This window comes from Nuphar pumila, chromosome 3 (assembly GCF_984573655.1).
Source record: "Nuphar pumila chromosome 3, dmNupPumi1.hap1.1, whole genome shotgun sequence".
Lineage (NCBI taxonomy): Eukaryota > Viridiplantae > Streptophyta > Magnoliopsida > Nymphaeales > Nymphaeaceae > Nuphar > Nuphar pumila.
Window position 1 is genome coordinate 111519839 of NC_143251.1, and position 72089 is coordinate 111591927.

Here is a 72089-nt window from a genome sequence, read left to right on the forward strand (position 1 = left end):
GCGGGTCGACCTGTTTACGACACGAACCTGTTTAAGTCAAACCCTAACCCGACTAAGAAGCAGGTTGGCGGGTCGGGTTGGATTTTGCCACCCCTACTCATGAATGCTTTGCTTGCACTGGTAAGTCATGCATAGATTAAATGCCCATGCATAAGTAAGATTGATTGTTAAAATACTTATGGACTGATAATTGTTATTATGTATGAAAAACATGTTTCATGTCTGCCTATTTCAACTTATGGAACAGAGTTTTGGATAAACTTTACTAGCTGTTTTGAGAAAAAAATATTGTTATTCTGGATTTTGTGATTACTCAGTCTTATGAAATTGAATCATTTTAATAAATGTTATCCACATTAAATTCATTATTGTTGTGATTGATATGTAACCCACCTAAGGTTTTAGACCTAAGTTAAAAAGGTTTTCGTTGATATAAAAAAAAGAATAATTGTTTTTTAAATTTTATGTGTTTTTTCGAGTTTAAAATCTTGGAGTATTACATATATGGTATTAAAAAATATATTTTAAATATATATTTGCATATGATTTTTTTTAATCCTTCCATTTCTAAACCAATGTTTTTTTTTCTATAAACAAACCAGCTCGAACTTGACTCATTTAACTTGGGCTCATTTTGAGCTCGAACTCTGGTTGACTCACCATAAGAATGAGCCAAGCTTGAACACTTATTCAGCTTGCTTTACCAGACCTAGGTGCAAATTGACCAGATTCAGTCGGACCACTGATTGGAATCTGACACATTTTTATAGTATTTAGATAGCATCCAGTGTAAGTTCCGGCAAACTGGGACTAACATGCCAGACTTTCTTTTTATTAGATTTGTATTTGGAGCAGTATTTCCTATAGAATATGCATTCGGATAATCATCAATCCGGGGCATTTGAACTTTTTACAAGCAAAACACTTTTTTTCAAACCCTTTTTGTCCATCCAGATTCCAGATCGATGGTCACGCCAAATTCGGATCTAGATTTAACTATTTTGTGTTGGATTCAGTTTGATTTCAGATCTGGCTCTTACTGCATAACATTTGGATTCCGATTTGGTCTACTATACCCTGAACCACACCAAAACCTGTTTAATCCGTATCAGGTGAGGTGGGGCATCATGGAGTTCACCTGAACGACCTCGCTCAAATAGGCTTCAGATAAAGATAAAAATGGGATAGATCTCACACTTTCTTTTAAGGAGATCTGGATCTAGATTCGACTCATATGATAAGATACACGTCTCATTGATCTGGGTCTGGGTTACATCCTTGGTTTGGCTCATTTAAAACAAACGGACAAAATGAAGGATGGATCCAGATCACTGTGTTGCATTGCATGGTCCCAAATGAGGTCCAAGTCCAACACGAACATGACAATGGACCTTACCCGCGAGTCAGTCGGTATTCCAATTAAAGCTGAAAGAAACAGAGATGTTGATCGGGTCGGATCTGATTCACTCCATCCTTTGGTTTAGGGTTTTAGAGTGGGAGAAGAAGAAAGAAGAAAGAAGAAAGAAGAAAGAAGAAGAAGAACCCTAATTTTGGAAAAAACAAAAAGATACTACTAACCCTAAATTTGTTTCTTTCACATTTTCCCTTTTCATTCCTTTCGATTGAGAAGAAACCACCTAATTTCAGAAGCCTAAATCCTAACCCTAGATTTTTCTATCATTTTTAGTTACTTAGTTTTCTTTCGTTTGTGTTCCTCACAACGCCCGTTACAAAGCCCTACAATCGGTACGTGAAGATGAAGGCGACCCTAATAGCGGGGTCCTACGAGAGGTTCGTGTGGGGTTTTGATCTCAAAACCCTAAAATCGTCGAACACCGAGCAAGGAGGAGGTGAGGGAGGAGGAGACGGTGGGAAGGATCAGAAGGAAGGAAGCCCTAAAACTCTCCGTTCTCTGACCCCCCTCTTCTCCTACCCCGCCCACAATTCTTCTGTCAGGTCCGTCGCCGTCTGCGGCTCCGTTGCCGTCACCGGCGGTTCTGACGATACCATCAAGATCTTCGACCTCTCGTCACTCTCGGAGGTCGGCTCCCTCATCCACCACACGGGCGTCGTCACCTCCCTGGCCTTCCTCTCCCTGAATTCGTCCCCCTCAATCCCCCGGAATCTCTTCAGTGGCTCCAGCGATGGCACCATCAATATCTACGACGCCGACCCCTTTGTCCACCTCAAGACCATGATGGCCCACAAGAGTGGCGTCAATGACCTCTCCATCCATCCCTCTGGCCGTTTGGCACTGTCCGTTGGTCACGATTCCCACCTTTGCCTGTTCAATCTCATCAATGGCAGAAGAAGCTTCCGTTGCCGGCTGCAGAAGGAGGCGGAGATCATCCGGTTCGATAGCCAGGGAGGGAGCTTCTTCATGGTTGCCGGAGACACTGTGTCCGTACACAATGCTGAGAATGCCAAGTTGATCGGGTCGATCAATCATCCGAACAGGATCCTATGCGTTGCACCGTGTGAGGTTCGTTGGGTTTTCCTTCTTCTCTTGGTAACTGAATTGAATCGACTGCTGCCAACTCATTTAGTAAATATTTAAGTAATTCATGTGGAACTTTGTATACATCCGTCTTGCAAGTTTAACCATCAAATATAATTGTGCATGAATGAAGTTAAATGCATATAATAGAAACATTGTTGATTGGTTCTTCATTTTTGTGGATTCTATAGAGGCTATCATAGCGCAATTAGCATGGACTTCTATTACGTTTGAAATTTCTTCAAGCTGTTGGCCTTTGTGTTGAGGGAAATTAATTTTGACTATTTGGGTCCACGAGATAATCCCTTTTCCTATGTTCCAGTTTACTAGTGCTTGATGCTAGTTTTTTTTGGGAGATTGACTTTATTTATATATGACGGAGGAAGCACCTTAGGTTTTATAGACCAAATCAACATGTAAACAGTTAGACCGGCGAGAAGTTGATGTACTACTTTGCCTCTATTGATGATATAGACTAACCTTTACTCTTTACTGGCATCTAAAAATTGCCTATTGATCATATTTCACCACAAGAATGACCATTATTTATTTTATCCAGCTTGTCTAGTTCTACTCTAGGAGTTTGGCTGTCATTATGTCCCTGCAGAAAGGTCACGGTATGTTTCCTGATAAAATTAGACAGTCTGCTAAATCCAGTATGCCTTTTATACTTGTAATTTGTTATTATCAGTATCAATTTGATCAAAAGGATGGGCGTGACCTACGCACAATCCTAGCCAGGTTGGGTCAAAACATGGGTGGACCAGCCTTGTTGGCGTTGGGCTGCCAATCTATTTTTGAAAAAGGTACATGAGTATGGTCAGTGAGGCTCGTATTAGTTATTGGACTGGCTGCTGGCCTGTGCTGCATCTACAGGCCAAGCTAGGGGTCCGAACAAGCAATAGTCCACTTGTGGCCAGCCTGGCTTGATGCCTAGCCCTAGTCCCGTGGTCTTTTCATCTACTTCTTTGTCGAGATTATTTCTTTTATAGTTTTTTATGTTTTGTCACTCAATTCTAAAAGCAGAAATGAGGGTAGTCATTGTTATCACGCATCTTTTTTGCCAGCTTACTTCAGCACCAGATGCATGCAATTTTATTAAATAAAATTTCAAAGGATGCGTCCGTCCTCAAGTTTCTCATATTATCATCTCCCTTTTGGTTTTCTTGGCAAAAGTTGCCTAACCCCTTTCCAAATGGTACTTGAGTTGATCTTATCCTTGCACTTTTTAAATGCAATGACTAGAAATGAAATTAAACATTATCATTTCCTCTCTCTTTCTCTCTCTATTTATATATACACACACACACACTTGTCCATCCATAGGAAGATCCAAAATCTACAACCAATGATGATCAAACAATATTCCTTCTCTAACGATCGAGTTTTCCAATGATCAGACATATTGGACTTTTATCATGTATTTAGTAAGCAACTTGTTTTTTATTATGATTTTTCAATATTTAGATGTGTTTTTTAAGTGCTAAAAATCAATGACCCACATTATTTTGTATTTTAAAATTTTAAATGCATTGTGAGCCATTGATTTTTCACATTTTGAAAAACATGTGTAGATATTGTATTACCTTTATGTAAAGATATGTTTCTTACTAAATAAATTATAAAGAACAAATATACGAGATCCAATCAATGAAATGCTGGAGGAGAGTCGTTTGATCCAGAGTTAGTCAAGGAAGCGGGAGTGGAAAGCGAGTCACTTTGAAAATTTTAGGAAGCGGGAAGCTCATGATGACTTAGAAGCGAACTAAGAATCGTCTCGGAAGTGAACTGAAAGCGAACAGTTCGAAAGGGGGACGAAGAAGGAAGCGACCAAGGATTCAAGTGAGAAGAATACATCTGGTGCAAGCATTTAATAAATAATATATCAAGTAAAATTCAGAATTCATATTCACGTTGCAACCATTTAAAAGGATTACCCATTACTAAAATAGTAGTGGTATAAAAGGGGCACAAAGAAAATTAAAGGATAAATAAATAGATGGAAAGGTTCAGACCCGAACAGATTTCACAGCTCTGATCACGAAAGCCAGAAAAGAAAAATATATCTCACATTAGTTATTAATATGGTAAGTCAGTAGGATAGCAAGCATACATATAAGAAACACTATATTAAAAAAAAAATAACAGACATACTCGGAGAGTACATTTTGAAACAGATCATACACGAAATTGATATGTTGAAAAATGAAACTCAAGTCAAGCAGACAATTCTAGAACATATAAGGGAAAACACCAAGTTCATGTATGTTGCCAACTGCAAAAAAGCTGTAAAGAAAAAAAAGCAGACCATATAAACAGTGGCTGCACAACAGAATTAGTTCTTTTTTTATCAGTAGCATGTTGATTTGTTGATTGATCTAACATAGAAAAAAAGAATGGTTACTTGTCACTGTTGAGAGAGAGTGAAAGAGACAGAGAGAGCGAGTGACAAATGGGAGAGAGAGGAAGAGAGACAGAGAATGAGAGAGCGAGTGAGAGGCAATTGGGAGATAGATAGATAGATAGATAGATAGATAGATAGATAGATAGATAGATAGATAGATAGAGAGAGAGAGAGAGAGAGAGAGAGAGAGAGAGAGAGAGAGAGAGAGAGAGAGAGAGAGAGAGAGAGAGAGGTACCTTGCGTTTCTACCCTTGGTGCCTCGTCGTCGCTAAAAGAAGTATGGAGGTCATCGAAAAATGATGGAGTTCACCGAAAAAGCGAGGCAGCGGGAGCGAGAGCGAGAGAAAGAAAGATTGGGAAAGTTGAATTAGGTTTGGACTTTCCCTTTTATAGGTTCTATTTACCATAATACCCTTTAAAAAGAGTATTTTAAATTTTAGTTTTTTTTTTTTGTAAAAAAATAAAACAATAGGTTAAAAAGGGAAGATCGCTTCCCCAAAATGGGATGCGAGTTTCTCTTTTTGGGGAAGCGCCCTTAAAGCATGCTTCTCAAAATAAAAGTGTGCTTCCCTATGTGTTTTAGAAGCACCACATTTTGTGCTTTCGAAGTGCGTTTTCCCATGCCTATCGCGCTTCTTGTAACCCTACTATGGTCATCATTGGTTGTGGATTTGGGACCTTTTTTTGGTTGGACGGTCCCCCTTATATATATATATATATATATATATATATATATATATATAGAGAGAGAGAGAGAGAGAGAGAGAGAGAGAGAGAGAGAGAGGTTGTAAGTATCGTATCGTTGCCTGTATCGGTCGGGCCCAAAATAAGATATGTATCATATCGTAAAAAATCATAAAGTTTTAATAAAAAAATTCAAAAAAAAAATGAAAAATCAGGAAAAGTTAACAAAAATTCTAAAAAAAGCATAACACATGAAACAATGATGAAATGCACAAAATACAACCATAAAATCACATATAAAACATTTGTCTCTATGAGCTGCATAAGAGATCATCAAACATCAACTATCTCACAAGACCAATGCAAAATATTAAATATCTTGCAATTAAGAACATTCTACTAGACTCACACTTTCATATTGCATAAACAAAATAAAATAATCAAGTTTATGAATACTCAACAGTTAAGTTACCAAGTTTTTTAAAATATACCCTCAATCATCATCATCATCATCATCATCATCATGAGGGAGTCGGCCCCCAAATCGCTCAATCAAACCGCAAAAACCCTCTCCCTTGCGCACGGATCGGCCCTCAAATTGCTCTCACGATTCCTAGGGTGTGTGGATACCACTCTAATGGCCTCTACACAAATGAGGGAGTCGGCCCTCATGAGTTCTTTAAAACTAAAAAAAAAATGATTCGGCCCTTTTAAAGTGCGCCAAAGGTGATACAACATTGAGAGAGAGAGAAAGATTTTGGTGGTTCTGCACCATGATACTATACGGTGCTACATACTCTTGCTTATATGGATCTAGCAACCAAATGTCCGAGCTAACTCTATAGATATATTTAACAAGGTTCATTTACCATGTTGAGGTTTTATCAAGTAATGTTTGATAAACCGATATACATGGTACTCATTTGCTTTATTCTTTTTTTATAGTAATAAATGTTTCTATTGTAACTAACAAAATAAGTAGTATAATTGAAAAAGTTTATTAATTTGTGGATATTTCTATTCAGTTGATCACTTGTTTCTATATCAATAAAAAATGATGTCAAACTTTTGCATCTTAGAGCACAGAGACACGAGGGGTCTAGTCTGCTTAATGGCCATAGATAACCTTGTGAAGATCTTTCATACATCTTCCTTTGATATACCTGTTCATGAAGGCCATTTTTACTGATGTATGCTGAAAACCTACTGTCAAAACTAGCTGAAAATGCATGGTGTATAAATCTTGTGTTTAATGTTATGAAAGCATATATCTGACGATCTCATGGGCATGTGTAAGGAACAATATTTTTGTGAAGGCTTGCATTAGTTATTTCTATCCACTGTTGTAATCTTTTGCTGCTCCTGTTCTGGCTCTCAATTTCGTGAAATCGCTTAATAGTCAACAATTTTATTTGCAATATTTGCGTATCATCCCGTGATGTCTGTTGTGGTAATTAACCCGACTTATGGTTTCTGCTCCTGATGACAGGATGGGCTCTTGTTCATGGGAGGGGAGGATCGCAAACTGAGAGCTTGGGATACACGTAGTGCCACGGTTGCACATTGCATTGAAGATGCACATGCAGCCCGTGTGAAGGGCCTCACCATTCTTGGCACCAAAGGTGATGGCCATCCCTCTCACGTCGTAGCATCAGCATCATCCGATGGTGTGGTAAGGGTGTGGGACATGCGCATGGCCAATAAAGAGAAGCCCCTTCCATTGGCAGAAGCAGAAACAAAGTCCAGGCTCACTTGCCTTGCTGGATCGTCTGTTAAAAGAATCTGAAGTATTTATAATGCTCACTCAAGTTTTTCATTTCACACTCTTTGCTGTTAATGACTCTCTCTCCCCTCTCTCTCATGTTAGTGTAACATCACTGTGGGAAAGTAGTGCTTTCCAATATCTGGTTGGCAATGCAGGTAATAGACGATCGTATGATCCTTTCTTAACAAAAGATTGACATTTTGTACAGCTGCTGGATATGCTATCGCTTGTTCGAACGCTGTAAATGTTTTGCAACACATCAGAGGCCCATTAGGCTGGAATAAACTAGCCTGCCAAACGTTACCACATTATTTGTGCGATTTGATTACCTGTGGCAACGCTAACTTTTTCTGGACTCAAGGCCACTTGCAGGTAGTCTTATACAATTCGGCCAGCACCAATTAGGCTTTGTTCTCTATGCAGATTGAATCCCATTAAAGCTATATATCAAAAGTGTTTGGAACACATCAGACACGTGAGAAATGATCTCTAGCAGTTCAGTTATTTTAAGCGATAAAAAAAATATTATAATATTTTCCTACAAGGTTATGAAGGAGATAACAAGCTCGATCCTGGTTCTGATTTCACGAACAGCATCAAAATTGTGTTTAGTAAAAATAACTGAAAATCACCTTAGTGTACGACATTTGGTGTGTTTTCCAAAAAATCTCATAAATTTCAAAACATGCTTGATGTTCAATTTTGCAGGCTCTTGACTTTTTTTAGGACCTTTTTTGCCCTTATCATGAGTGGATATCTCAATTTTTGTGCATTAGGTTATCACACTCTTTCGATGTCACTAAATCTCAATAGAGATTCACACGATATTTTTGCAGAAATTATGAATTTTACATAATATACGATGCAAAAATGGCTACTTTACATCTAACAAATTCGATTTGCATAATGAGCACACACATCTTCAACGCCTTGCAATTTTCATGTGAAATTCCTCGTTTTTTTTTTGTAAATTCCATGCGGAGTTATGAATTGCATGACATTTCTTGCGAAAATTCCTTTCTTGCGAATTTCATAAGAGTTTTGCCTTGGTGGTTGTGAAAGTCTACTTTTTATGCAGAATTCATTAAAAGTTTGTAAAATTAATGAATTTTCATATGTTGTCGACTTTAAGCAATGCAAGATCCTATTTTAGTGTGCAAGTTTACCTGTATATGTAGGCGTTTAGAGCGAATTTTGTCAAAAGCTTCATGTTGATGGTTGCGAAATTCGTAAAATGTTTACAAAATTCTTGAAAGGTTTGCGAAAATCGTGAAGTTTCACATGAGGTGATACAAAATTTCTTTTCAACATGAGAATTCCGCAAGTATTAAAAATGACTTTTTGTTTCTTAAAGCCTTTTATGCACAACCCAGGGATATTTTCGCATAACCTAGGGTTCTTGTGATCCCCAAGACTCTTCTTCGACAAAATTCCTTTTCAGTGTGAGAATTTCGCAAGCATTATGCGCAACCCAAGGCTATTTTAGTTAGCCTAGGGTTTTTATGGTCTCCAACTAGTAGTCTTCAAGCCTCTTCCTCCCCAGCAAAATCTTCAACGACTAGAGTCGACGTATCTCACAGTTAGTGTTCGATCACATGGTATGGGTAAGATAAAAAAAATTAAGAGAACACAAAGTATAGAATCAATGATAGTATACTGTGTTTTCTCTCCATCAAAGAGGCAATGTGAAAGAACATTCTTGTAAAAAAATTGAATAAATGCAATGTATGAGAGGCTTTATTTTATGAGAGAATAAACTGAATGCAATGTTTTACCATTCATTTATTTTGTAAAAGAATGTCTTAAATACAATGTACGAATGACTTTATTTTGTGAAAGAATTGAATGAATGCAATGTATGAGCAACTTGATTTTATTAAAGAATGAAATGAATGCAATGTATAAGAGCTTCATTTTCATAAAAGGATGAAAAATTCACACGTATACATGCGAGTTTCTTTCAAAATAATTTTTTTTTCCTTCTTATGTCTGAAATTTTGCAAAAATGATGGAAATTTTGCATGTATACAAAACAGATCGCACGTACACAAAACATGTGAATTTCCCTAAATATGCAACTGTCCAACTAAATATGCAAATTTCCTATGAAAATTCATACATAAGCGAATTTTCTCATGTACAAAATTTCACAAAAGGATAAAAAAATTTCACGTATACAAAACAGATTGCACATATAAAAACATGCAAATTTCTCATAAATTTATGAATTTCTAACTAAATATGTAAAATTCTTATGCAAATTCGCATGTATACATGCGAATTTCTTATACAAATTTGTACGTATACATGCAAATTTATTATACAAATTTTCACATATACATGCAAATTTTCAATGCAAATTTGCATGTATATATGCGAGTTTCCTACTTATGTACGAAATTTCATCATATATGAAATATTTTTTTAAAAATTTTATTGTTCATGACAGATCCGCTTGTTTAGCAATTTAATAATACATACAAACAAAACTTCTAAAATCTACAATTAAAATTCATCTACAAACATAATAGAATAACTACAAATTTTATCAAACTTACATGAAAAATTATAACCAAGTTTTTAAATTCAACCATGAATGAACTTTACATCCAAGTTATTGTTCATTCTATCAAAATTATATTCACATTTTTTATTGTCAAAATAGAATATATGGGGTATAATAAATAATTTTTGGCAATATGCATCCTGCTTGCATTTGCTCCATGTGATACTTTTGAAGTCTTTTTATTAATCTTTTTAGGTATTGCATCATCAAAATAAATTATCCATTTATGTCAGATTTAAATGAGTTCACATACAAACATAACAAACAAACAATCAAAGAATATTGATATACTCACTTTATTTAACCAATCATATTTCTTCTCCGAACAGAAGCTGAACCAATTCAAATCACATACCCATGACAAATCTACGTGTGGATCAGTCCCTCAAATCGGTTTCACAAACAAATTTCGAAAGCACTTGTATCCGAGACTTTATACCAAAAACCTTTTTTTGCTTTTAACCATAAACCGATCGATCCTAATTTCATTAAGGACTGATACAGTTCATATGTATAGGATTTATGATTGTTATAATTATATATACTAATTTTTCCAAAATCATTTTTGAGAAAACTACTTTGTTTTGATGAAATTGAGGTCTTACTCAAAACTGATTTCTAGTTCTCATAATCTCGAAACCCATATCAGTCTTAACGAGTTTATGACTGATATGAAATTTTAAATGATAGTCTCTGAACCTGAAATATGCTCATGTATACTGATCCTACCCTATACACATTGGTTTTAGAACCCCTACCTCATAAAAACCAAAAACCAATCTTTGACTCGTACAAGTGTGTTATTCACACTAGTCAGCCGATTCTTCTCCTTTGCAACTATTATGACTAATATGATGTTCTAAATAACAACCTCTAAACCCCGAAGTATGTTCATTCGTACCGATCCTAGCTTACACACATTGGTTTTAGAACTCCTACCTTGTAAAAGCCAAAAACTAATCTTTGAGTCGTACATGTATATGATTCGCACGGGCCAACTGGATCCTTTGGTTGCTCCTCCTTCGCAGCTACACCTTCACTTTAACTGAAGTTAACACCCTTGAGAGAAGAAGAATAAGGGAGAAATCTAGACCAAAATTAGGAGAGAGGGAGGGCTTGGAAAAAGAAATAAAAAATTCTAAAGTGAGAGGCTAGGGGAGGGGGGCGTGTAAGCCTCTTTTATAATTCTATTAGGATTTTCCTAATCTAAGATAAAGAAGAAAATGTATTTCTATGCTTGAACTTCTTTTTTCTTGATTTTTTCTTCTACCTGCTCGTTGATCTCTTGATCTTTGGATCTCTGATGGCTCCCTAAGGGTCTCAAAGAGCCTTTTGAGGAGACTTTTTGGGGATCTAAGAGGGCTCTTTAGGGGTATTTTTGATGACTCACCGTACGTCTAAACACTCTCCTATAAAAATAAACAAACAAAACACAAAGATACGATGAAAAACTATAAAAACATTAAGGGTTAGTTTTACGAAAAATCACAAAACACTAAATAAACTATGGAATAACACTACACTAAAAGATAACATAACATAACTCATTCTATAACTAACTAAGAACTAACATGAATCAACTAACTAATAGACAAATTAGCATAACTAATTAACTAACTAACAAAAAACAAGAAACCGAATTAACTAATGCAAATAACAAGAAATAAACTAAACTAATTAACTAATAAAAGAAAACATGAACTATAAAATAAACTAAATTAATTTAACTTAAATGCTATACTAACCGAATTCTAAAAAGAAATTTAGTCAACTAATTAAGCAAGCAATCAACAAATCAACTAATTAACAAAAATTGATAATTTAATGCAATAATGAAAATCGGCTATTGTAATTTAAATAATTTAAATTAACTAATTTATTAATAATTAATCTACTGACATAAACTGAACTTAATTAAATTTAATTGATGTAAAAAAATCATATTTAACATGAAAGTAAAACTAACTAATTGTCGGAATTTAAATCTACCTAAATCGGCTAATGTAATTTCTAAGAAAAAATGATAATCAACAAATACTAACTAAATTAAAATCTAAGTGCTGGGAATATAAATTCTGAAAATTTAAACAAACTAAACTAATTGTTGAACACAAGAAATAATTATATTCTAATTTTCTGAAAGAAAAAGAAAATAAATAATAAAGAAAATGATTAACTATCTACTCTACTTTATTGAACAAAAAATCTATCTATTTTACGGTCAAGAAAACTAATAAGCATCAATCAATGAAATTAAAATAACATGTTAAAACAATTAATTAGGAGATAAACAACTAACTATTTTGTTAATATCAACAAGAAAATGTCAGCTTTAATTAATCCAAAAAAGAAAAAAATATAAAGAAAAACACAAACTATGAAAAACATTATTTAATAAAAGTGATTCTATTAAGTTATTTCTAATTAAACTAATTAACTAGAAGCACAACAAGAAACACGAATAAAAAATAAAATCAGAAATTAGAATAAACCTATGATTATCCACTTACACACAATCTAAGAAAATTTATTAATTTTTTATTATTTTTATTTTTCTTCTTTTCCAAAACGATAAACAATGGATATATGATTTGCTAAAATTAAATCATGCAATATGCCATAAAAATAATGAAAATCTAACTACAATGCATGATATGAAAATAAACTATGGAGAAAGGAGAAGAAGAATTTGGTCTTTACCTTTGTAACCGAACGAACTTCGCTCTCTCTCCGACAGAAGGGATGCGAGGAACCGACGATGACGAGGTTTAGAAGAAAGAGTGAAAAGCATAAGGAGCAAGAAGAAAGAGGTAGGCAACTGATCGATCGAAAAAGGGGGCGAAAGAAAGGAGTGGCAGAGAGGAGAGAGAGAGAGAGAGAGAGAGAGAGAGAGAGAGAGAGAGAGAGAGAGAGAGAGAGAGAGAGAGAGAGAGGAGGAGCACAGACTATAGAAAGAGAGAAAATGTTAAAACAACCGATATCAATCCAAGGGTTTATTATGTCAAGTATTTTTCATTAACCCAGGTGGCTGACTGAATCTGGTCCTAAGGGGACGGTCAGTGACTAAAAGAGTAAATCTCTAAAGGCATTCGTGGCCTATGGATGCATCCAACTTCTGCAGAAGTACCTATGAGCTACCACCTAGGATAATTTATGGTAGTCACATTCCCCTAACTCCGATGACTGGAGAAGTTGAGTCTTTTGCCCGTGGGGTGGTTGTTAACAACCTGTTAATTAGAGTTTTTGTACCATCCATCAACTCTCTTGATGAACCGTGAGAGTCGAATAGGCACGATGAGAGTTTCTTAACCATTGCCTCATTCTACATGCTTTGGTCTGCTAGATCCACTTGAGCATCTTGCCTGTGAAGGCGAGTTGTCGTCATTTATGTGATCTCAGCATTTGTGCTATATACACGCTTCGAGGTTACCACAACATCATTATCCCAACATCGTAACACCAGCATGACGTACTTATCCTAAAGTAAGATCGTACTTGTCTAAAGGTACAACTATGATGAAAGGGTAATATTTAATATGTTGTAATTCATTTAGTGTCAACTTGACATGCATTTCTCTTTGAGCATTTAGCCTATGGAGACGATCATCATTATTTTTATTTATTTCAACCGAGTGCTCATTGCACAGTTTGAGGTGCTCAACGACTTCTCAAACTACTCATCGTAGTGTACATACCGTACATGTCTAAAGGTCTGGCTATGATGGTAGATCATGGGTTTCTCGAAGGATAACCCTACACTGTGTTCCATAGGATATAGTATAAGTGATTTCAGTTAGCAAGCTTAGTTTCTATGAGACAAGAACACAAGTCTCAGGATCACCGTGGATCCGAGTATCTCTCCCGAGTAACTGACTCAGGATGCAGTAACTTATAGAAAGAACACCAACTTTAAAAATAGGCTTTTGTGCTCAAGAAGTTGAGTCTTGCATAAAGAAGGCCCTCTTCTTGACACTACCGTATATGTACTCAATTTCACACTCCTTTTGAAAAGTACAAAATGTTATACGCGCACCTATACGCCCTGCGAGGCTTGCCTAAGAGCGGCAAAAGAACAAACATGTACTAGCAAAACTAAGTATCTGTAGTGCGATGTCAACATAAAGCAAGTATAGGAAAGCAGAAACAGAAATATACTACAGAGCAAGCCTATGAATGAAAAATATAGAAAAACATGTAAACTTCAGGGAAATAAGGACAAGCAGTCACAAGTTATATTTATCTACATGTACGAATGCATGACATATCAATTATTTTATCTCATAATCTTAATACTTTATTTAATTTGTCAAAAGTCCTCGTGCAACTTTTCCATACCTCGGGAGGTTGCGTCACTGTGAGTGCCTACGAGTATAGGTGATATAGGACTCAGGCCGCGGGGCACGAGCTGGATCTGTCGTGCGAACTGCAAAAGTGTGAACACTTAGAATGCTATAGCCATAATAAAGAACAAAAAGGGGTAGGGGTACAACCCATGTCCGCCCATCAATAATTAGCGAAAGGGCAGGGGGCGTAGCCCCTGCCCATCATTCTGCTGGTAACCCTAAGGAGGGGGCAGTGGCAGGGCTTGGCCCCTGCTGACTTATGCAAGGAAAATGTAGGAGCTTGGCCCCTGCCGAAAATGTCGAACGAGTGGCAGGGGTTGAGCCCTTACCAGAAAAAGGAAAAGCGATAGGGACTAGGCCCCTACCAGAAAAAGGAAAAGCAACAGGGGCTAGGCCTCTGCCGTGAGAACCAAAAAGTGGCAGGGGGCTTCGCCCCCTTGCCCATTGATGAATCAAAAGAGACAGAGGGTTGAATTTGCTATTATACTCAAACCTGGAACTAGTTTGATAATAAGTCAGTGGAAAGATGTTTGGGCTCTTGCATATACCAACATACTTGAAATTTTATTTGTTCATAGATGGGTATTTGAGCGATGAAATCTATATATAGTAGCATAGTTGAAATTTAAAATTTATTCATGGTTATGTTTCCAGCAATGGATCCACATATACTAGCATTCTTGAAATGGTCCATAGTTGGGTATTCTAGCAATAAATCAGCACATATGTGATGGGTCATATGGATAATCGATTGATTAGGCACTAAATTCAATTCATGTTGTGAGTTTTGATGAAATGTAATAACAAAAGTTATACTTACGGATTTAATGCCACATACGTTTTCTAATAATTGTCTTTTTGCTAATTCTGTATTAGGTAGAACTGCTTTCTCAAATGATTTTGTAGTAGAAAAAAAAATAAAGGGGAGAATTAATGTTTGTGAAACTACGATAGCAAAATTGCTTGCACACATGAGTAATGTTAGAGCTCAACTGGTTTAATAATATTGCGGTACCCAAAATGGGTAATTTACTAAGTTGGTTATTGTTGGGAATCTTGCCTAATGGGCAATGTGTGTTGGGTACCTGATACGGGTACTTGGACTGATTCAATTACACTGGAGAGGAAACTAAATGCTATTTTTTGTTGGCGTGACTGAATTAAAGATATCGGGGCTCATGCTTGACGGTTTAAAGGTACCAAAGCACTCTGAGTGGGTTTGCACAATTAAATGATTAAAGTTTTGGGTAACATATCTATTTAAGGAATAAATGATTGAAGATCTACCCGTAATGTGGAATGATTCAAAGATTTGGGAAACTTTAGTGTCTTTGAGTACTGGGTTCAATTCAGGGAAAAACCCTGCCACATCGAGAAATACTAATTAATAAGAGAGCAACCCACTCAGATTCGGGCTTACTTTGAAGAGGGTAGGTGGTACGAAACTCCGAGGACATGTGTTTTTTGCTTCGAGCGGCAATGACACATTGGTTTTCAGTCCTCGGAGTTGAGGGACCCAGACTACCAATGTGTCTTAGGTTTGAGTATAATAGCAAATTCAACCTCCTATCTGTCGAAAATTATGGAGACAGGGGGCTCCGCCCCCTGTTGGTCGAGTTATTGAGAGAGACAAGGGGCAGAGCCCCCCTGTCTGCCGCAAAGTTACAGAGGCAGGGGGAAAAGCCCCCTTGCCTATCATAAATTTACAAAGGCAGGGACGGTGAAAACTTCCAAAGGCAGGGGCTTCGCCCCTTGTCGATCGGAAGATCAATGCAGGCAGAGAAGGGGAGAGTGCGGCAGGGGGCCGCCGGCCTCCTGTCGGCCTTTCGATAACCTCAGAGAGAGAGGGGGAAGGCGCGGCAGACGGCCACCGGCCTTCTGGCAAACACAGAGAGAGAGGGGGAGGGCACGACAGGGAGCCGCAAGCCTCTTGGCAGTTCTCTGGCAAACAAAAATAGAAGAAGAAGAAGACAAAGAGAAGGGAGTACCTGGGAGAGGGCCGGCATCATCGGTGTTGTCACATGCATAGAGCGAGAGAGAGAAGAAGGATGCTGCGAGGTGAGGGCCTCTCCTCCCCTCGCGTTTTTTTTAAACACAATGGGTTGCAAATCAGGAAGCCCTCAAAGGGTTTTCCTGTTCGACGAGAGGGGAATGGGGGCGTGCGGTGCGGGAGGGGGAGAGAAGGGTTTTAAAAATAAAACTGTTGCCCCTGCTCTGCGGGCATTAACCCTAGCAGGTTAGCGGGTTCAGATTGGATCCGGATCCGACCCGGGTTTTTTTTTTTTTTAAAGTGGGTTTTACATTGTCTCCGTGAAGGCCATTTGGGTGAGCCTTAGTAGGGCATTTACTATTGGAAACAGAATGCATCTTTTGACATGCTTTCTCTGTACATTTTTTTATAATGATTAAATATTAACGTAAATCCACTATAGTAATTCAAAATTTGTTACAAGAGAAAAGTTTGGAAATTTGTGGTTTACTTGTTAACGTCTGCTAAAGGTTGTGGATCAAGAGAGCATCGTGTCTGTGTGTCGATGCATACATAAGCATGTAGATACACACACAAACTGTTCTTCATTTGTTTTTATGTTGGAATATTGTTTAATAATGAATTTGTGTATTTGGATTTTTTTTTCTTTTTATGCTAGGAGTGATGAAAATAACCGTTTTAATGGATGGATACCGAATGAGTTAAAGGATATGCAAAATCTCAAGTATGCTCGCTCCTGAGCTCTGGGAAAAAATGTTTTCTAATGAAGCATGAGAATCGTGTTACTGCCCTTCCTAATGCACATTTTGCTTTTGTTAGGACTGGTGGAAATTCATGGTCGTCTGGTCCTGCTCCTCCTTCGCCAAATACACCTTCAAGCCAGAAACATAAACATCGCAAAAACAACTCTTCTGAAAGTGCAAAGGACTCAAAGAAATTTTTGCTTGTAGTGGTTATTATTGGAGCTGTGATAGGGGGATTGATACTTATTGGGATTGTGGCAGCCTGGTTTTCCAGTAGATCATGACCGCGTTATTTGGATGAAGAAAAAAGGAGTAGCAGACATAACACTCCTTTAGTTTCTCAGGAGATGAAGGGTAATCATTTGTTTTTCGTGTAACCTCATCTGTTATTCTGGATCCAGAAGGGTCATTTTGCTGGATGCACCAACACCAGGTTTACCATCAACCTGGAAATATTAATGTTAGGTTTCTCAATCACTATGACCCTCTGTTCTTTTCAGCGTACAGTTACAAAATTTGGAAAATTAAAACATGAGAAGCATTTTTGTGTAGCTTGGACAAACCTCTGATTTGGACTTCTGACCTTGAAAATCAACAGCTAGGCTTTTCAATGACTCAATCTTTACCAGGATCATATTCCTTCAGTGAATTGGATTCTTGGTAAATCTGGAAAAAACCATTTTCATGGTCAAAAGAGTAGGTTGATTGTTATCTGAAGCTTTTCTAATGACTTGGAAGTTATCCAAATGGTTGCTTTCCAGGCACATACAAGAGCTCATATGATAAAAGTAGTGCTTGTGCTTCCCATACACATTCCTTTTTTCTTCTGCACCAGATGGTGTATAGTGCTTCTACCTGATTTTCTTATAATCTAACTTCCTTCTTGCAACTATTGTCTGGATCATGGTTTCATTGAAGACAAACAAGCATTAATTCTTATGTTGTTTCTCTTATTACTCAATTAGTATGGATGATCTGACAATGGTCCAGATGACACTGCTTCATGTCGAGGCACCAAGATTATTCGAATTGGTTTTTAGGTTCTAGACCAACCATCTGGATCTGGGTTTCAAAATACGGGGTCTGTTTGGCTTCGTATGGAGCATGACCAAGTTCATTACACTTTGACTAAGAAATGCTTTAACTCATGAACTTGGTTATGTTGATGCCTAGAAGTCCTCACTGACTGCTCACAAATAATCAGTAACTAGCTGCATGATTCTAACATTTGTGCTTAACATAATGTGCATGTTAATTTTGAAGTGATGTTCATATAGATCTTGTGGCTTGTGTTGTAGCCGATTTGTATCCAGAGTTAAAAACAATGGAGTCTTCCTCTTCATTCCATGTGAAGCCATTGCAAACATCCCCATCCATGGGACTTAAACCTCCACCATCAGATAGATACAAGTCATTTAACGAAAATGACTATTTAAAAAAAACAAATTCTAGAAGTAAAGGTCCTGTAACTGCAACAAGATACTCTCTAGCAGAACTTCAGATGGCTTCAGGAAGCTTTGGTAAAGATTACCTTGTTGGTGAGGGAACTCTCGGACAAGTTTTCAAGGCCAAATATGTTGACGGAAAGGTATGCCCTCTTTTGGATGATTATTTGTCTTGTCCCATGCATGTTGTTGCACTACAGTTCCAGCTATGTGATATATGGAATTTCCTAAAAGGAGTTGAAAAATGCCTTTTCAAGGATTACTAGAAATGGAGTACCGGGGCATAAAAATAAATTTCATTCATACCTTTTGGAACTCTTGGTGTTCACTAGTTGAGTTGAATCTACGATTTTTCAAATAGGGAAACATTTTGCAAAGAAGAAGAAGGCATTATATTTATCAAGTATGTTGAAGTCAAAACGACTTTGGCCCAAAATTTATTAGGAACATTTTTTAGAAATAAGTAGGGTTATAACGGTTTTCATTATATGCTTATGTTTTCTTTCCACTAACCTATTTTGTTGAGGAGTTTTATGACAAGATCTCTGATGACATACAATTTTTTTTTCAAATATTCTTGAAAATTATTTGACATATATTTACCCCCCCCCCGAATCAGATCTAAGAATTGAAATATCACTTTGAGATTGATTTTTAATCATCATGTGAAATTCTTTAAAGAAAAAGTAGACACATGCATATCTTGTAAAGTCTTCAATAAATATAACATAATAAGAGTAACCACCGGAGAGGGTCTCCATACATCCGAGTGCACCAACTCAAAAGGTCTTTTTGAAACAAAGGTTCTACAAGGAAAATGTATAGATTTCATTTTCCCCAAAATACAATCTTTACAAGTAATATCTTTTTCATCCCAACAAGCCTCCAAAAAAGAAAAAAGATATATCTTTGAACAACTAGGATGTCCAAGTCTCTTATGCAAAATTTCAATATTTTTTTCTTGGACATGATTACAAAATGACTTAGAAGGAGGAATAGACAAAAAATCTATGTAGAGAAGATCTCCTCTCCTATGGTCTTGCCCAATGCACTTTTCGGACCGAAGATTTTGCACGTTGCAACCTTTTGATGAGAAAGAGATTCCATATCAATGGTCAAAAATTTGAGAAACCAATAAAATATTTAAGTTAAGTTTAAGAACTATTCTAACTTTTAGAACAAAGAAATTTTGAGGAGTTTTTAGTCTTAAGTCCTAATATTTTTAATTTTTAAAGAGGACCCATTGATGGTTGAAACATAAGTTAAATATGAGTTGATGCATATGTCGGAAAGAGAGTTCTCATAAGAGGTCATATGAAAAGAGGCTCTCGAGTCAGTGATCCAAGAACACATACCTGGAGAGAGGAATAAGCAATGATGACACCCGAAGTAGATGAGAATTTAAGAATTTGTTGAAGTGCCTCTATTAGTTGAGAGAGAGAAAGTATTTTTAAGGTCTCCTCATTTTTGCTTGTCTCCTCCATCTTGAGTCTGGAATCTCCAACGGGAGCCACTTTGTTCTTGAATCTAGGACAAGTCGGTTTGATGTGACCCAACTCATTGTAAAAGTGACAAATAATATTTTTTCTTCCACCATAGTTGTTTTGCCTCCCATAGTGTGGAGGCTTGTAGGTCTTTACATTGTTGTCGGGCCTAGACACTGTCAACACTTAATCTCCAATTTTTATTATACCAAGATGAGTCTCCTCTTGGCAAACTTCAACAACGGCATCCTCAAGAGGTAAATGAGAGAAACTATGAAAAAGTGATAATCTCACTTGTTCAAATTCGAGGCGAAGTCCACGTAGAAATTGAAAAAGTGTTCATTTTTCATTTGTTCCCTTCTTAGCTCCACATCTTCACTAGCAACCCACTTGGGTTCAAGAAGTGCCAACTCATCCCATAGAGAGGATAATGTACTAAAATAATCATGAACACTCATGTCCCTTTGTTTGATGGTTCTAATTTTATCTTGCAAGAAAATTTGTCTTGCAAGATCCTTTTGAGTGTACATTCCTTCCATAAATGACCAAGCTTCATTGGCCTTTCTAAACTTTGCAATGTTGGCATATATTTTAATGTCAACATTGTTCATAAACCATGCAAGGATCTTGGCATGGTTACTCTTCCAATCTTCTACTTTGGCTTGATAGCCGCGAATGGTTTTGGCACGATCATATCCTTCAAGCGCCTTCTCTTGATCTCTTACTTTTGCAAGCACAAGTTGAGATTCGGGAATAGTTTTCATCATATATCCCTAATGATTCTTTCCTTTAAGGTTGTTCTCCATGGCGGAAGCCCACATCATGTAGATTGATCCATTTAGTTTAAAGGATAGATCAATCTTGGAATTGTGTTTCATGTGGAAGATTAGAAGTGAGAAAAAAAAGGAAGATATAGAAAAATACATCCTCTTGGGTCACCACAATCACCATGACTTCACGAGCACTTTTGAAAGCTTTCCCACTAACACAATCACGTGATGGTCACACTCCAAAGGTCAAAGAGCACTATAACTCTGATAGTATGTAATGAAATAAGCGAAAATCAAAAATACAATGTGCACAAGCACATACACTAGTCCACTAAGGGATACTACAAAGACACTAAGTCATTACACAAGCACAAAGTGCATGCAAGAGCTTCAAAGAGCTTGACGAGAACACAAAAAATAAAAAAATATTATATTGATCACAAATATGCTTAGCAAAAGCATAGAATACAAGGTGGGGCAAAAAATCCCATTATATACAAGTAATAGGCCTTGGGGAGCTCCCAACGGCCCTTACACAATACAAAAAAGGAAAAAGAAAAAATAAAGACTCAAAAGACAAAACTGTCCCTAATGAACAATACATATTACAAGAGTAAAATGACCAAAATGACCCTGATGGGCAATACAAATTACATTATATATATATATATATATATATATATATATATATATATATAGAGAGAGAGAGAGAGAGAGAGAGAGAGAGAGAGAGAGAGAGAGAGAGAGATTTTAACAATAGGGACTACCCCTCATTGTCAATGTTGAGTCTTCATACTTCCCATAGTGCTTGCAAAAAATTCTTGACAAGAACTCAGTCATGTCGATTACAGTGCTGAACCTATTCTTTTCACAATGACAATTTGTCAAGAATAAAAATTTGTCAATACCTGTTTGGCATCAAAATAAAATAAGTTGAAGCTCATGAGTTGTAGTATGTCAATCACTTGTAAGAAAATACTATAGTTCATGAACCTGTTTCATGTGATGCCCAAATTTGTGTGTTATTTGTGTTTGTGAATTATCAAACATGTTTTCTTGGGCACTTTTTTTTCATGGATGGGGAAACCACACTCGGGATCAGAGACTTAGTCGCACTGGCTAAGCCTGCCGTACTTACGGTCGCTTTCCCGATGGTGTAAACCTGTGGCGCACCCCTTGCCCCCAGGGAGTCGCCCAGCTTTGGCTGATCAAAGGCTTATCCCTTTCCCTCATTAATGCAAGGGGTTTGCCACTCATGGGAATGAAACCCTGACCACCCATCTAGTGGCCACTTAAGGCTCATATGTAAGCAAGTGCTCAGGGTGAAAAAGTAATTGTCTTTTTAATATTGCTAACTCTTTATGACTTTACCACCTACCTTAAATACAAGAAAAAATTTCAGGTTCTAGCTGTCAAGAAGTTAGAGATTGCAGATTTCCAAGGTGACAACTCAAAAGAGTTCGTGGAGATGGTCTCGAAAATATCTCGGCTACACCATCCAAACATCACAGAACTTGTTGGTTACTGTTCAGAGCATGGTCAGAATCTACTTGTGTATGAGTTCCTGAGAAATGGATCACTTCATGAATTTTTGCACCGATCAGATGACTATAGTAAGCCATTGACTTGGAACACTCAAGTTAGGATTGCTCTTGGGACAGCTCGAGCCATTGAGTAAGTCCATCACCATCACCTTCAACACTGAGTTGCTAAATAAATATATACAATATAATTAAAATTTGGAAATGATTTTCCAGTATAAACCAATCTTCATGAACACTAGTTGCAGTATCATCATTGAATATATTGCATTATCACAGACTTCATCTCAGCAAATCATTATGATCTTGGTGGTGCCAATTAGACTGCACTTGAACAGTTAGCCAGTGAATATAACTTTGGTGTGGGTTGCTATTATTTATTACTACATCCTAAGCTTTCAGCTATGTAGTATGTAATTACTATTCATCTTTATCATACTGAGCATCTATTTTCGTTTTTGAACTTGAAACTTTGAATAAGCTCCTTATCTCCATTTTCATATGATATACTTCCTATTTGGTATTCTTAGCTACCATTTAAATCGTCTATAGTTTCTTTCATTTTAAGCACCTGGCTTTTTTTTAATAATGTCTCAAAATTTGTTACTTGTGACATATCTTAGGTACCTACATGAAGTGTGTTCCCCATCCGTCATTCATAAAGACATCAAGTCTGCCAACATTTTACTGGATTCTGAGCTGAATGCTCACCTCTCTGATTGTGGGTTTACTGCATTTTATCAGGTTTTGACACGACAAATCATTTTAGTTTTGAGCAGTTTCAACTTTTATCTTCATAGAATTTGAATCAAAATCTGGGAGCTGGATACATTGCACCTGAGTGCACCATGCCAGCAGCTTATACTTTGAAGAGTGATGTCTACAGTTTTGGGGTGGTAATGTTGGAACTTTTGTCGGGTCAGAAGCCATTTGACAGGTGAATAACCTGCATTTCTTTTATGAAATTCACTTCTAAAAGTCTATTCCTGATCATTTTACTTGAAAAAGGGTCAAATTATGTTGTTTAGCTATGTCCATCTTAATTATCATATTTTTTGGTGGAGACACATCTAAGGATATTGTTTTGCAGTTCAAAATCAAGATCAGAACAGTCATTAGTTAGGTGGGCCACACCTCAGCTCCATGACATTGATGCCTTAGCAAAGATGGTGGATCCTGCATTACGGGGACTTTACCCTCCCAAGTCCCTTTCACGATTTGCTGATGTCATCGCACTCTGCATTCAGGTAGAACCTACTGAAGCTAAGTACTGTATTCTTTGTATTTTTCCATGTCGTATGTATTCATAGTTCACTGAAATGGTTTATGTACTATTGCTATAAATAAGATCACGTGCACTAACTTGTTACCAATTTTTGCCAATCACCTTTACAATTCCATTTCCAAAGACTGAACATTTAAATACTTCTCCTTGCAGCCAGAGCCAGAGTTCCGGCCACCAATGTCTGAGGTTGTGCAGGCTCTTGTTCGGTTAGTTCAGCGCACAAGCATGAACAAGCAAACCTGTATAGATGAATCAGGTGCTTCACATGGGACACCTGTGTTAAAATATGTTGTACATATATATATTTATATATATAGATCACGACACATACACATATATATATTAATTATATATATGTCTATGTGTCTATCTACATATATAAATATATATATTTATATCTTTTGTAAATAGACCCATATAGGGGTAAAACTGTCTTTTTACTTCTTATCGCATATTGTATTTTTTCTCTTTTTCTTTTATTTCCTTTTTTTCTTTCTTTTTTATTTTCTTCATTTTTTTCCTTTTTCCTCCTTGGAATGGGCCCCACCTAGGGGGACGTTGGAGCATCCAACGGTCATATTTATGACCGTTGGAAGGGCTCCAACGTCCCTCTAGGAGCCCTTCCAAGGCCTCCTCTTTTGTCTATAAATAAAGGGGTTTCTCCCCATTGTAATGCATGCTTCTTTGAAGCCTCTTGAGTGGAATATATATTTTTTCCTCTTCTTTTGGGTGCCTTACCACTTTAAGTGGTTGTGTTGTTCTTTTGCCCATTAGTGGCTATTTGTGTATGTGCGTGCTCTCTTGTTTTGCTCTTGGAGACTTCATCCGGCACTTCATTACATGGTATCAGAGCCTTGGTTGATAAAGCTTCATCGGATCTTCTTTTGACAAGTAATATCCTTCTCTTTAGTGCATTTATATTCCTCTTCTACAAATGGCCAACAAGGATGCAAAAATCGACCTCTCATTCAAATTGGATGGGACCAATTATCGCATGTGGGCGGCCGCCATGGAAAACAATCTCAAAGGTAAAAAACTTTGGGGTTATGTATGTGGAACCATTCCGGAACCACAATTGAAGTTGACTAAGTTTGAAGGTAATGAGGAAAAAGCTTTGAACGAAGAGGAAAAAGAGAAGGCTATTCTTGACTACTCTTCTAAATTAGAAGATTGGGAAAGTGAGCATGCTAAAATTTTAGCATGGTTCATGAACAATGTTGAATTAAAGATTTGTGCAAATCTCGCCAAATTCAAGAAGGCTAATGAAGCTTGGTTCTTTATGAAAGGCATGTACACTCAAAGAGACCTTGCTAGGCATTTCTTCCTACAAGAAAAGGTAAGAGCTACTAAACAAGGTGATATGAGTATTAGGGACTACTATAGTGCCCTATCCTCTTTATGGGATGAACTTGTCCTTCTCGAACCCCAATGGGAGGGTAGTGCTATTGCTATGAGGCAAGAGCAAATGGAAAAAGAAAGATTTTTCCAATTTATTCATGGGCTTCGCCCCGAATTTGAGCAACTTAGAGGATCCCTTCTCCATAGGGCCTCTACTCCTCTAAGTGATATTTTGGCCGACTTATGTCAAGAAGAGACTCGTTTAGCATTAAAACGAGATGTTGATGAAGTTCATGCCGTATCTAGACCCGGCAACAATGTAAGGCCATACAAACCACCTCATTTCTTCAAAAATAATGGTGGTGGAGGAAGGAAAATCATTTGCCATAATTGTAATGAACCGGGCCATATTCGTCCGGATTGCCCAAGATTTAAAAAGAAGGTGGCCTCCGTTGGTGAAGTTCCTCCAAATGAAGACTCAAAGAAAGATGGTGACATAAAAGAGTCTCTTGCTCATCTTACCGAAACTCTTCAACAATTCATGAAGATGAGTTCCTCTCAGTTTTCTTCTACACCATCCACTTCCGGCGCCGCTATCTCCTCCTTCCCAGGTATGACCTCTTGGATTCTTGATTCGGGTGCCTCCTTTCATATGACTCCGAATGCATCACTCTTATCAAAAACAAGTCTCAACAAATTTAAATCTTTTGTCTCCACTGCCGATGGAACATCCTTGGATGTTGAAGGCATTGGGAATCTTGAGAAAATTTATAATGAAAACAAAGAATTTTTTGTTCCCAAAATTCGAATTATTCCAAAACTTAATTTAAATCTATTTTCCGTTTCCCAAATTACCGATTTTGAATGTAATGTCACTTTTTCACCAAAACTTAATTTAAATCTATTTTCCGTTTCCCAAATTACCGATTTTGAATGTAATGTCCTCTTCTTTTGGGTGCCTTACCACTTTAAGTGGTTGTGTTGTTCTTTTGCCCATTAGTGGCTATTTGTGTATGTGCGTGCTCTCTTGTTTTGCTCTTGGAGACTTCATCCGGCACTTCATTACAACCTGATGCAAGTAACTCCGACTATCCATATTGCTGAAATTTTTAGTATCCAGTCAATCTTGGATTCAAAATTTTCTTGTCCTTATCTTTTCTTCTAGTTTTAGAAGTTGAGAAATTTGGAGACGGGGAATTGATCCCCTTGTCCAATACTTTCCTTTTCTCATGGCATTGGATTGTAGAAAATTCTCCGGTGCATGTATGGATTGCTGTATACTATGTGATAGGAAGCGTGTACCATGTATCAGAGAACACAAGTGAAAGCTTATCATATTCTGCATGTAGACATTAAGATGTATGAGAAACAACGTACTCTTTTTTGCTGATGGTTTTGGCTCGTGGAGTCATTTGATACAAGAAAAAGATTGCCTACATGAATCATGTCTTTCATCAAGTGAAGATCTTGTATAATTGATAACAAATACAATACCCACTAAAATCACTGCAGAACAAAAATAATCCATGAAATGAAAGTGGTGAAAAAGGAACTGCATGAATTTCCAGAGTACTCTAAGAAGACTAATGCTTATTGGTGGTAATGGATTTGACAATTGAATCCTAGGAATGCCATTTATATTGTATTTGTTGTAAGGAGATGATTCCTTTCTTCAACTTCTTGTACATATTATACCGCAGTTGACACTCCAATGTAGAGCCTGATTTTGCTACTTCATTGAAGATATAAGCAATTAATTCATATTTATCTTTTTGATAAATACTTTCACAGTTATTTTTTAGGTTTTCTAAACGATAGCCCCAGGCTTAATATGGATGCTCATTAAAAGGGTTTCAAAGATGATATTTACCTCAACCATGCCTAGAGCTTACCAGAAATGGGTAGAGATATAAGTAATTATCTAAGTCCAACTGTTACATGGAGGTCCACCTACTGCATGTTACTAGGAAACTGGTGGTTTTGCTGTTTTTTATTTTTTCTATCTCCTTCAATTCCACACTAGAGCAGTGGAGCACAAAATTTCATCACATCATGATTTTTTTGAGTGACCTTATGTCCGGAGACATTTCTGTTTCAGAAACAGTAATAAGTATACATTTTCCTTCTCGTTCTTGTTTCTAGTAAAATATCTTATTGATTAATAATTTTTGTTCTAACACAATGTAGGCCGCATATAATGATGATAGATATGAAGGGCATTAGGCCTTCTGGGGAATGCTTTTTCCCTCTGAGACATGGTACTTGGTGCCTAACCTTTTCATAATGTTTTCCTTGAGCAACTTCCTCATAATCTTCCCTGATGGTGACTTGGGAATTGTTTCTACAAAGTGTACCACTCTCACTCTTTTATAAGATGCTACATTGGAAGCAACAAACTTCATTATGTCTTCTTCACTCTCCTCTGATTTTGGTGCCATTATGACGCATGCTGCTGGTATTTCCCCTGCTTCTTCATCAGGAAGCCTAATGATCAACAGAACAGAAATATCATTGATGTTGTCTTATTAGCAAAGAGTAAGATATTATATCGAGAAAAATAAGCTACATACGGAACAACTGCAACATCTTCCACTGAAGGATGAGAAAGAAGTATGGCTTCTAATTCTGCTGGAGCAACCTAAGATCAAAAGCTTCATAATTAGTCATTTAAGAGCACTTTTAAAGAGAGGATTCATCATCAATTATGCATGAGGGTTCATGAGTGATTGGGTTTTGAAGCTTTTAACTTACTGCAAGGATGGACATATAACATAAACTCTCTTGCAATGGCTAACCATTTTACATAATATCAAGCTTTTGGTGAGGTAACTGAAACTTGATAATAACAAGCAGTTAGGCTCTAAAAATTTCAAATAAAGATTCTTTACAGTTTATTACACCATCAATTTTTCTTTACATATTACTAAGTTCATAGCATGTGCAGGCAATCATGGACTTCTGGTGAGATCTGTAACACTTGATAGTTTGCCAAGTAGCTGTGATCTTAATTGGTATAGGCACATCTTATAAGTCACTGCTGTTCGTGTAAATTTAGTTTTATAAGGCTGTTCTCAATCCTATGCAAGTGTCATAAAAGCTTTTGCAGTAGTGAGTATATAAGATCTTCATGAGAAAGATCGTTGTTGCTTGTGAATATTTAATTGGTCTTTAATGTGATTTATACATTACTTCACCTTGCTGACAATCATCAACAATTATAAATACTTTGAATCTAAAATGAAGCCACTAATGAAGTGCTCCCATGTGCATAAAGATGGTTGGTATTTCACAAAGTTATGAGAAAAGTTATTGTTCATCTTGGGAAAAAGTGATGTTTCTCCTTGGCATGTGGAGATGTACCACTGGTGGATTGTTTTTGAAATGCAAAAATCATACAATTGACCTTTTAATAACTAATACTACCATTATTTAGGAAGACAAAAGTAAAATGACCTCAGATACCTGGAAGCCTTTATATTTGATCAATTCCTTGATGCGATCAACAATGAAGATGTCTCCGTCATCATCTATATATCCAATGTCACCAGTGTGGAGCCATCCCTGTGAATCAATAGCCTGCTCTGTTGCTTCCTTATTCTTATAATAACCTTACATGTGAAAAATATTTAGATTAGTAAGTTTAAAGGTTCAGGTGTCTCAAGCCAAATTCTTGTTGGGTTCAGAAGATGCCATATATATTGCAAACATGCTAAATGAAATGTGCTACACACACACAAAAGGAGTATCGAAAGGCTTGCATAGACTCATGCAAACTTGGACTATAGTCATTTTAGAGAGACAGTTCAAAGTGGATGGAAGTCAAAGGTAGGACATGAGTTGACTTTGGCTAACTAACCCGTTACAGTCTGGTCAAATGCCAACTGAGTCAAGTCAGAGTTTCACTTGGGCCGGTTTGGTAGTCAACCCGTGATTCAATCAAAGAGATTAAAATTTTTGTTAGAAATAATGAGAGCCATCGATTAGTGGTGTTGATGGTGATGACCATACATACCTTTCATCACACATTTGCTTCTAACACAAATTTCTCCCATTGTGTTCTTGGGTTGAGATCTTCCTGTATCAGAATCTATGAATTTGACCTCCAAGTTGGGCAATATGAATCCTACTGAGTTTCTCTTTGCATTGCTCCTTCCATGGGATGGATCACAGTGAGTAAGAGTGATGCAACTGTGCTCTGTCAGTCCATATGCCTGCACACAAAAAAAATCCATTTAAAGATGGTTGGATCTGGACCAGGGTCGAATATAACGTATGCAAACTGCATCCAGGTCCAGGTCTGATTAGATTTGAATCTAGCAAACTATATGGAACGGACAGTTAATGGAGCCCATGCTTTCATATGAATTTACTTTTTCACATGAAAAACATGGTCACCCCTCTCTCCTGAGGAAGCACTTTCACACAAAATGTTCGAGTTTTGCATGTTTCTCATGAAACAAGAATTGTGGGTCCACCCTTGAAACAACCCTAAGAATCAAGCTGGATCTGGTCAAGAACCAGCCAGCATTTTGAAATCCCAGTTTATTACCTCCTGCACTTCAATTCCAGGAAACCTCTCTTCAAATGCTCTCAGCAACTCAGGTGCAAGCGGTGCTGCTGCAGTCATGATGGCCTTGAGCTTCAGTTGCTTCAGGTCGAAATCTTCGACCACCGGATTCTTCACCAACATGAGAATGATCGGCGGCACTATGGGCGCAAAGTTCACTTCATACTGTATCAGTGCACTCAGGAAGGTCCTGAGTTCAAACCTAGACATGGCCACCACCTTCCCTCTGTTCCTTAGTGTTGCACAACATATCCCCATTATCCCATAGATGTGGAAGAATGGCATCAATCCCAATATGGTGTATTTCCCTATCATCTCTTCTGGCACGTCGAAAAGTGTTGAACACAGATTGGCTACTATATTCCGATGTGTCAGCATCACGCCCTTGGATGTGCCGGTAGTGCCAGAAGAGTACGGTAGTGCACATAGATCCTCTGGCATTATCACGTCCGTATCATCAACTGCCTGAACTACCATCTGATCGATGTGACTTTCGTGCATCTTATCGCCATTGGATGCGAACTCAGTTTTATTAGCAATCAGGCTACTGCTGCTGACGTGGCCGCCGCTACTAATGATATCTTCATAAGAAATTCCACCAGATACGAGTTTAGATTCGCCAATGATTACTTTTGGAATCTCGAGATTCGCAACTTTCTCATAAGATGCATCATTTGTGACAACAAGACAGGCTTCAGAATCAGTGGCCTGCTTGAGGATCTCTGACGGATGCGCCACCGGGTTCACACCGGAGAAGACTCCACCAGCCGACATGATGCTTAGGGCAACGGCAGGGTATTCTGCTATGTTAGGGAGTACCACGAGGACCACATTGCCTTTCTTGATCCGAAATTCAGACTTGAGAGCGCGACTGAAGGAGTTGATGTGGTGGATGAGTTGAGAATACGTGAGTTGCTTCCCTGTGAGGGCCTCAACAATGGCAACCTTGTCTGCATAGAGGTGCACATCCTGGAGGATGAATTCCGGCAAGGTGAGGTTCTCTGGTATCGGAACCGCCGGAATTTGGCTCCTGAATATGTGCTCTTCTTCTTCTATGTGATTCTCCATTTGGGTTGTCTATAATGAGAACTGTATGAGGAAGGAAATATAAAGATTTTCTTTCATGTGATTGGAAAGATTATTGTTTGATCATCAACCTTGCATGGACTTGGAGGTAGGTGAGTTTCAAGTAGAGAGCAAGGGAAAAATTGGTGTAAATATTTATTTTGTAGATGGAAAGCGGTTGAATCATGCCATTATCAACTGAGTGATCCATATCATATGCCTTGTTTTCGGGACCCAATCAGCACATTGGAACCGATCCACCCAATGTTGACGTGTAAGCCGACACCTGTCTTAGCTCGGTAGGATGCATACAGGAATAGACATCGGGTTGGGTATCCAATGAGTTTTTGAGTATCTGAACCAGATTGTGCAAAACCAGGCTGGACCCGGGTCCAGATGAAAGGAGAGAATACCTATGAAGTCTGGCTGGGCAGACTTAGCCAAGCCTGGTTTTATTGTCCCTGTACATGGGACATCTGGTTCAACAAGGGTCTGGTTAGGTTGTGGGCTGCACGAGTTCCAGGGCTTGCTTAAGTGCCTGCCTATGTGACACAAGCTTATCACATGACAGCATTCTATGCGCCCCACCGAAACAGAATACAGGCCCCACTCAGAATGCTGTCATGCTATTGGTCTGTGTCACATAGGCAAGGCACTTAAGCGATCAGTGGATCCCTGCTCGGTTGTCGGCTGGGCATCGGGTTGGGTCCAGCCAGACCATCTACATGTCTATTCTTAATGCATCCCTCACATGTGCGAGGGCACCGGTTCGAATTCTCAGTCAATCTCATCTGCCTATTTCATGGTGCAAGGTCATCGGTAAGGTTTGCACCTTTCAAAAGACCAAACCGTTGCCTCCATGAGCATTGGATCCAGTTTACCCGAACCTGACCCAGACCAAAACTTTTAGGGTCGGGGTATGGTGATATATGAAGACCCGATTAAGATTCAGATCCAGATCCAGACCCAAAGTTCTGATTAATACATGAACTCAAGTATAGTTTATGAAATTTTATACCAGACCCGAGCCCGGCCCAAGTTCCGATTAATTTTCACTGTAAAAAGGCATTTTACAGGGTATAGTTTGGGTTTGGGTCTGGTTCATGTAGTTTTTATTAGGTACGGGTATGACTTCTCTTATAATAGACTCGATTAGACCCAGGTCCAGACCCAAAAATCTGATCCAAGTCTGGTTCCGCCTGGGTCCAAACCAAACCTACTGCCAATATAGTAAAGGGCCGTTTTCGGTATGAGTGTCCCTGGTTTCTGTTTACGTCGGTTACTTTTTTTTTTTGCTTCCTTGCGTGATCACTTCATCCCTCATTGCTTTGCAGCTCCCCACGTGTATGATGCGTGTGTGCTCACACGTGTATAACTTTTAATGTTTTTTTATAATCCGAGAGGTTTTTTAATTTATGTAGTATAGTTTTTGTTCTTTCATCTGATGTATTTAGTTGCTGACATGTCCTTGTGTTTAGTTGCAGGGTTTGGAGATGAGCAGATGAGAGAGTAATACTTAATTTTTGCAAACTTTTTTTCTTTTCTTTCCAAAATCATGGACCTCTGTGTTTTTAGGTTTTTCTTTTTTTATTGTGAAAAAAATGAAAACTATTTCGAACCAGCATAGGACAAAAAATATTAAAAACTATTTCGAACCATTTTTAAATTTTATTTAAAAAAAAGGAGCTGGATCATCTCGGTTTCGTATCGATTTTTCCCAATACGAATCGGCCGATTCTCAATATACTTGTATTGGCAATTTTCATATTGAGATAATTTAATGATTAAATTGTATAAAACAATGATTAAGACAAAAAATGAAAGAAATAATATGAATCATGCACAGCAAAATAGAATACATAAAATTCAATGAAGGAAAAAACTGAAGGAATTCAATGAGGTATCTCCCACCTACCAAACCACCCAGTTACTAAAATTACCAAGACATTCATTCTCTCCAAAGCAGTCTTCCTATCTCATCCTCTGGGCAGCTTCTTTTGCCAAAAGCTTTTCCTTGCCTTTGGTCTTCGCCTGAGACTTGGAGCCCCATGCATGATGCCACCACCCCATTTCTTCCGGTGCTCATCATACTTCTCGTTGAAGTTGGCCTGCAACAAAACCATTCAGGTTGCATTGACAAAATCTACCGACATTTTCTCCACCAATAGATCATAAGAAATTTCACATCACCAGTCAGAATTTTCATGTTACCTTCACTGCTTCTAAAATCTTGCTGAACTCCAGCTTATCCTCATTCTTCACTGAAGTGAGGCACAAAGCAGATCTGAGACATTTACATTTTAGGAAAAGAAAAGACGCAGTAGTAAAATACAAAACACATTTGATTGAGCATAATCTGCATCAGTTTTAGTGCTTCATATTACTGCTAAAAGAGAAGGATATTTGCATATTTTTCAGCCTTTTATTGTCAATCCAAATCAATATTCTTTATTGCAAGTCAACATACAAGTAGGACACACGTTTTGATTGAGAATAAAAAAAGAAAGATACGTGGGAGATATAATCATCAGCCAACTGCCACAAGAGACACAAGAAGGGAAAGACTTTTTAAGTTTAAATATTGAAGAAATCCGTTTTTCCCCGTTTTTGGAAGATGCAAGACAGTTCAGATTACATCTTAAAAACATAATACCATCCATGAAAACATGAACTAGTCAAACAACACCCTCGAGAAGCAATTGCAGAACACAAACCATAAACAAATTGCAACTAACCATATATGAGGTCCATTAAATGTATTGGTGCATGAAGAGTGTATTGGTGTATGAGGAGCCAACACACATAATATAAATCAAAGAGAAAAAGAGAGCTTACCAACATTTTTGTCATGTTTGTGAACTGCAGAAGGAACCTTCAAACGCTGCTTTAGAATCCTGCGTTGCTTTTGAATTCTCACTACTTTTGACCACTAACCTGTAACGACTCCAACTCATCCCCGTGAAAAGCATTTTTTTTTAACAATTGCGAAAACCAAGACCCAAGGATATGGGGTCTCAAAGACTTAACAACTTCCAAACCAAACCACTAGTGATTTTTACATTGAACTAACTAATCAAATAGCTAATTTTATTAATCAATAAATTAATATCTGAGAACAAAATTAAAGTATGAAATCACAGAGCCACACTATCTATAAATAATAGAAGCAAGTCACGCGATCTCGCAAGCTCTCCATGACAGTTATCCCCATCACTGAACTCTAGGTCCTAAAAAAAATATTCGAAGTAATGGGTAAAAATCAAAGATTCTTTATACAAATTTCTCTAAAAAATAGACAAGAAAGAGTATAAATCAAATTCATACAAGACATTCAGAGTAATATAAGAATAACAATCTCATAATTCATTTACCATTTAAGTATCATGCACTAACAATTTCTCATATGAAATAGAACAAGAATGCATGAACTAATGCAGAACAATAAATATGCATGATTCAATGTACATGCATGAATAATTTATTAAGTTATTATCAGAGTTCTCTTTTTTGCATGCATGTCCCTATTAAATGCATACAAGTTTAGTTTCACTTCTCATTAAACCCGCATATACTAAAAAAGAACACAACAATTCCTAAAGTTCAAGATAAGTTTTCAATTATAGCTTAACACACAACTTGTATTTTTATTATTAAGTTTTACACTTATTCCTCGACCGATATAAAAAATCAATACCATCCATCAGAACATTGAAAATCAACATTTAACGTCGGAACATTAGAAAAATTAACATCAACTGATGCAACTTTCTTGGTATACCAATAACAACAGATATGTCACAACACTACTCCCAAATAAAGTGACTGAAAACTTTCTAAAATCGTGGCCAAGAGGCGAACCACCATCGAGTTCAGGGGCACAAACATACACAAAGTTTTCAGTCACTTTGCCTAGGAGTGGTGTTATGACACAATTGTTGTTATTGATATACCAAGAAAGTGGCATCAATAGATGTTGATTTTCTTGATGTCCCGACATTAAATATTGATTTCTAATGTTTCAATGAATGGTGTTGATTCCTGATATCGATCAAAAAACAAGTGTAAAACCCAGTAATAAAAATACAAGTTATGTGTTAAGCTATAACTGAGAACATATCTTAAACTTCGAGAATTGTTGTGCATGTTTTGAATATCCATGGGTTTAATGAGAAGTGAAACTAAACTTGTGTGGATTTAATAGAGACATGCATGTAAAATAGAATTCTGATAATAACTTCATAAATTATTCATGAATGTGCATTGAATCATGCATATTTACTGTTTTGCATTAGTTCATCTATTCTTACTTATTCTGTTTCATGTGAGAAATTGTTATTGCATGATACTCGTCTTTAGATGCATGAATGATAAATAAATTAGGATATTGCTATTCTTATATTTCTCTGAATGACTTGCATGAATTTAATTTATGTTTTTTCTTGACTATTAAAATTTTTAGAGGAATCCGTACAAAGAATCTTTGATTCTTATCCAGTACTTAGAATATTTTTTCACAACCTGGAGCTTAGTGATGGAAATGGCTGTCACAGAGAGCCTGCGAGATAGCGTGACTTACTTCTATTATTTTTGGACAGTGTGGCTCTATGATTTCATACTTTAATTTAATTATGTTCTCAAGCATTGATTTATTGATTAATAAAATTAGCTATTTGATTGGTTAGTTCAATGTAAAGGTCACTTATGGTTTGGAAGTTATATTTTTTTGGTGGCAATGCCTGCCTATTCTAAACTATTTGGGTGCTTTTCAAATAATAAATTCACAATAAAAAAAAACAAAAAAATGCATCATTGATCATCAAGGTAATCTTAAAAATGAAACCCTGTAGACAACCTAAAGTTAGATGACTGAATGTGAAGCTTCTATGCAGATAGTATCTCTCATCACCAGCCCCTCAAAAATATAAAAAATAAAAAATACTTTATTAAAGATACAAAACATGGATTGTTCTTACAGACTTTTTTTGGATGGCACTGGTGCCTTTCTACCTCTCTTGGGGGCCTGAATAAGACAAGTTCAGAAAGTTAAGCATAAGAATCATTGAAAACCTCTCTTGGGGGGGGGGGGTAATGGCCCATTCCATCAAACTAAGAGATACACAACATTAAGTTATCATTGATTTCATATCAATAGATCAAAAGGAACAACTGGAATCAAACAACAAGAAAAAGTTCACTATATTTTTATGTGGTAATGGTTCTCGGGGGGGGGGGGGGGGTCAAACTCTTGTTTTGAGGAAAGAACATTTATAGCTTTGACATAAAGGTGAGAGCATTTTTGCTTTACTTTTTTTGTACATGTTTATTCATCAACACTGATAGAAAGATCATTTATGGATCATACTTGAAAAAGGTGCAATCGCTGGATCGTGTTGATGACTACGCATAGTTTGAAGGAGTGCAAGAATAGCTGAAAAAACATTGTCGGAATGTTGGTGTTGTTGGAAGTACTTATTCTTTCATTTTTTCTTAACTTTTGATTTATACTCAAATAATATGTAAAAATTATTGATAATATTGTGTGTTAATTGTATTAATCATTACATTGATCCTTACAGGTTTGGATATAAGAGTATATATTCATTGGAAGACTCCTAAGACGTGACATTTTTTTTAAATTTTCTTATATTTCAATGTGAAGACAATTACACAACAATGAGGGTAAGAATGATCGAAGAGGGTTGAGTCTTCATGTTAGTAGGGATGCTTGTGTTGCAAAATTATGCAAGATGATCCTGACACATGTAAGTATTCTTGAAGCATTTTATTATGATTTTGCTATAATGTGATATAGGACCAACCATGAATAAAAATGAAATATTATCGTAGGTAACATGGTTCCCCTACATAAATGTGATGGGTGAGGATAAACAAGATATAGTTATGGCAGTGAAGGGTCTTGTGAGGTGAAGGGTCTTGTGAGAAGAGATATTTGGTTTCACAACATGAATGAAGTTGAATGTCAACTAACTAGCCGAGTGATTCAATAATTTGATTTTGTTCAACAACCACCCTGTCATACTGATGTAGTAAGCATAACTATCCATGGCACATTTAAGGATCGAAAGAAGGATTATCCAATATTGTTTAATTCATACTTGAAGATTGATATAACAACAAGAAAAATATTGACAACTCATCCATAGAAGAGGAAGTTGAGGCAATGAGTTTGAATCACGCAAGAAAAAGTGCTACCTGAGTAGATGTAGAGATAACCCTTTTAAGCAAAAAACTTGGCAGAGTTGCTTAAAGCAAAAAACACCATACTACAAAGTCAAGCTGGCCTTATCGAAAATATGGATAAGGTCAACAAGGAGTTATTGACGCACCTTAAACAATATGAGCAATGATTGCATATTTTTGAACTATTTTGTAAAATAGAAATAATATTAAACTTTGTTATGTATGTTATTGTGAATGAAGTTTTAATTTAATTATTGTTTAACTAATTTGAATTGTATATGCATGTATGTTTGATGTGTCTTTAAAATATGTTTGAAATGAAGATTAAATTGTGTATATAACATGTGACACTTTGTTGAATTGAAGTTTGAAATGTGTTTGAATTGAAGATTGAATTGTGTATATAACATGTGAAACTTTGTTGAAATGAAGACTAAATTATATATATAACAGGTGACTGTTAAAATAAAGTTTGAATTCTGTATATAACAAAAAAAATTCAATTTTGAAATGAAGTTTGAAGAAGATTGAATTGTGTGAATTTTCTCTAAATATGCAAATATTTTATGTAAATTCTCATATATATGCATGCGAGTTTTCTTCAAAATAAGCAAATTTTCTTCTTATGCGTAAAATTTTGCAAAAGGATGAAAATTTTATATGTATACAAAATAGATCGCACATATACAAAATATGCAAATTTTCTTTAAATTTGCAAATTTTCAACTAAATATATGATTTTTCTTCTTATGTGCAAAATTTTGCAAAAGGATGAAAAATTTGCACATATACAAAGCAAATCATACGTATACAAAACATGCAAATTTCTCCTAAATTTATAATTTTTCTATGCAAATTTGAATGTGTATATGCAATTTTCTTATACAAATTTGAATATACACATGCAAATTTCTTGCACAAATTTGCACGTATACATAGAGATTTCTTATACAAATTTGCATATATACATGTGAGTTTTCTATGAAAATTCACATATATGTATGGAAATTTTCTTTAAAATATGTGAATTTCCTACTTATGTATGCAATTTCATCAAATATGTAACAATTTTACTTTAAATTTCACTGTTAGAGAACATATCTGCCTATTTAACATTTTAACAATACATACAAACAAAACTTCTAAAATTTACAACTAAAATTCATCCATAAACATAACATAACAACTACAAATTTTGCCAACATGCAAAATTACAACCAAGTTTTTAAATATAACTATGAATGAACTTTACATCCAAATGATATCCAAGTTTTTATTCATTCTATCAAAATTATATCTATGTTTTTTATTGTTAAAATAGAATATACATAACCATCAATGCATACTCGCCAGGAATATCTAGAATTCAACTAACTTCTCTTCGCTATCTGACATCTCATCGTCAATGCCCTTTTTTCCTTCCCCTCATTCCTTTATTCATCCTCTTTAGCCTTCTCTTTGACCCACTATAAATGGACTTTCTTCCTTTCACATTTATACAATGTCATTATACACTTTCTGAAAATAGATACATCATTATGAAAAAAGATTATTAGTAAACAACTAACAATAACTTACATAAAAAAAGCATGACATATGACATACCTGCGTAAAATTTAATTCTTCATATAAGCCCAAGTATTGCATGTACATTATGACAAATATTCAACAATCATGCATATAACAATTACACACCAAGTCAAGAACAAGTACATGTACGAATTGAGTTAACAACCATATGCAAAAATTATGAGTTCATTTGCTTAAGAATATTTTGCATAATAATGGTTATCTAGTAGGTGTAAATGTCATGGCCTAACCAACTTACAAAGAAATGAACTTGCAATACAATATTTAACTTAAAGAATACTTGAGAAAAATAAGCATATTATTGAATAAATAATGTTATCATATCATATCTCCAATATTTTGATCAACAAGATCTGTAGACCCCATGAAATTGTATAACCTGAATTCCTTTGCATTCTATTTCACAAAGAACCCAATGATAATTGCATCGGTTGACAAGACTAAAAAACTATAACATAAATTAAGTTTAAGATTATTATGCAGTTAAAAATTTATGTTATGTAAATGTAAATGTTAAGCATACCTTATCACATTCACATAATGGATACGAGAATTGATCGATCTTCAAACAATTATGAGCCGTTTCTTGATGTTTTGGTATTTGAAGTATTTGCTATGGATTTCAATGTTTATAAATTATTTTTTATTAGATGACAAAAAAAACAACAAAAACATCGTTTTTGTGACACATCGAGGAATACGGGGTATAGTAAATAGTCTTTGGTAGTCTATGATCTACTTGCATTGGCTTCATGCGGTACTTTTGAACTCTCTCTATCAATCTTTCTAAGTGTTGCATAATCAAAATAAGTAATACATTCATGTTAGATTTAAATGAGTCGACATATAAACATAACAAATAAATAATCAAACAACATGTGATATTATTTCATTGACTAACAATATTTTTTCTCTGAACAAAAGCATTTCACTATATTTTGGTTGTTGCATACTTTTTTCATTTTTATCACATTGTTTTCATCGTTAATTGAAATTGAATATTAACACGTACATGTAAGTATCATTGGTTGTCTATACATAACTTGGGATGTTAATAGTTATACCTTAGCTACCTCAATTGTGTCTTTCCTTGGAAGTGAGGATGGGGATGGGGTGGCATTTGGGCCAATGACTTGAGATTGCTTGCCTTTCTTGTGCCACGTTTATACATAGTATATTTTGCAAGATGCCTAAAATATACACAACAGACATAAGACATTGGAGCAGTTCATTAAAAAATACTATATAAATTATAAAGAAGCAATTCATTAAAAATCAATAACTAAATATTTTCCTAAAGTTTGGCGGTAATCTAATTTTGGAGAACACTTATACCAGAGGATTATTAACTCTTTCGCATATTTAGTTTTACGAAATATCAATGCTATGAATTTTTTATAGCTGCTATTTTTAGAGACCAATATATATCTCTAAATATGTTGATCAATGTTATAATAAAATACTCATACCCTTTCAGAAATCATCATAACTTCCTACACCAACCACACAACATATCATTCAGTTAACAATAACCACTCAGAAAACCAACAATCCACAATAACCCCTATAACACCTATTCAATACTTGTGCATAGTTAACCCCAACCACATCTAACTAATTGAATGCTTGTGTGGAGTTAACTCTAACCCTAATACACCAAGACAAAAGCACCATAAATATTAAATACAGGGACTAGAAAAAAACATGAAAATTTTGAAGGCATTGCCAAGACCTTTCAACTAGTAACAAAGGATGTGATTCAACAAGTGAGGGAGCAGGTGATGTGCATTCTCAAACACTCAGAACACCCGATGGCAAGTAGATAGAGGAACCCGTGATACTAGGATCCTCCTCAAGGGGGTGGATAACAGTTGGAAGATAAGGAATGATCAACATGGTAAAAAATCCTAAAAAAGAGATCCAATAAGGGAATTATCTATAGACCTATTATAGTACAATTTTGATGGAGTTTACATTACCTAAAATTATTGTAAAGCTCACTTTTTAGTCAAAAACTTAGAACAATTAGTGAGAGGGAGAATAACCAAGATTTGGAAAGATCAACCCTCAAATTGACACCTATTGACAGAAGGGTAATTTTTTTATACAAATCACAACAAGTATTGGATCAATAAACATGTATGAGTCTGCCTAACCTTAGTTTGACTATAAAAAAAATAACAAATATATATATATATATATATATATATATATATATATATATATATATATATATATATATATATATATATATATATATATATATATATATATATATGCAAAAAAATCCTAAATAATAAATCTGATGTCCAATATTAAATAAAACATAAGGTTACATAAATAAAACATACACAACAGGAACACATACATAATATATCATCAACAACAACCAAACAAAACACTACAAGGTTATTAACTTCTCATGTCTATAGAAAAAAAAGTTTGAAAGCAACGATAATCGCTGGAATGAAGCAAGAAAACTAACCAGAAAAGTTGATAAGTGTCGGAATGAAGCAAGAAAACTTTCACAAAAATTGCTGCAAGGGTACATAGAAAATGGTTGCTGCTTTTATATACAAACAAAAAAAAGATATAGATAAACACAAATGCCTATATATGCAGGTAAATTTGCAAGCTAAAACAAATCTTGCATCACTTAAAGTCGACCATATGCTAATTCTGCAAACTTTTCATGAATTCTACATCGAAAGTAGACTTTTGCAACCACCAACGTGAAACTCTTAACGAATTTCACAAGAAAGGGATTTTCGCATGGGAGTTGCGAAAGAAGCGATGAGAAATTTTGCATAGGTGATGCGAGGCAGAAAAGATGTACATGTTCATTATGCGAATCTAATTTGTTGGGATATAAAGTAGTCATTTTTGCATTGTATATTATGCAAAATTCATGATTTCTGCAAAAATATTGTGTGAATTTTATTTTTATTTAGATTTAGCGAGATCAATGTGTGAAAATCAAGAGATTCACTTATACTAAGAGTAAAAAGGTCCTAAAAAAGTCATAAACCGACAAAATTGGATATCGGGTAGATTTCAAAATTTATCAGGCATTTGAGAAAACATGTCAAATTTGTCATATAGTACGGTCATTTTTGAATTATTATTAGTAGTCCCTTTGATATTGTTCATCTATCTCACAAGTACGCACTTAAAAGAACAAGAGACACATCATTTTTGTGTATTTTTCAATGTAGTTAATTAGTATTGATATCCGCCCTGAATCATTGGGCTGCCGATTCAGCGGTATCGGCCGATGCTGATACTCAGCTGATTCATCGGCCTAAAAAATAACGTGTCAATCATAACGTGACACATGAAAATAATATTTGATTTTTTTTTGATATTTTTGTATTTATAGCGTATCAAAATTCTGCTGATACGATGTGTATCGGACGATACATGACGATACACACCGATACTGATAACATTGGTATTTTTTTTATTAAAAATAGTATACAAATGGACACGACACGAGCGCAAGTTGAAGAATCTCTGTGACCTAGCCGTTTCATTTATGCGGTGCAGAGCATTCTAAATACTATTATTCTGTATCTGTTTTAGCGTCCATTTTTATACCTTCGAGATACTCATTTATTTAGAGCTTAAATGGCTTTGGAAAAAAAAATCATACGGCCGGGCCCTTCGAGATGGTGAAAACTGAAAAGAAATGAACCATGGTGTTTGGCTCTGGAATGCCAAGGAACCTCCCCTTAAGAACCCCGGCCTATGTCACACACTTTGTAATTTCTGCACTTTCTTGATTGTCACTGTATCTGTTCTCCTTATTCACTTACCACTCCTTGGACTTACAGTCTCTTGACCTTTTTCATATATTTCAAAGTCTTGATAAAAAAAGTGATCATGTCAGGAGATGCATATACTTTTTTATGACGAAAAACCCTTGCAGAAGCAGATGCATATATTTTTTTTATGACGAAAAACCCTGGGTAGGGCCTTGACAAACGTTAAAAACAGCAAAATCTTTTTTTTTTTTCAAAAACTCGTGAGAATTTGAAATTTTTTCATAAATCTTGCTTTTTTTTTGGCAAAATCTTGATAATAAAAAAATAAATTTAAAAATATTTTTTACAAGAAAATATTAATAAAAATTATTTAAAATTAAAATACATGGTTTTTTCACGATAAATAGCAGTTTAAAACGTAAATATCATGTTTAAATCGTGGTATTTATGTTTTTTTATAAATCTTGCAATATTTTGAAAATCTGACAAGAAATTGCCGTATTAAACTTTCAGGTAATTTCTCACGATATTATTGCGAGATTTTCACTATGCTCACCTTGTCTTACCTAGCCCACCTCCTAAAGCTATAGACAAAACAGTGTGCCAGCGGGATTTGATTCTAACACACCTGTCCGCGCAGTATAATAACACAAAAAAAAACTTTAAAATTTCAAGTCCTACATGAAAATTTCATTTCCCATACGGCGTGGACAACAGTAACTTGGTGAACTAGCTGTTTGATGCCAGACTGATGTGAGGGGTGGCAATAGGGTCGGGTTGGCGGGTCGACCCGGTGGGTCAGCATACATCAACCCGAACCCGACGACACGACCAGCCAACCAGTTTAATAAACGGTTTGGGTCTGATAAACGGGTTGGCGGGTTGACCCGTCCACCTAACCCGTTTATTAAACGGGTCAGCCGGGTTGGTGGGTTGGCATACCCCTAATACGAACCCGACCCGTTTAATAAACGGGTTAGGCAGGTCGACCCGTTTATTAAACGGGTTAGTTTAAGCCCAACCTGAACCCGCCTAAGAGGCGGGTCGTGTCAGGTTTTGCCACCCCTGTGATATCCCATGTGGTAAGAGGTACTGTTCCAAGATATGAAGGCCCAGGTTCGAATCCCTAGGTCACATGGGGGCTTAAGAGATATCTGGTAAGGGTCTGCTTTAACCCCAGCTAAACTTAAAAAAAGAAAAAGAAAAAGCTGTTTGATGACAGACGACAGCACGTTGGACAGACAAATTTGGCCACTTTTTTCTCTTTTTGAATGAGTTGTAGCTTGAACAATGGCTTGATAGGTGATAGGAAGCTTGTAGGAGTATCAATTTGGTGTAGAGAAGCATTTTTTCCTCTTCTAAGTGAATTGCTTGCACACCTTGGTTTTTTTTTTTTTTATCATATGAGCCATTCAATTTAATAATTTAATAAAAGAAAAGTTTCAATCCATAGGCATAATATTGGTGCCACTTAATATTGAGAAATATAAGAGTGAATAGGATTAGGGGTGTCAACGGGTCGGGTTTACTTGGACCTGACCTGTACCAAACCCTATATGGTGATAAATAAGCTCGATTCAGACCCGGGTACTGACCCCAAGATCTGATTAATACATGGATCTGGGTATAGTTTGTGAAATTTTATATGGCCCAACCCGAGTTCAGATTAAGACCTGCATCTTTTCAATGTAAAATTAATTAAAAATATTATTTTATCGGGTATGGCCTGAGTCTGATTCATGTAGTTTTTATTGGTCCAGATATGGTTTTTCTTATGGTAGGCCCGATTAGACTCTGGTTCGGACCAGATATCATACTAGAAAAATCAAGACCGGGTTGGGTTCTACCTAGGTCTTAACCAAACACGACATCTTGACACCCCTAAATATGACGATGGTGATAGTTGGTGCGGGAGGTTGTCGGCATTTGCTTGTGAAGTGACAAAAGGAGGGGAAGGAGAAAAGCAAAAATAAAAGGGTGATTGTCCAGTTATTTCGGCTATATCTTGCCAAAAGTTTGGTCAATGAAATCAATATATTTAGGTATTTTCACATCAAAAAAACAAGTTTGGACATGGAAGGCTTCTCCGTGAAAAACTATATCATTTTATTTTTTAATTTCCAAAAAACCTCTGATATTGCACAATTGGCAGTTTGATGGAGCTCAATTGCTGGATTTTAAGTTTTGCCTGGTAAAAGGCAGCATCAAAAACGGCATGGGACAAGCTCGAAATTCGCCTATCGAGCTCGGTAGCCTGATCAAGCTCGACCAAGCTTCAAAGCTTAGCTCAAGCTTAGCTCATTTATGGGATGAGCCGAGCCTGAGCCGGCTCGGTTCGTTGTGCATCCCTAACTGTCTCAGAATATTAAAAAATGTTTGCATATTGTGAAACAATAAAGTTGCCAAAGCTAATATTCTTCTTCTTCCTTTCCTTTTTCCTTTCAAAGGTGCAGCTTGAAAGAGTAGATAAAATCATGTAAGTTTGTAGCTCTTAATTTACCTTAGATTTGCTGCATTGCATCCAACTTATATTTGGGAAGATAAATTCCAACTTGTTTGGATCTGGTTTTGGTTATTCAATGAACTGGTAGTGGCCTGCCTAGCTCCATTTTTGGATTTTCAATGGATGATCAATGTTGTGGTTTCGACACCGGACCAAGATTAAAACCCCGACCCACAGGCAATCCGCAGGCTGCCGGATTATTTGAAAAGGCTAACTCATAGGACAGACCGTCCATGTACATTTTTGAATGGGTCGACTAGCCTGAATGTTAATAACAAGCTATAGGACAGTTGGCTGGCCGATCTCAAGGCTGGTCTGGGCTCAGGATCCTGGCCCAGACCTAGCCTGAATGGATTAGGTAACGTGTGGTTTGCAGTCCACAGGCAGCCCAGCACTGTGTATGAAGCTCTTATGGTTGTTATGCCCTAATAATGCGGGTAGCCTCAAAGCAATTGAGAGCAGTTTGTTGTTCGTCATAATGCCTGTGGGTGGCTATAGTTCAGGTTCATCTTGGATCAACAGATATATGGATGTGGATCAGGTCACTTTGATCCAATCCATAGACAGCTTGAGAGTCTAACAGTTCAAATGGGAAGCTCCCAAGTTTTTACCTACGGGGAAAAGATGGCAGGTTTTCTCGAAAAAATCTTGGGAAAATATTGGCATATATATAAAGACAAAAAATGTAACAAACATAAATAAGATGTATAATATAAAATGTAACAATTGTTTTATATCAGATTAATAACATGATAAAAATATGTTATTTTCAATAACTTGAAAATAAATTTTTGTTTGGGTATTGTATTGGCCTTTGAAAATAAAGTAGTGAAATTGCAATATCTTCAAAATATCAGTGCTATTTGTGATAGAGAACAATAACACCCTGCCCATGTCATTTGTATGGCATGCTTGTATGCTCTGGTTGAAGCCTCCAGCAACAGCAACCAACAGAAACAAAACGGTAAGGAAACCAAAAAAACATTCATGAAAAACTAGCACTAAGAATCAGAGAGATGTCAAAACTGAGAAAACCAACATAGACACAGAAAGAACCACCACCACCTCCCTCTCCCACCTGCTCCGGCAGCCACCAGTAAGCGTCATGCTCGGGTCTATCATGATATCAAACTTGCAGGTTCCAGACGATGGATCCGTAGTTGTTACCATCCCGAGCTTATTGAAATCACATGCGATTGGAACCTGGTTATTTTGCTGATAAAAAGCGTTGAATGCATAAGAAATGTTGCCGCGGTCATCCAGATTGCCACAAGAGGTGCCATAGCCAAGACTGGTGCAGTCAGACAAGGCACATGCATAGCTAACGCTTCCAGCAACATTAGTGTCAGCTAAATTGGCTTTTGGTGAGAACACACACCATTTTTTCTCCATGTACTTGACACCTCTTGCAGGGATCAGCTGGTTGCTAGTTCCTTGACCCAAATTCAGTGCATACTTTGCAGAGCCATCATAGTTAAAGATGCCCCAGTGTCTCTCAAAATTTCCTGGTTGAATGCTCTTCTCATCCTCATCTATGAGACTGAACAAGTAAGCATCAACAGGTCCCGTTCTCATGGGTGTGCCCTGCCCGCCCGAGATGTGCGTCATGAAACCTTGATTGAATCTCTGAGCATACTGAACATTAGCGTTCTTGTCACCATCAGTTGGCCAGCCAAATTCTCCAACAATGATTGGTAAGCTGCCGAATCCGTTCTTCAGGAGTGCCCATATCAATGTATCATGATTAGCATCAAAGACGTTTGTATAGATCTTTCCATTGTCATTCATCGGTGTTGAAGCGCCATCAAAGAAGGCAAAATCAACTGGGAAATTTGGGTCATTGTACAAGCTAATGAAGGGATATATATTGACAGTAAATGGGGCCCCATTGTCACTGAGAAATTTTACGATGGTCAGCATAAGATCATGGATGTCTGTCCTGAAATCACCCCCAGAAGGGTATGAAGTTGAAGATTGATAAACATCGGCATTGAGGGGTACCGTGACCTTCACTTGGTTTCCCAAACCAGCTTTAATAAGAGCACTTTGAACATTTTGAATAGCAGGAAGGGTGACTCTGAGGAAGCTTCCATTGTATGTTTGTAAGAACGGTTCGTTTCCAACAGCCACATATCTATTTTAAAGAAATGGAGTCAGTTCAGTGTAGCACAAGGCACCATAACAAGAAGCATATGTTAGAATTACAAAATACTGATGCCATAAGCAGACTGCAGATTTTCACTAATTTCAACTACTCAGTAAGATTCATAGCTTATTGTTCATGGTCGAGCAAACAAAGTGAACAAAAATTGTCAATAACAGAATAGACACAAGTTTGGAAGAGTTTCTTTCATCAACTGTAAGAATCGACTGTCGAGGGTTAAAGCATAACTATGAAATTCCTCCTGTTGCAACATAATCTCTCATGTCATCCATGGTATTGACCTCCCATTTCCCTTGTGATAGTCATTATTTCAATAATTCTAAACAAGTTATTCTTCTTAATTATGAAAAAAGTGAGAATTTATCAAAAAAATAAACATGAACAAAGATAGTGCTAGACCAACATGGATAATTTTAAGTGGAAGAATCACATCATGTTTCATGCATGCAGCATTTCAATAGGTTTGAAGCATCAAAAAGCCCATTAAAAGTAACTACCAAACATAGATAACAAAAACTTTAAAACTCAAGTCGAGTATGCAAGCCAGCAGCCCCATCTAGTTTTGTATGCCTGAATTTAAAGCTAGATATGTAATGCAACAGAGCAGGTTCCAAGAGACTCCAACATCTCCAGTTTCATGTAGTGCCAGCCTATTGAGGCTGCTATTGCAACAAGTTTTCCCATGCCAGATAAGTACCAATATGTTACTATTTCCAACAGATATAGAACATATAACTGGTAAAATTCTTTGTCCATAGGTGACATTAAATCAGGGAAATGCTTTATCATTATCCATTTAAATAGGTGGCCACGATTGCTGCTAACCCCCCACATTTCCCAAGAAAGATCATCCAAACAAAATACAAGAGATTCCGAGAACAGATCATGTCCTGATCAAGCTTAGACCTAAGTACATTAGTATTCAGAAATTAAACTAAAAAACCAAGGCCAGATTTTGGCCAAGATACTCAGGCTCTCGGATAACTTGTGTCAGTCCAAACATAATTTAGCAAACGCTTTTGAAGGATTGATTGACTTCAAACATCATAGTCATTCTGGCATGAAATGGTTCGAGTTCCAGTTGAACCACTACCAGCCTATGATAACTGAAGGTAAAGCTCCAGGGATTACTTAAAGTTCCACTCAAACCTGAAAGTGAATTTGAAATTTGAAAAATGCAGCCTACCTAGAGAATCGTGCTTTCCAAGCAAAAACAATTTATCACTGTAACAAGATGCACAGGAGAATCTTCTAGATTCCAACATGGCTCAGTGAACTTCAGAAGAAAGGACATAACATTAACACCAACAGCAACAACGGGTACAATCTTTGTGAAATTTCAAGTAATTTCATGCAGTATTAAAGATACATTTGTAGCCCTCTAAGGAGATCAAAAGCAAAAGGTATAGACCTGGCCATGGAAACTGAGGTCTTACATTTCATAATAGCAAAATGTACAACTACTGCAACGTGAATGGTGGAGTAAAAATTTGTTGGTAAAAGTAAACAGGAAACTGGGGAGTGGCAGGGGAAAAGAAAAAACTGTAACCTGTGCCTTAAAATTTTACAAAAACAGAAACTTTCATTTTATATCAATTATCTGTTTTCAAGAAGGAATATGGGTTGTCAACCAGTCAGGACATATTCAGAGCTTATTGTGGACAGTTTATAAATATGAAGACACAAGCCACAAAGTCTAAAAGAGGTGAATAATAAATTACCAAATCAAAATAATTTATGGCTTTAAAATCTTTAGGTCCTGCACCGCTAGCCATTTGGGGTTATTTCACAGACCAAGACTATATAGAACAGAATGAACCAATCAATTAATCAGCCCAAATTTTGTTGAGAACAATGTAGGAGTTTTGGACAAGAGATGTTTAACCCTAGTAGATCTTCATGACTGATGGATTTATCTTAAAACTAAGATAGTGCTAGATGCTCAAACACCAAAGAAGGCCTTTCTAGTGAATCATTTCCATAAGCTAATCAGTTAAAAAGCAACATATTGTTATTGCTGGTAAAAAAACAGAGTAATCGAGAATCAGATTGCAAAAGCTTCCAGCATCCAACCATCAAGACTGCAGAACACAAAGAGGGGGAGAAAAAAAAAGCAAGTTTCATAAGAACCAACAACACCATGAGAGAAAGCATATAACAGAAACAAGACTAGCAATACTCACCTGATGTTCACACCATTCTTGGAAACAAAAGAAGAAACGTTCTTGGAAACCCAGTTTTCAGCTGCTTTTAAACTGCCTGCAAGAGTTGCCAACATGTCATTCGGAATACCAACCATAACTTCAATCCCAGTGTTCCCCAATGCAGTCAAAGCTCTAGAGTCTGCATCAAATAGCTTAACTTTCTTGAACCCATTGTCTCTCAACAGCCTCACCACAATCTCAGGAGCCAAAGCGTGGGAAGATTGGGTTCCCCAATTAGCACCAATCCCACTTACAGAAATCACCAACATGGAACCAAAGACCAAGCCTAACACCGGGGAAAGAAATCCCATTGCAGTCCAAAACCAGATCACCCGAACACCAAGCTTTAAAAGAAATATGACTAAAACAATATTTTGGATAAAAAGAGAAACTTTAAAAGAAAAATGGGAAGGTTGGTATTCTGAAAATACTAAAGTCGCACCAGGTTCTTCACTAACTCTTCCACTGAGATCTGAAAACGTGTTCAATCCAAGACAAAGAAGAATATTTATGCCCCACAAAATGAGATATTAGCACCAAGTCAAGAGAAACCAGCCTGCCATTAGCAAGTTTCCATGAATCTCCTTCTTCAGCTCAAAAAAGGGTTCGCTGTAGGGGGTAGCAACTAAGAACCACATAAAACCATGTTTTCACTAAGAACCACATAAGGCCTCAAACAGAACCCAAAGCCACAGCAAACGGCAAAAGAAGAACATGGTATCACTCAAAACTCAAGAAGAATCTAGAACTTGCATCTTGAGGGCTGGAAAGAACCTGAGTGTTATCCGCTGTGTTAAAAGACTAAAACAAGGTTTGAAGACAAAGATAAAACAATCTATATCAGAAAACAGAAGCCTTAATACCACATAAATAAAAAATACACTGAAGAATAAGATGGCTCTGGGGAGTTGGGCTAGAATTTATGAAGGCAACAAGGGAAGGATCTCTCCTTTCTTTTTACTTTTCCTTAGAATCCTCTTATGAAACCATTTCATCCACTCTGCAAAAAGAGAGAGAGAGAGAGAGAGAGAGAACTGGTGAAATACTGTCAGATTAAGATTTTTTTATATTGCAATAGGTACTCCGTTACGATATTACAAAAGTACCCCTCTCTGTAGCTTTTTTTCTTTTTCACTTTTTTTAAACAATAATGTACAAAAGCGCAAATGAGTTAATAATTAATTAATTTGAGTACGTAGGCTGTAGGCAAGCTGCATTTTACGTTACATACACTCGTTCAGCAGTCTCAAGCAACTAGGGCTGAAAATGGATCGGATGTGGTCGGATATTCGAATCCGAATCTGACATTTTTTAAGTAAAATCCTAACGTGAATTTAAATTTGTTCAATAGCATCACCTTTAGATTAGCATGGGACCAGCATTTTAAGTCGGATCTAGAGTTGATCCGAATCAAAATTCGAACCTATAAATAGTTTGTTTTGTCTTGTTTTTTTCAGATCCAACAGTACATGTATTTTGAATTCGGATTCAATTTAACCTCTTCAAATTAGGATCTATTGTTTGCATTTCAAATTCAGATTTGGATCTAACAGGGTCTGAATCCAACCTGTTTGCACCCCTACCAGCAACATTAGTGATTGTCTGCCATTTTTGTCAGAGCACCCTGTGATTCATGAACGACCCCAACTATCGCTATTGTCAAAACAGATGCTAAAATATGTTTCGGATCTGGGGAATCTTTTATGCCAAATTTCTATGCAAAACTCGATGTCTACAGTGGACTCTGGCGATAAGGTTTTTTCTAGCTTTTGATGCCACTGACTCGATACCAAACAGTAGAGCTGGTAAACGAGCTCAATAAGCTAAGCTTAAAGTGAAGTTTGGCTCATTTTTGTGGCAAGTCAAGCCGAGTTTGATCTCATAATAAGTCCAAGCTAACCAGTCGAGTTCGAGCTGGCTTGTTTATAGAAAATATGTGTTGGTTTGAAGCACAAAGAACTAATTAAGATTATAAAAATATACACGTAAAGTATATTTAAAAAATATTTTTTAATACCTAACAAACTTATTGAAGCTAAGCGGATCCGATTACCTATTGTTCATATTCAGCTTTCAGAGTTTGAACGACTCTTAAGTTGAACATAAATCAAGCCACAAGCCATTGGGCTTGTTGTTCAACCCTACCGAACACCTCTCTCCTCTCTTCCGCTGCTTGGGCTCCAACTATTCAAAAAGTGAAAAGCAAGTTTCTTTCGTGGCAGGCTTCTTATCTCTCCATTGTTGACCGTCTGACTTTAATCAGACATGTGCTTTCTTCTATCCCTGAATTCTTCATGTCAATGTTTGTGATGCATGTGGGCGTGGAGAAGCAAATTTGTCGTTTAATGTCGGATTTTCTTTGGTCTGAGTGTCAACTTAAGAGTAAGCGCCATTTGGTTGGTTGGCGAACGGTGGTGTTACCGAGGCATTTGGCCTCTGAAGTCATTCACTCCTTACATCTTAGTGGCCAACCCTATTTTTCTCTTAAATTGGACTTTCATAAAGCCTTTGATTCTGTGCATTGACCCTTCTTATTTCAAATGTTATCCAATTTTAGCATTGGTCGTCGTTTTTCTGGATGGGTGAGGGAATTGGTCTCTAATGCTCATGCCATGATTAAGATTAACGGCACTAGAGATGGCCAGATCAAGTTGGGGCGTGGATTAAAGCAAGGCTGCCCTCTATCGCCTTTGTTGTTCAATGCCATTGCTGAGGGTCTCGTGGTGTTGCTCAAGCGTGCTGCGGAGAAACGCCTGATAGATCATCTAGATGTTCCAAATTTTTTGGACCATATTCTTATTTATGCTGATGATATGATTAGTTTTGGGCGAGCAAACGTGCAGCAGATGCTTAGATTCAAGCTTATTCTCCAGTTCTTTCTTTCTCTTTCTGGGCTTTCCCTAAATGATAGCAAATGCTCTCTTACTATGTTCAATGTTCAGTCTCCTATGCTTGCAGTGGGTAAACAGATTTTTAATTGTGCAATCTCTGAGTTGCCGATGACCTATTTGGGTCTGCCGTTACAAGTGAAATGTATGGCTGGCTTAGGTGTTTTTGCTCCAAGACAGAGGAGTATTGCTCTCGTAGCCAAGCAATGTTGGATGGCTCATCAACCATGCTCTCCATGTGCTCGCTTGCTCCATGCTAAATATGGTGCTCCTGATTTATCTCTTTTTCGCCATGGAACCCGGGGTCTGGCGATCTCGCACTTGCGAAGCATGTGGCTGAGAGCCTTATCGTTCTTCAGAGATCAAACTGAGGATGCTGGAAATTATGATCAGTGGTTGCAATGGGCGATTACTCCAAATGGAGTGTTCCACACCCACAAAGTGTATAAATCGTTGCTCCCCCAGGGGCAGATTGGTTCCCTGAGTGTGCGTTATGGGGTAAGGGCCCTTCTCCAAGATCTCGGTTCTTGGCTTGGTTAATTTTGCATGATAGGGTTCAGACTCACAGTTATTTAAAGAAGTTGGGCTTTCAGTTTCCAAGTTGGTGTGTGTTGTGTCAAGCTGCTGAAGAAACTACTTTTCATTTATTTTGGTCCTGCCCAATCTTTGTGGCCCTATTTAATAGGACGTGGAGATCTCCGAACGTAATTGTCAAAGAAGAGTCTTTTGCGCTTGATCTTCTCCTGGGCCCTATTGAAATTAGACGATGCAAGCGGTGGAGACTGATCTGGAAGACTTGGTTGCTTACTACTTGGTGGTTTGTTTGGATGGCACGCAATGATGCTACTTTCCGTCAAATTCCGATCATCTTTAATAATCTTGTCCATAAATTCCTGGTTGATGTATATGCAATATTATGTATGCATCTTAGAGACCTCTCCTCTCATTTGAACGACGTTCACTCAGCGGTGGTTTCTTCTAATCCTGCGGATCCTGGTTGAGTAGGCTTTGTTGTTTTGTTGCTAGTTGTCTGTAGTTTCTTTTCTTTAGCTTTGTTTTTTCTATATTTTAGTTTTGTTTCTTCTGTGTTCGGTTCATGGGTTCAACATTTTGTTGATCTTCATGAGTATTAATGTTGATCTTCTTTCGTCTCTCTCTCTCTCTCTCTCTATATATATATATATATATATATATATATATATAAGGAAAATCGCCCAACTAAACGAAGGTCCAAAATCTACAATCGATGATAATCACCGGTTTTTCTTCTCTAAAAATCAAGTTTTTTATCGATCGTACTTTACATATTCGATCTTTATCATTCATTTAGTGAGCAACATATTTTTTACTATGACTTTTCAATGTTTAGATGCACATTTTAAAGCACTAAAAATCAACATCCTATATGTTGTAAAGTTTTAAATGCATTATGAGTCATCAATTTTTCATGTTTCGAAAAACATGCCTATATGTCATAAAGTTTTCATATAAAACATATTTACTGCTATATAAATTATAAAGAACAAGTATATGAAGTCGGATCATGAGATGCTCAACCATTGGAAAAGAGTCATCCAATCATTGTTGGTTGTAGATTTTAGACCTTCCTTTGGTTGAACAGTCTCTCTTTCTTTATCTCGATATATATGTACACTACAAGAAAAACTCTAATTAGCGACGAAAATTTGCGATGGATTAACGAGAGAAAACTATCCATGGCTAACATTCGAATTATTTACGGAATTAGCAATAGACCAAATTTCGTCTCGCATCCGTTGCGCATCTGTCGCGACTTAGCGACGGATTCGCAACAGAAACATTTCATCTCAAACTTCGTCGCAACTTCACGACAGATCATCAACATACATTTTTTGTCGCTACTTCATCGTAAATTTGCGACGGATGAGCGACAGAATTTTATCGTTGCTAATCCATCGCTAAATTTCTCGTAAATCCCTAATGCGAGCACATTTTCCCTTTCTGTTTCATTTGTCGCCTACCCGTCGACCTCCCATCGCCCGCCCGTCGATCGCTCGTCGCTCGCCCGATCACCGCCCGTCAACCTCCCATCGCCTGTCGCTCGTCGACCTCCCGTCACCCATCTGCTACCCGTCTACCTCCCGTCGCCCGCCCGTCGCACGTCGACCTCTCGTCGCCTGCCTGACTGACAACCTCCTCTATCGACGGCCTCTCGTTACCTCTCTTGTTGCTGGAGGGCCGACGACCCCAGCCCGCCGGCAGGTAACCCTCCCCTTTCCCCTATGCTGAAGCCCCCCCACCCCCTTCCCCCTATGGTTGTCGGAGGGCCAGTAGAGGCTCTGCAGCCTCTGTCAGGCCCTCGCCACCCGTCTGTAGTCAGCGGGGGCTGGTAGAGGCCCCAATCACCTCTGCCAGGTCCTCCCCTTGCTCCGATCTCTGGCAGGGCAGGAGGCTTCGCCTCTATCCTTTCAAATGCCGACCCCCCCCCTGTTCTCTTGAGTTCTCCTGCAGTGAGGCTCTGCTCCACTGCCGAAGAATGATCGGCAGGGGGAGAAGCCCCCTGCCCTTTTGTTTTCCCTGGCAGGGGGTGGCTTCGCCCCCCTGTCTTCGATAATTTCGACAAGGGGTGAAGCACCAAAGCCCCTTGTCTATTTTCCCTGCAGAGGGCGGATCCTCCTGCCGGGAAATTTTGCCTCGACAAGAGGCCAGCGCCTCTGCCTATCTCGCTTTCAGCAGAGGGCATTGGCTTCCTGTCCAGGCTCGTTTCTGACAGAAAGCGTCACCCTCCTTATCATCCGGTAAATAACAATCATTTTAACACAGTGTCTCATGTAGATTCCACAACGGATCATGCTTGTGCCCCGCGACCCATGGTAAGTAAGTGACAAAGGCAATGCAAATCAGGTAAATACCCGTGGTGAGTAAGTGATGCATGTACATCACAGGTTATTTAATTTGTTTGATGCAACACTTTTTTATTCACACACTCACTTAGTTGTGGATATTTATGACTGCTTTGATGGAGTTCGAAGATCATGCTGAGCATGATTTTAATGTATAAAAATAGAAGTGTTTTTATTTTTTTAGTTCGGATTTCATGTTAGTCGTGGTATTAGTTAGTGGGATATTAGAGTGTGTTTGATGCAAGTACATGTTTGACATTGTTTTGATATGAATGATTTGAATGTATTGCAATGTCTGATGTGATTGTATCCATGCTTGCATGAAATTACTTTTTATATGTATTTTTCATGTGTACTTTATTTTTGTACACAGAAAATATAAATTGTACAGGAAATATAAATTGTATCACGAGAATTTTTTCTTGATATTTATATTTTAAATATTTTTTTTAAAATTTTTTTATTGTTTGCGACGGATTAGAGAACTAAAGTGTGAACTAGGCATTAGAGACGGATATTATCTGTCCCTATTTAGTATCGGCATCTAATTTTGCAACGGATTAGGGACGAATATTTATCCGTTGCAAAAATGAATCGGCCAATTATTTGCGATGAATTTTAATCCATCGTTAAACCAAATCTTCACAAATTAACGATGGCCTTGTGATGAATCATGCCAATCGATAATTCATCGCAATTTAGCGACGAAACTAGCAATAGATAGTTTCTGTCACTAATTAGTGAATAAAATTTTAAGATAAAAGTTAGCCGTCGCTAAACTCTACAGCGATGGATTGACGACAGATTAGCGACGAATTGAGGTCGTCGCTAATCCACAGATTTCTTGTAGTGATATATATATGTAGAGAGAGAGAAAGAAGGTGGTAGCAGCTAACCACTTTTCCAACTAACCATTGTGTTAATCGAGCTTTCAAATAGTTTTTTTCATAAAAAATGTATTTGGCACGGTCAATTTACTAAGAAAGTGCACTTGGATCATGTTTTTTCAATGAAAAATCTGAAATTTTAAGCTTTGAATATTTAGAAAAATCTTAAACCATCATTTTTTAAAATATTATGAAAACCTAATTGTGTATTGAAATAAGATGATCCAAGAGTCAATTCCTATAGAATCAAGCATGTAGGGAAAACATAAAATAACCCTTTCAAAGTCCGGTTAGAACTATGGTTAGCAACTACCTCTCTCTCTCTCTCTCAATATATATATGTGTGTGAGAGAGAGAACTAAAGTGTGTGGGTGTTACATGATATGTGACCTGAACCTAGATCCAATCAATTCCAACCCATTTGTGATCTTAATTACTTGTTCGATCTTCCTATGTCAATGTCCTTCACTAGCCCACTTTTATTAGGAATGAATGTCAAGACTCAAGGGCCATGGGTCGCTTTTGTCAACCATATGGTTTCGTAATTCATAGAACTGATTGAGAGCCACAATCATTATTTAGGCTATGTTTGGGTGCCTTGAATTGGAAGTTGTGTTGTGGTTTTGGCCATGCTCTCCTACTCTCTTGTTGTTTGGGAGCTGTGGCATTGCCCAAACAATGAGTTGGGACTTGTGTTGGTACGTTGACCCAACACTACATTTCAAACACCTTTCACGAGAGGATGTTTTTGACAACTCCATCTCACATTGGCTAAGCTACAAGGCTCCCTAAACATAGCCTTAATAAAGTTGATGAATAATGCTTGTAGTGTGCTGAAGTAACTAGCAGTAAACATGCCCTGATCAGTTAGTCCAAAATACTTCAAGCAATCAAGGTTGATCTTGGGGTTGATATTTATGGGACCCCTTTCAAGCCGCTCATCTATGTGAATGGATGACATCACAAAGACTACTATTTATCTTTGTTTTCAACCGTTCATTTTTACATGCTCTAGATGCCATTCATCCAGATCATCAATGGTCTGGGAAAAAAAATGTGTGACCCATCTAAGATGGTAAGCATTCAAATGGTGGTGTTTGGGATGCCATTCATCGTATGGATGATGAACGACATTAGAGTGATCCCTGACGGTCACCCGTCAGGGTTCTCCTGATCTATTCTGCTCTCTATTTATAGTGCTACTCAGATTTAAAATAGTGACCACACGATTTTGTCAGGTTCTACTTGCTCAACCGTCGATTTTCAGAAAGGAGGTTGTCTCTGACTCTCCATCTAAATCTGAGTAAGGCCATGGCCTTTTCAGCATTACTTTATATGTGTGGTTTCAATTATTGTAAGACCAACTTTAATGACAAGGATTAGCGCATTCACACTGTTAAACCATTACCATTAGTGAGAATCATAGTTACAAATCTTGTTATGGGGATTTTCTCAACAACAACAAAAAAAACTTGCAAATGGTTTTAAAATTTTGTTATTCTTGAGAAAACCTTGATAAGATATCAGCATTTAAATTTTAAAAATATATAAAAAACTGTATAAAAATATAAAAAAACTTAAAAGTATACAAAATTTTAAAGTGTTAATAATGCAATAGTCTTTGTGTTAAAGCATGATATTTTCAAAATAGCTGCATTGAGATCTATTGCAAGATTTACAAGAAATGGGCGATAATTGTGACTATATATGGTGAGAATTTATGTCATTAGGGATGCTTGATAAAACACTAAAACCTATCAGATTTCTTATATGAAATAACTTGGTATGAAAAAAATATATACGGAGATGGTATCCCATGTGGTAAGCATGTGTTAAGCTGAAGACCCAGGATCGAATCCCTCTGTCACATGGGTGGCGATTGTTCTCGTAGGGTTCGCCTAACCCAGCTTGCCTTTCAAATATATATATATATATATATATATATATATATATATATATATATATATATATATATATACAAGGTTGTTAAATGCGATGAGGCGAAGCGAGGCGTTGAGCCTGCGCTTCGCCTCTGTACTGAGGCGGCGTACGCCTCTCACAACTGGAATGGAAGTGAAGCGGTGGGAGGGGAGGCTGTAAGAGAAGGACCACCCGCCCAGCTGGTACGGAAGCGAGGGATATGCCGGTCGTCCGGAGGTCGGAGAAGACTGAGCAGCAGCTGCAGCACAGCAACTCCGGTGGTCACAACTGGTCGGAGGTTGATGAGGGGCGCATCATAGCAACGCCTCAGTGCGCCTCGCCTTTGAGGCCTACGCTTCAGGTACTGAGGCGTACGCCTCTCACAACACTATATATATATATATATATATATATATATATATATATATATATATATATATTAAAAAAATCTTTAATTGACAAGCAAATGTATTTTAAATGAATAATTAAAATTAAAATATACAACCTACGAACAGAAAGTACCTGGCAGAAGATGGACATCATTAGGGGCAAAGAACATAGAAAAAGCATAAATAAGGGAATACTTATAATTTAATTAATTTATAGTGGACAAAGAAAACTATTTTTCAACATACAGGCTGCTTCCCTAATACTAGTGAAATGTATTTTTATATTATCTGTATCAACTGCTCTACTATTGCCATCACACTCATTGTAGAGTAGACAAGAAAATGTAAATTAACCACATAGGATCCCATGTGGTAAGCGGGGTCCTGTGTCAAGCTGAAGGCCAGGATCCAATCCCTCTGACACGTGGGGCAGGTGTTGTTCCACCTAACCCCAGCTTGCCTTTAAAAAAAAAATTTAATTTAAAAATAAAATGTAAATTATGTCCTTTTAAAGTATACCCAATAAGTCATCAAACATGAGCCGTTGAAGGGCACTTATTTGTGGGTCCCATGAGACCCATAAAGTTGTGGGTCCCATGGGACCCATGAAGTTGTGGGCTGTGGTATTAGTATGGCGAAGGGGCAGGGGCAGAGCCACATTAAGGGGAGGGTGAGCTCGTGTCCATCTTGACCAACATAAAGTGCTCGACCGATGGTTGACGACTCGCTCAGGCCCTTTCCTTTCCCAAATCCTTCATTCGATGATAGAGATTTTGGGAAGAATTGAAGGAGTTTATTTGGTTTTTTTGTTGGATGAATAAATTCTGATGTCAGAAATGGTGTGTTCTTCATTTGGTTACTTTTTGTTTGTTTCTTACGTTCATTATATCATGCCTTATTGGCTATTGTTTGATTGAACTGTGTATTGATTTGGTATTTTCTGTATTAAAATATAATCTCATTTCTTGCTTCTTTTTTCATGTTCATATGCCACGCGCTTTTGGTTCTTGGCTTTAGAGGAGCTATTATGTAATCTTTTTTTGTTTATTATTATTATTTTGAATGAGAATAACTGCTAATTCTGCCCTTTCAGTGAAAATTATTTTTATTTTATTCATTTGAACTTTGTCATTCAAATTATTCTGCATATTAATCTTTAATAGTTTCAAGAGCAATGTCCCATTTTTGGCTACTATATCAGCAGATATTGTTTTTATTCTTGATTTTGTCTTACTTCCCATCCGTTATCTTGCACATTTTTGTGGTGGTTCAGAAGCTGAAAGAAATCTGTCATTCATTGATATCCTTTGTTTTCTTCTGAATATTGCAACTTTTATTGATTAATATGTTCAAGATTCTGCATTTTTTACTAAAAATCAGTTTCTTTAATTGAAATGTTGTGTTGGTTGTCTGCTGAAAGCTTCATTGAGCTGCCAGCCTTCATTTGTTTTGTTTAAGTTGTAGAACAAAAGCATTTTATAAAGCACCCATCAAGTTTTTAGAAAGCAAAATATTATGTGAAATTAACAAGTAGAAAAAATGAAACTTTAAAAAAGAAGTTTTTAACGAACCGGTAAATACCATCATTTCTTCATTTTTCAAAAAAAAAAGAAAAGAAAGGAGAATAACATTAATAAGAAGAAATATTTATTAAAGAATTAAGAGATTCAAAACCTCCAAAATGAAATTGTTGTATGTCAATCAATAATGCATAAATGAAAAGTCATTTATTTGAAAAAGCCAACTGTTCTTGTGCTTGATAACAAGGCCCACATGCTAATTCATGGTTAGATGGGGCCAAGGGTCTGATATGCCAGGCTTATCCAGCCCAAAAGCTTTTTCTTTTCTATGGATTGTGCCAAGAAAAATTATCTTTTCTTTTTTGAAAAGAATATTTTCATGTCTTTTCAAATTCCCCTTCACTCTATGTGCTTCTCTCATAGAACTCTATGTACTGCTCTTGGTCACTAGATGAAGGAACAACTTGAGTGTATTTATTACTGCTAACCTTCCTATGCCAAGATGAACCATCTATCTACTTTAAACTTCTAGAGATCATGAATTATTAAGAGTCAAATATGTTTGTTAGTGCAAGAACTACCATGGCTAAACCAACCGGGGCTCCGCGTGGTTGGTAGGAGCTGTGAGTGCACGTCTCCTTGTCATGGGGCGTTGCAAGTTCAAAACCCAGTGGTATGTTGAATAATAACTGGTGGGGCTCTCCCTAACCCTAGCTTGCCTTTCAAAAAAAAAAAAAACTACCATGGCTAATCTTGGTCGCCATGAAGTAAATTTAACTATCTTCTTCTCAAAAACTCTAACTTGCACTTTAGAAACCTAGCTTACATGAGTCAAAATTAGCACTTCTAAGTTGGTTTGGACACAAGCTGTGGAAACAAGCCAAGCTACTTGTGGTCAGCTTGTGGTCAGCTTGTGTCCAGCTCGTACAGCGCTCGTTTAAACTTGTAAAATAGACAAGCCGGACAGGAACAATAGATTTCCACCTGTCTTGGCTCATATAAGCTTGTTAATTAGTAATTCATCATATAATATAGTTGGAAACACATGATTGGAGTATTTGATTTGCTAACAACAGGTTTAGTGATAAAATTTTATTGCTTTCAGCTATGAAACAATGTATTCTTTTGTAGTCCTATTTTATAAATTAGTAATGATAAGGTGCTCCTGAAGCACCTACTCTCACCTAATAGAAGTTTTAGATTTTCAAAAATTTTGAACTTTTTCTGTTGATCAGACCCTATAAATATGATCTATAAGCATTATTTAGTAGAAAAAAAGTTTTGGATCATGTGATTATATCATAGGTTTTTAAAGACTTTAAAAATCAATGGCTCATAATGTATCAAAATTTGTGACTTAAAAAATCCTGTTTCTATATCAGATCCAAAGGCGATGATGCCTATCAAATAAACTATGTTGGGTACATCTATAAGGTCTGATTGCGAAGATACAAAGTTACAAACTACAAGTATGATTCCTGGTATGTAGGAGTGCATGCTCCCAAAGCACCCTAACATTACTCTTTATATATATATATATATATATATATATATATATATATATATATATATATATATATATATATATATATATATATATATATATATATATATAAACAAATGGTCTAACCTCACAAAGGGGGTTACTAAAAGAAAAGCCAACAAGCTTCATTTACTCAAAAGGGTAAAACAAAAAGTGTGGCCTTCAATGGATCTATGGGGGGTCCAAACCCATATTCAAACCGGTCTTGTTGCTAGATCTAAACATATCTAACCTATTGACACCCAAATATATTGGTTAACTATCTAAGCCAAAACACTACAAGAAACCTGTGGATTAGCGACGACCTAAATCCGTCACTAATCCGATGCTAAATAGTTTAGCGATGGATTAGCGTCGGATAACTTTCATCACGAATTTTTCGACACTAAGTAGTGACAGAACTTATCTGTCGCTACTTTCGTCACTAATTTGCGACGGATTAGCGACGAACATGATCCCTCGCGAGTCCGCTATTTTAAATTAGCGATGGATAATATTCGTCGCTAATCCGTTGTTAAATTTAAAAAAAAATTGTTCTCTGCCGGTGCATTCTTCAGTGTGTTCTTTTGCACAGAACTGGCGAGTTCTCCAGCGTGGTCTTTTACACAGAACTGACGCATTCCGGTGTCGGGATGCTCTTCCGCAGCGAGCGAGTCATGGCGGGAGAAGGGACGCGAGCAGCCGCAGGCGGCCTCTCGCGGCGGCCGATCGGGCAGGAGAATGACTCCCCTTGGAAGGAGACCGACAAGATCTGTGTCGACGGCCAGAGGACCTCCGGCGCCCGCTTCACGGAATAAACTACCGACGAAGAAGTGGACGCGCGGGAGGGGGTAGAGAAGCGACGTCGATCGGCCGACTGCGACCTTTTCGGGGTCGTAGTGGAGAAGGGATCCGGCGAGGGAGAGGCGGGACGGGCAGTGGAGACTGGCGAGGGGCACCGCCGGAAGGAGGAGGACGACGCGGGGGAGTGGTAGCAAAAGTTGATCTCGCGAGCCTTTGGCCTCCGGGGGCCGATGCCATTGTCGCACTCGGAGGGTGCGAGAGGTGGCCGTTGCGTGTCGTCAGAGGAAGGACGGGGCTTCTGGCTTCCTGAGAAGCGCGTGGTGGTGGTGGGGACCGCAGCCACCATTATCAGCAAATCATGGTCGTAGGGATCTCCATGATCAATAAAACCTGCAATTCCATCAATAAAAACGGAGGAAGGGAAAATTTTGTGCCTCAGGTGGGACGGTTTAAATCGAAAATTAACGACGAAATTAGCGAGGGAATGTTTCTGTCGCTAATCCATCTCTAATTAGCGACAGAACAATTCCCTCGCTAATTTCGTTGCTAATTAGCATTTTTTGTAGTGTTTTGGTGACAAAAAGATATTGTCGCTAATCCATTGCTAATTAGCGACAGATTTAGAGAGGGAGATATTTTCGTCGCTAATTTTGCAAATATTTCGAATGTTAGCGACAAATAGTTTTTTCTCACTAATCCGTCACAAATTTGCAACGAAAAAAATCCGTCGCAAATTTTTGTCGCTAATTAGCATTTTTCTTGTAGTGAAATATACTGGTAATTAACTATCTAACCCAGATATGGGTTAGATCCAATTTTATATATTGTTTTAAGTTAGACATATATCAAATTCTCATTGAATTCAGTTAGAAGATGAGACCTTGTAATATGGGCCCACCAAGAAAAAGTTCTACCTCTTAATATTTTTATGAAAAATGGGTCAGGTTAACCAAAAATATACTTATCATGGATCTGACCCACGTTTGGCGAAATCTTATGCAAAATTAAAATATGTTTAGATACAAAAATAGAAGTAACTCTAACTTGCTTCAATCACTTGTAAGTAGGGGTGGAAAAATCTGACCCGACCCACCATCCTGACTCGTCAACCCGCTTCTTAGCCGGGTTAGGGTTTGGCTGAAACGGGTTTATGTCGTAAACGGGTCGACCCGCCTAACCCGTTTATTAAATGGGTCATGTTCGTGTTAGGGGTATGCCAACCCGCCAACCCGTTTAATAAACGAGTTAGGCGGGCGAGTCAACCTGTTTACATGAACCCGTCAACCCCCAACCCGTTTATATATATTAACTTATCTAACCTTAACTTTACACTTTAGTCACCCACCTAACTCCTTCCTACCCAACCACAGCCAAGAGCCTGAGACCTCTCCTCTCCACCTCATTGCCATCACTGCACAGGCGCACACCACCACCCTCTTCTCTCCTCCCTCTTGTTCCTCCTCTTGGTTTGGCACCCAAGCAAAGCAAGCCCAACGTTTCGTCTCTCCCGCTGAAGGCACCTCATTTTTTGATCTTGAAGAAAGGGTTGGAATAAGTAATAGGTACTTATTCTCGTTTTCTTCTCTGTTTTCCTCACTATGATGAGCTCTTTTGGTGATTAGAGAAGGACCCATATTTTGGTACGAAGGAAAATAAGAGTTTTTGGACCAATGAGAACTGAGAAGGGGAAAAGAAAGATAAGCTCAGGTTTTTATGCTTCAAGTTATCGGGTTAATTGACTCGTTTAATAAACGGGTCACCGTGTCATGTAATCGTGTTGTGTCGACCTGACCCGTTTATTAAACAGGTTAACCATGTCGTGTCGAGTTACCCATTTAATAAATGGGTCGTGTTCATGTTTGCCACATCCGACCCGTTTAATAAACGGGTTGTGTTCGTGTTGAGGTATTCTGACCCACCAACCCGACCCGATTGCTACCCTTGTAAGTTCCTAAAATATAAAGGAAAGTGTAACTAAGTTCATAACATGTTTAAGAAGAATGGTATATGCCTTTTTAGAAGGGTAATTATATCTTTTTATTGAATAAGGGTAAATCATGTATTTTAACTAAGGGTGGCAATCAGGTCGGGTTGGCGGGTCGGGTCGGTGGGTCAACATACCTCAACACGAACCTGACCCATTTATTAAACAGGTCGGCTGTGGCAAACACGAACCCAACCCATTTATTAAACGGGTAACTCGACACGACACAGTTAACCTGTTTAATAAACAGGTCGGGTCGAGTAAATGGGTTGACGGGTCAGGTTCGGGTAAACGGGTTGGCGGGTCGGGTTCGAGTAAACGGATTGACCCGCCCGCCTAACCCGTTTATTAAACGGGTCAGCCGGGTTGGCGGGTTGGCATACCCCTAACACAAACCCGACCTGTTTAATAAACAGGTTAGGCGGGTCGACTCGTTTAAGCCAAACCTGAACCCGGCTAAGAAGCGGGTTGGCGGGTCAGGTTGGCAGGTCGTGTCAGATTTTGCCACCCCTAATTTCAAGACAGTTTAAATCAGTGTTATCAGTATTGGTGGGCGATACACATCGTATCAGCAGAAAATTGATACACTGCAAACTTGAATCAGCTATTTTTAATAAATGTAAAAAAAATATATAAAATTAATGTTTTTATATTATTTGAAAAATATTTTAATGGTTTTAACATGTGTCATGTTATGATTGACATGTAATAATTTTTTATTATTTTTGGGCCATTACAGAACGATTCACTTGAGTATCGGTATTGACCAATACAGCTGAATCAGTGGCCAAACGATTCAGGGTCCATACATATACTGACAACAATGAGTTAAAGCGTTTTCAAAAGTTAACACAAGGTTAGATTAAGGTCCTTTTGTCCAGAAAAACGGTAGATCCATGTCAAGAATTGCAGGATAAATGGTATCTGCCATAAAATTTCAGGTAAAAAGGTGGGATTGTATTAGAAATTACTTAAAAAAGAAAGAGGTGCTTCTTTGTTTCTAGTTTCCATAGGAGCAAGAACAGCCTGTTTTTTTTTTTAGTCTTCCTAAAATTAAAGAAAAAAAAGTTAAAGGCATTAAAAACATTAAGTGCACTTTTAAAAGCAAAAAAGATGTAGGAAAAGTGATGCAAAATAGAAAATATGTACAGATTTTTCAACCCTTCCAAACGAGAGAGACTATTTTGACCAGAGAGTTTTTCTAAAAATTAAGTACACTTTTTGATAGGAAACTTTGCTCCATGGAATGGTGTGTGGAGGAATGTTTACTACCAAGAGAAAATTTATTTTTATACTCCCCACCACCCATCTCACCACCACTCACCTCCATCACCACCACCCTCCTCATCATCTCTGTTTTTCTGGTGCTACACAAACAAGTGAAAAACTTTCTTTTGAAAAACTTCTCATATCAAAAACTCTCATAGGCAAAACTTTTTTTTTTCTATGAGAGTTTTTCTCTCTTCCAAACGTGACCTAATATTTAGTAAAAGATAAGAAAACCAGTGGATAAAGTTGCGTGACAGAGGCATTTTCTATCAAAATAAGAAATGGCAAACAATATAACAAATGACACTCAACCCTAATAATGACCTTTGTCATTTTCAAAATGTTACAACTGAAGAAATTTTTGCTTCACCACTGCCCTCGATTCTTCCTCCATAAGTAGTAAGTATATATGAGTCAACTCGGGCTTATTATGAGTCCGAGCTTGGCTTAGCTCAGGTTGCCACAAGAATGAGCCAATTCTGAATACTTCAAGCTCCCCTTGCTCAGCTCGTTTACCAGCCTTGTAAATGCTACTATATATATATATATATATATATATATATATATATATATATATATATATATATATATATATATATATATATATATATATATATATATATCAAACAAGGAGGAGATGGTACACTTATATAAATGCATCTTTTTCTTTTCTATAATTTTCTGTATATAGAATTTTCCATCAGTTAGACACACGTGCACACAACGCATGCACTCACAAGAGGACCAGTGTCTTCTGGACTACAGACTAATTAGGGTGCAACCACGAGGATCTCTGTGTAATAGAAGGCCATAAGCAGGACAACAGACTTTGTAAGTTGGCTTGTCTCTGAACCACACTTCACCCCATTTCAGTAGTTCATCTTGAACTGACCCCTTGAGGGTGCGTGCGTTTGCTGTTGAGCATGTGGAGAACCTTTGTCCAAGTCTGTTGGGACAATATTATCATTCAAGTGAAGAATAGGTCACACGCTCCTCATCCTGGAAGCATAGACACATCTGGTGACCATTTGAATGCCCAAGTTTTGAAGGCGCTCCATGGTGACTGTTAAAGCCCGTTAAGGAGTCTTGCGCAAACATGAAAACAGGGTCAGCATCAGATATGGGGGCGATTCATGATAAGAATATGACCTTAACAAAGGCTAAGGCAGCATCCAAAAGAAGATCAAATGGGACGTCAAAGGTGGAGTTGTATGAGGAGTTCTGTGAGGATAAACCTGTGCCTAATGTGAGTTCAGATAAGAAACAGTCTCAAGATAAGTCAGTAAGACTCATCTCAGCACAAAACAAGGAATCGTCTGTTACTATTCAAGATGAAATATCAGGAGATAATGCACGATCTCTAAGCCACAAAAATCGACTCCCATTGTTGTACAACATGGATAAGGATCCACATATTCAAATGTAACAATATATATTTTTAGTGATACCTTCAAACGTTGAGTGTGCAAGGACTCCCTATGGATCAGGTTTGAAAATTCATCATATTGATTCCTCTACTTTATCTGTTGGTGATTTAAAGCTTTCTCTTAAGGATGTTCTTCTACATGTTCCTCTCATTACAAGAAATTTACTTTCAGTGAATAAGTTTACTCGTGATAATAACGTGATTTTTGAATTTCGCCCGGGTGATTGTTGCGTTAAGGATCATACTTCAAGAAGAGCGATCATTCGAGGGAGGAGTAGTGATGGTCTATATCAAATAAAGTTTTCTTCCAAAGAGAATAAAGGAACCGAAGTTGCAGCATTAGTAGTGGAGCGAGCATCTCTTGATCAGTGGTATCGGAGGCTGGGGCACCTGCGTTTAGAATAGTTCAAAAAGTGGTGCAAAAAATTGGTCTTTCTTTTTATCAAAGTTTCAGATAAAATATTTGTGATGCACTGCTATTTTCTAAATCTACTCAGAAGACCTCTGAACCTCTGCACCCGTGATTAATTAGTGCTATCTTTTATTATGTGCATTTTGTTGATGAATTTTCTAAATTTACTTGGGTTTATATGATTGCACATAAGTCTGATGTTGTTAATGTTTTTTGACTATTCAAGGCAAAATTCCAATCTCTTTTTGAACAAAAAATAAATTATTTTCAAATGGATGGGGGAGGAGAATATAGAGCTCTCGATCCTTTTTTTTTATGAGAATGTAGGATTTCACATAGAATTTCTTGTCCCCACGCACATGAACAGAATGAGATAGCAAAGAAAATGCATCGTCATGGATACTAGACTTAGCTTGATGAGCCAAGCATATGTTCTTTCGTAATACTGGTGATTTGCTTTGTACAGTTGTCCAATTGATAAATCATCTTCCAACACCTGTTATTCTAAACAAATCCCGTTTCAAAGTTTTGTTCAAACAAACCCCAGACTATAAGTTTTTACAAATATTAGGATGTACCTGCTACCCATGTTTGAGACCTTATCGTTCTCATAAACTAGACTATAAGATGAAAAAACATGTTTTTCTTGGCTATAGTGCTAGTCACTGTGACTACCAATGTCTCAATATCATCTCTGAAAAAATCATTATTTCCTATCACGTGATATTTGATGAAAATCATATTCTTTTCCAAAAGTTATCTTCCCAAAATCCGGTATCTTTGTCAGAGTCAGCCTCATGGAGTATCGTCCCTCTACAGCTTTTGAACAGTCAAAATCTAGTACCCTCAAATCCCATATCCGTCATACCTACACCCGATCCACCCAACATCTTGCATTCAAATCAGGCTAATGTCCAGCTCCAACATTCCTCCGTCATACCTATTTCAGGCCAGACTAACATCCCTATACCATCTATCGACCAACATCATGACTCATCTTCTCACTCACCCATTTTTCTAAACACAGAACATGTGGTTGCAGCTCTTTGCACCCACTCTATATTTGAACTCGTGTACCTAAGGTTTATCTTTCCACTCTATATCTATCGCCTAGTGTGTTATTAACCCAGTTTGTTCACGATATTGAGCTCAAAAAAATTTTTCAAGCTAGTCAAGATCTACATTGGCGCTCTGCTATGTCTCTCGAATACGATGCATTAATGAGAAATGGCACTTGGACTCTTGAGTCATCTCATCCGTCGTGATTGGGTGCAAATGGGTGTATAAAGTCAAACGCAAAGCAAATGGTTTCTTAGAATGATACAAGGTTTGTTTGGTTGCTAAGGGATATGCACAAGAGAAAGAAGTTTGATTATTTTGAAATGTTTAGTCCTGTGGTTAAACTAACCACTATTTGGATCGTTCTTGCCCATTGTTGTAAGTTGCAAGAAGCAACTGGATGTACAAAATGCATTTCTACATGAAGACTTAGAAGATACTGCAACCACCAGGTTTTAAAGATTGTAAAAAGCTTATGAAGGCTTTGTATTGGCTCAAGGTAGATATGGGATTTAAAAATTCTCACACTGACACATCCTTGTTTATTTTGAAGAAATATGATCTAATGATTTTTCTGTTAGTATATATATGTGGATGATATATAGGAGACAGGTAACTCTGACTCTTTCATTACCATGTTTGTCTCTAAGCTTAGCCATGCAATTGTTGTCAAAGATCTTGGAAGTCTTCATTTTTCTTAAGCATTGAAGCAATCCTCACTTCTCATGGCCTCATTTTATCTAAAGGAAAGTACATTATTGATCTCCTTGGTGGTGCAGATATTAGCTTCTTGGAGTTTTGGGCTTTGAACACAACAACTGCATGTGGAATTGGATTGACGTCAAAACTAGTCGGTGTTTTTGGGCTCAATATCGAACGTTCTAAATTTGATTTGTTATTTTAGATTTTGCTTATGTTCTGTGTTAAATCAGTGACGAAACCCATTTCCTACGTGTTGGAATGACGTTCAGAATTGAACATTGCTGAATCCGTTATAGGTAGTATGCTTAATGTTCAAGCCTGAAATTTGTTAAGGTTACACGTGAATGTAAAATAATTGAGTAATGAAAATTCTGGGTAGAGATTCAGTTGAGTTTTTTCGTCACCGGGGTTGTGCATAATCCGTGTGAAGGGTGGCTTCCCATTCGGCTTGTTTTAATAATGTGAAATTAATTAGAAAACATTTGTGATAAGCATATTATTTTATCATTTTTATATTGAAAATTGGGGGGTTATGGGAACTCGAGTCAGGTATAAAATTTCACAAACTACACCCAGGTTCATGTATTAATCAGATTTTCGGGTCCGAACCAGGGTCTTAATTGGGTTTTCTTATTTATTACCATACCCGGACCCTATAGGGTTCGGTTTGAGTCGGGTTTGGGTAAACCAGGCCCATTGACACCCCTAGGTTTATCCATGATGTGTTCACAAAAGTTCCATTAATAGCATTGGCATGGTAATTGCTGCCTTTCTAGCCATTATGCCACATAAATTTAAGTTCTTCATTTTGCACTTCAATAAGGCCGCAGTCTGAGATTGTGAAATTGAATTCATTAGAGCATGTATGGGGAGTTGATGAGCTTATTCTCTCTAGCATTAAACGAGTTATGTTTTAATCCCTTGTAAAGAGCTAGGGGTGATCGATCATATGGTTTCAAAGAGTTTCCCAAAGTGGACGACGGTCAACATATGAGTTGTATCAATAAATCCTTGTAACTAGCATCATCTCCTCCTCCAAGTCTACCAAAATTGACAAGGATTGGGCCAATTCATGGAGGAGATCCACTCTTATTGGTCCTTCTTGAGAAAGTTCTTGGGCATTCATTCGAACCTTGTCAAGTTCCGTTGTATGTTTGAGCCAATGGATAGAGTCATGGTTGAGCAAGCCAATGGATAGAGTCATGGGGACATTGAAGGGTTGGGTTCCAACTAGGGTTGTGGCAGTGAACAAGGTAGGGTTCAGTCAGGGGTTTAATGACTCCTTGATTGAGTGGAGAATCTTTTGTTTTGGATGGGCAGTAGGCGCTAGAATGATAGGTTATTTGTTTGGACCATACTCGGATGTTGTGTTCTAATTGTCCATTGTTTGTTGATGATATGCAGATAACTTGGACAGACATGGATAATGGGTCAGGTTACTTAGTTTTGGACCGTATGACCCGATCTGCTCGCCATTTTACATGTTTTAACAAGTTTATTATAGATTTTTGGCCCGAATATGGATCCAAATACCAAAATATAAAAAAAAAATGAATGCATGCAACATCTTCAGCCATGTCAATTCCTTAGAATTAGTATGGCATGCAGTGAGTTTGGAATAAGCAGAAATTACATATGGGTTCTTCACCCAACATCCAATTAACAATACAAACTTAACCTCCAGTAAGGACTAAACAAATATTAAGTTTTTAAAATTTTAGCATCTTCGCTCTAAAACGTTAATTATCATTCAAGATAACCAAATTCCGAGGTTGGAGGGTTTAGTTTTCTTCGTTTAGGTGATGGTATGAGGTGAAATTCCTAATCTTTCAGATCCTGTTGTTTGCAGAAGGAATTGCTTTTGTAGTTTTAGTCCTTTCATCGTCTGTAGCAATGCAGTCTTCCTCCTATTAAAATTGCAATATTTAAAAGTATTCACATTATATGCAGCCTTGCATGACAGCCAGTCATCTTAGTATTTCTTGAGATGGGTGTGCTGTTTATTTAGAGAAATGTTGAGATGAATGGTAATCAGCAGCGGGGGCATACAACACCGCTGCATAAAAAATGACCTTTATTTAAAATATGGTTGAATTTTGTGACCATGAAAAATAGTTTTCCATAAGAGATCATAAATCTGAGATCCACTCGATCTCATATTCATGAACTTAAGATTGAAGGTATCAAAAGCAGTCTCACATTTGACTTGCATCTAAGATCCTAGGCAATCAAACCCACTCAATCATGGGTATAGCTTACTTCATAAATCTCTCTCTCTCTTTTTCGACCGAGAAAGCTGGGCTTAGGCAGACCCCTGCGAGTTATACAACTATACCATTGAAATTTGAACTTGCAATGTCCTAACACAAGGTGACGTGCACTAACTGCTCTTGCCAGACAAGACGAAACCCCCCCTCTGCTGCCCTCCACCACCACCACCACCACACACACACACCATTGGTATGTTTTTTTTTAGGACCACCACCACCATTAAGCTCCACTTTTAATGAGCTTGAATCTGAATCAAGCTTAGTTGTGTTGATCTTTGATATGGTAACAATGATATTCGAACGAGTATATCCCAAATCAAACTTCATTTTTTTCTTATATTTATACGGAAAAACTACCCCAGGATCATGGGAGGGTGGTGTATGTTCTCCCCCGATGATTCACTGAATCCCACGTCTGTGTTCGGGGGTCTGAATGAGCACCATGTATACAAGCACATGGGGCCCGTATTCTCGTGTATGTTGACATCACTTAGCATTGGAGTCTGGTGTGGTTGCAAAGACTTAAGTACCCTTTCTTGCTATTCTTTTCATAAAACGACGGTTTGAGAAAATAACAAAAATGTCCTTCATTCAAAAAAGAAAAAACAAACGGTTCAAAAAAAGGACAAACATGTCCTTCATCCAGAAAGTCGAGAATGATGTTGACTCTTCAAAGTCTACACAGCAAAAAGAACCTTAATCATTTCGCCGATGGTGATCCGGCGAAACGATGGTGAGCCGACGATCCGATGGTGAGCCGGCGATCCGATGGTCATCCGGCGAAACGAACCTGGGCCATAAAAAATGTCTGTTTGAACTTTTCATCGTCATCTTCTTCTTCCTTCTCCGTAAAACATTATAAAACCCTCATTCTCTCTAAAGAAGAAATCAAGGGAGGCAAAGAGTTCCCCTGGAGAAGGCCATGAACATCAACTCTCTCACTCTCTCTCCCTTCTCTTTCTACTTCTCTGCACATCCAGCAGACGATCCTACATTGCTCCATCAAACACTGACTGACCTGCATACTAACTGTAGCATCGTTCAACTTGATGAGTTGTGGAGCCTGATTCATAGTTTTTGCCCTTACAGGAGGGGGTTTGGGGGTTTCTCCCAGCGTGGGTAGCATCATTCAACTTGATGAGTTGTGGAGCCTGATTTAGAGTTTTTATCCTTATAGGAGGGGGGTCCAGTATAATTTTTTTATTTTCTTTCCTTCTTTTAACTATCAAAAAAGAGCAATAA

At 37.3% G+C, this 72089-nt stretch overlaps 4 protein-coding genes across 4 annotated transcripts; 2 read left to right on the forward strand and 2 right to left on the reverse strand.

Annotated features, from left to right (window-relative positions):
• The first annotated feature begins 1618 nt into the window (after window positions 1–1618).
• On the forward strand, window positions 1619–7556 carry LOC149843306 (uncharacterized). The gene is made up of 2 exons (XM_089999713.1): window positions 1619–2482; window positions 7075–7556. The coding sequence occupies exons 1-2, from the start codon at window positions 1757–1759 to the stop codon at window positions 7369–7371; spliced, it is 1023 nt and encodes a 340-aa protein (XP_089855839.1). The 5' UTR covers window positions 1619–1756; the 3' UTR covers window positions 7372–7556.
• An 8800-nt stretch (window positions 7557–16356) lies between these two features.
• Window positions 16357–27078, forward strand: LOC149843307 (protein STRUBBELIG-RECEPTOR FAMILY 6-like). The gene is made up of 8 exons (XM_090000878.1): window positions 16357–16495; window positions 18291–18580; window positions 22094–22365; window positions 22856–22976; window positions 23033–23169; window positions 23323–23479; window positions 23671–23793; window positions 27043–27078. The coding sequence occupies exons 1-8, from the start codon at window positions 16357–16359 to the stop codon at window positions 27076–27078; spliced, it is 1275 nt and encodes a 424-aa protein (XP_089857004.1).
• On the reverse strand, window positions 27075–30490 carry ACOS5 (acyl-CoA synthetase 5). The gene is made up of 6 exons (XM_090000879.1): window positions 29981–30490; window positions 29405–29887; window positions 28868–29066; window positions 28318–28463; window positions 27426–27493; window positions 27075–27339 (listed from the first exon to the last, which is right to left on the reverse strand). Exons 1-6 carry the CDS (start codon window positions 30488–30490, stop codon window positions 27075–27077), a joined length of 1671 nt encoding a protein of 556 aa, XP_089857005.1.
• Window positions 30491–32463: 1973 nt separating this feature from the next.
• Window positions 32464–49464, reverse strand: LOC149843309 (glucan endo-1,3-beta-glucosidase 6-like). The gene is made up of 4 exons (XM_090000881.1): window positions 48893–49464; window positions 45585–46679; window positions 32699–32771; window positions 32464–32595 (listed from the first exon to the last, which is right to left on the reverse strand). Exons 1-4 carry the CDS (start codon window positions 49222–49224, stop codon window positions 32464–32466), a joined length of 1632 nt encoding a protein of 543 aa, XP_089857007.1. The 5' UTR covers window positions 49225–49464.
• Window positions 49465–72089: the final 22625 nt, after the last annotated feature.

Excerpts from the sequence above, each read along its gene's own strand:
- LOC149843306 (XM_089999713.1), top strand. The coding sequence starts at position 1,757 with ATGAAGGCGACCCTAATAGCGGGGTCCTACGAGAGGTTCGTGTGGGGT. Across the intron at positions 2,483-7,074 it reads TATGCGTTGCACCGTGTGAG|GATGGGCTCTTGTTCATGGG; the intron begins GTTCGTTGGGTT and ends TCCTGATGACAG.
- LOC149843307 (XM_090000878.1), top strand. The coding sequence starts at position 16,357 with ATGGGTTGCAAATCAGGAAGCCCTCAAAGGGTTTTCCTGTTCGACGAG. Across the intron at positions 23,170-23,322 it reads GGTCAGAAGCCATTTGACAG|TTCAAAATCAAGATCAGAAC; the intron begins GTGAATAACCTG and ends ATTGTTTTGCAG. Across the intron at positions 23,480-23,670 it reads TCATCGCACTCTGCATTCAG|CCAGAGCCAGAGTTCCGGCC; the intron begins GTAGAACCTACT and ends TTCTCCTTGCAG.
- ACOS5 (XM_090000879.1), bottom strand. The coding sequence starts at position 30,490 with ATGGAGAATCACATAGAAGAAGAAGAGCACATATTCAGGAGCCAAATT. Across the intron at positions 28,464-28,867 it reads AAGCAAATGTGTGATGAAAG|GTTATTATAAGAATAAGGAA; the intron begins GTATGTATGGTC and ends TTCACATGTAAG. Across the intron at positions 27,340-27,425 it reads GAAGATGTTGCAGTTGTTCC|GCTTCCTGATGAAGAAGCAG; the intron begins GTATGTAGCTTA and ends GTTGATCATTAG.
- LOC149843309 (XM_090000881.1), bottom strand. The coding sequence starts at position 49,224 with ATGGGATTTCTTTCCCCGGTGTTAGGCTTGGTCTTTGGTTCCATGTTG. Across the intron at positions 46,680-48,892 it reads AAGAATGGTGTGAACATCAG|ATATGTGGCTGTTGGAAACG; the intron begins GTGAGTATTGCT and ends TCTTTAAAATAG. Across the intron at positions 32,596-32,698 it reads AGATTTTAGAAGCAGTGAAG|GCCAACTTCAACGAGAAGTA; the intron begins GTAACATGAAAA and ends GTTTTGTTGCAG.